General features: G+C 45.1%; 2 non-coding genes across 2 annotated transcripts; both read right to left on the reverse strand.

The window, feature by feature from the left end:
• Positions 1-25,778: 25,778 nt before the first annotated feature.
• trnat-ugu (transfer RNA threonine (anticodon UGU)) lies at positions 25,779-25,852 on the reverse strand. Its single transcript has one exon. It is a non-coding gene; the product is annotated as a tRNA-Thr (tRNA).
• A 35,517-nt stretch (positions 25,853-61,369) lies between these two features.
• trnas-gcu (transfer RNA serine (anticodon GCU)) lies at positions 61,370-61,451 on the reverse strand. The gene has a single exon. It is a non-coding gene; the product is annotated as a tRNA-Ser (tRNA).
• Between the last annotated feature and the right edge of the window lie 10,638 nt (positions 61,452-72,089).

Here is a 72,089-nt window from a genome sequence, read left to right on the forward strand (position 1 = left end):
CATGTCAAGGCCTTTCAGGTTCTTATAAACTTCAGTCAAATCTCCCCTCACTATTCTAAATTCCAGTGAAAACAAGAACTTCCGTCCAACCTTTACTCAGAACACAACCTGCTCATTCCTAGTATCAATCTAGTAAACTACATCTGAACCGTCTCCAAAACATTCACATCCTCCATTAAATAAGGAGACCAAAACTACAGACAGTATTCGAGATATGGTCTCACCAATGCCCTGTATAACTGAAGCATCACATGCTGACTTTTATTTTCAATTCCTCTTGTAATACAGGAGAGCATTCCATTAGCCTCCTTTATTATTTGCTATACCTATATACTAACTGTTTATGACTCATGCACTAGAGAATCTAGATCCCTCAGCACCTCGGAATTTTGCAGTCCTCCTGCCAAAGTGAAAAATTTCACATTTTCCCACATTATACTCCATCTGTCAGATTTTTTCCCCACTCAGTCAATCTATCTATATTGGCCTACAACCTCCTTATGTACTTTTCACAACATACTTTCCTACCTATCTTTGAGTAATCTGCAAATTTAGCTAACATGCCATCGCTTCCCTCTTCTAAGTCTTTCATATAAATTGTAAAATGTTGAGGCCTCAGCACAGACCCATGATGGACTCAACTTGTCACATCCTGCCAATCTGAAAAGGACCCATTCATGCATACTCCCTCTTTTCAGCAACCGGCCAATAAAACTTCGATCCAAGCTAATATGTTACCCACTACACCATGAGCTCCGACTTTGCACAATAACCTTTTATGTGGCACCTTGTCTAATGCATTCTGGAAATCCAAGCGCAGTATGTCAAAGGGCTCCCCTTTACCCATATCACATGTTACTCCTTCAAAGAACTCCAATAAATTGGTTAAAGATGACTTCCCTTTCACAAAACAATGCTGTCTATTCGCGATTACCTTGAGTTTTTCTAAGTGCCCAGCGAAAGCCTCCTTAATGATCGATTCAAACATCTTCCCCACGACAGATGTCAAGCTAACTGGCCTATAGTTACCTGCTTTTTGCATCCCCCTCTTCTTGAATAGAGGGGTTATATTTATTACTTTCCAGTCTGATGGAACCTTTCTAAAATGAGTGAACTTTGAAAAATTAACAACAACGCGACTACTCCCTCATTAGCCACCTATTTTAAGACTCTAGGATGAAGCCCATCAGGACCCAGGGACTTGACGGCCCGCAACTCCATAAATTTGCTCAGTAAAGCTTCCCCTGGTGATTATATTTTCACCAAGTTTCTCTTATTAAATAAGTTGCCCTTATTAAAGTTTAAAATACTGATCTTAGATCCACTCTTCTCTCTTTCAAACTGAATGTAAAATTCAGTCATAATGTGGTCGCTGCTATTTAGAGGTGCCTTTACTCTGAGGTTATTAATTAATCCTGTTACATTACATTATACGAAGTCTAATATAACCTTATCTCTGGTTGTTTCCAGAACGTGCTGCTCCAAGAAACTACCTCGAAAACATTCTGTGAACTCTTCATCCGGGCTACTGTTCCCAATCTGATTTTTCCAGTTTATATGTAGATTAAAATCACCCATGATTATTGCCGTACGTCTATCACAAGTAAACAATATTTCTTCTTGTATACGATGTCCTGCATTGTGATTACTGCTAGGAGGTCTGTAGACCACTCCTGCTGGGGACTTCTTTGTCCTGGTATTCCTCATCTCTACCAAAAACGATTCTACATTCTGAGTTCCTGAACCAAGGTCATCTCGAACTAATGCACCATAACTATCCTTCATTAACAGTGCTACCCCTCCACTTTTACCTAGCTTCCAATTCTTCTTAAATGTCAAATACCCCTCAATATTCAGGACCAGGAAGCCTGGTCCTTTAAAAAATACTAGAGGGGATTCCTGGTGCTGCTGAATGTGTGCTTAGTTGTGAGTGACTAACACACGCGATCAGTGGACACGCACGGACCAAGTTTCAAAGACGTACATATAAGCTGCTAGAAAGGGACATTGACGTTACTCCAAACCTCTCCTCTTACTAACTGCAAATGCACAGTACACCCAGGCTAGATCCCTACACAGAATGGGGGACGGTGCTGGCCACACTAGAAGTGGTTGGCTGTTCCATTCACATCGTTTTTATAGATCCAGGTTTTTGTTACATTGGCACCTTAATGTAAAAATCACAGCCGGAGGATCTAGGGAGGGGAAAGAAATTCACTTTCAAAAGGGAATTGAAAAAGACTCAAAGGCATAAGATTTACAAGAATATGTGAAATCGAGAGGGGAATAGGGCTAATTGGAGTGATGAGGTCATGGAGAGATTCAAAGACAACAATGAGAATATTAAAATTAAGGTGTTGCCAGACCGGAAGACAATGTAGAACAGTGAGCACAGGGGTGATGGGTGATCGGGATTTGGTGTGAGTTAGAACACAGGCAGCAGATTTCTGGATGGGCTGTGGTTTATGGAGGTTTATAACTGGGAGGGCGACCAGAATAGAATTGGAATAGTCAAGAGTGGATTTAACAAAGGCACAGATGAGGGTTTATGCAGCAGAAGGGCTGAGGCAGAGGTGGAGATGGGAGATATTACAGAGGTGGTAGTAGGCAGGGTTGGTGATGGAGAGAATATGGAGATGAACTCAGCTCAGTGGCAACTGGATGCAAAGGTCACAAACAGTCTGTTTCAGGCATTGGGCAGCGAGGGGAATGCGGTCAGTTGATAGGGAATGGAGTTTGTGGCAGTGACTGAAGACAATGGCTTCACACTTCCCATGATTGACATGACAAGAACATTAAATCTGCAAAATATGGTTTATAGTTCTAAAAGTTGGATACAGAGACTCACCAGCAACACCAATAATAGCGAGGATGGGATAATAAATCGTTTGAATCATCTTCAATGCATAATAGATCCGATCATCTAATGTTAGCCAAAAATAATCTGCAGTAACTAGGCCAAAACAATCGGAGAAACTCCTGCTTCCCATTGTAGTAACATCCCAAGCTATTGTTCTCGGATTCTGACCCATTGTTGTAACATTCCAATCTATTGTACTCAGATTCTGACCCATTGCGGTAACATTCCAATCTATTGTTCTCAGATTCTGGTCTCTCCTCTCTCTCACTGGCGCTGCTGATCTTTGATAGCGCCGGGATGATGCTGTTGTTGACACTATGGGATAACACATTGAAAGGAGTCCTGTATTAATAGAAGAGGGAAACCCTCCAGCGACACAATGAGGGTTCATGATGACTGACATTAATTACAATCACTGAACAAACAGGTTCAGTTAACCCCTTTCAATCCAACTCTTCTTGTGCCACAATAAAGTAGACCATTTACCCTGTCTGGATGGGATGAGCGGGGGATGCTGAGGGAAGGAATGTGGAAAATAGCAGAGGCACTGGACAGAATGTTCCAATCCTCCTTGGATATGGGCTTGATGCCAGAGATGGGAGGGTTGTAAATGTTATACTCGGTTTAAAAAAGGAGAGATGGAGCAAACGGTGTAATTACTGACCAGTCAGTCTAACGTCGCTGGTGGGAAATTTCTAGACTTCACAGCCCAGGACAAAAACATTCGTTGCTTGGAAAAGAACACGGGACAATAAATGGACGGCAGCAGGGATATGGTAATGACAAATCATATCTGGCAAAGCCCAACAACAACAACTTACATTTCTTGGTCAAAGCAGGAGGTATTAAGTAGTGTCTTAAGGGAGGAAAGTGAGGCAAAGAGGCAGTGACAGTGGTATAGCGGTAATGTCAGTGAACTAGAAAACCAGAGGTTCAGGCTAATGCCATGGGTTCAATTCCCACATGGCAGTTGGTGGGAATTAAAATTCAATCAATGAAATGAAATTTAGTCTCAGTCATGGTGCCATGAATCTATCAACGATTGTTGTAAAAACCGATCTGATTTACTAATGTCCTTTCGGGAAGGAAATCTGCTGTCCTTACCTGATCTGGCCTCCATGTGACTCCAGATCCTCAACAATGTGGTTAACTCTTAACTGCCTTGTGAAATGTCCTGGCAAGTCACTCATTTGTCAAGGGCAATTAGGGATGGGAACAAATGTTGGCCTTGCCAGCGATGCGCATATCCCACACACGAATAAAAAAAAGTGGTGTAGTTAGGGTATTCCAGAGCTTTGGGTCTAGGCAGCTGAAGACTTGGCTGGCAGTGGAGCAATGATGAAAATCAAGCATACACAAGAGACCAGGATTGGAGGAGTGCAGATGTCTTGGAGGGTTGTGGGGCTGGTGAATATTACATCGATAAGGTGGGATGAGGACATCGAGGGAGTTGCAAACACGGTTGAGAATTTTAAAATCAAGACATTGCTGACCTGGCAGCCGATGTATGTCAGTGATCAGGGAACGGGACTTGGTGTGAGTTTACACAAGAGCAGCAGAGTTTGGATGACCTCAAGTTTACAGAGAGTAGAATGTGTGGGACAAGCCAGGAGTGTGTTAAAATCTGGAATAGAAAGCTAGTCTCAGTCATGGAGCCATGAAACTATCATCGTTTTTTGTTAAACACCGTCTGATTCACTAATGTCCTTTTGGGAAAGAAATCTGCCGTCCTTTCCTTGTCTACCCTACATGTGACTCCAGTCTCACAGAATTTTATTGACATTTAACTGCCCTCTGTCAGAGCCTAGTAAGTCACTCTGTTGAGGCATTTGAAAAGAAGGCTGAGAGTTTTATCATTGAGGTGTTGCTGACCAGGATCCAATGCCGGTCAGTGAATTCAGGGGGTGATGGGTGAACAGGACTTGGTGTGAGTTAGGACATGGGCAGCAGTGTTTTTCATCACCTCAAGTTTATGGCGGGTAGAATGTGGGAGACCAGCCAGGAGTGTGTTGGAATAGTGAAGTCTACAGGTAACACAGGCAAGGGGGAGCGTTTCATCAGCAGAGGAGCTGAGACAGGGATGAAGTCGTCCTCTGTTAAGGGGGTGGAAATAGGCAGTTTTATTGATAGCGTGAATATTTGGTAGAAAGCTCATCGCAGGAGCAACTATGACACCAGGTTGTAAACAATTTGCTTTAGTCTCAGACAGTTGCCAAGGAGAGGGATGGAGTCTGCAGCTAGGAAATGTTTGATGTGGGGTTTGAAAACACCAGCTTTAGTTACCCTTATATTTAATTGGCCTGGCAGATGTGTGAAGTGATACATTGTGGAAAGATTTTATAATATTATTTATTCATGGGTTGTGGGTGTCGCTGGCTGGGCCAGCAGTTATCACCCACCTCAAATAGTCTTTGAGAAGGTGATAGCGAACTGCGGGTGGAGGAATGAGGAGAGATAATACAAGCTCAATGACGCAACTTTAATGGTGGTGAAAATAACAGAAAGACCTGGGGTGTTTGTGTGCAATCTTTGAAGTGAGCTGGACAGGTTAACAAACAGTTAACAAAGAAAATAGATTCCTAGGTTTTATTAATAGAGACACAGAGTCGAATAGTCAGGATGTTATGGTACACCTATAGAAAAGACTTGATCGGCTCCACCTGGAGTATTGTGTCCAATACAGGGAACCACATTTTAAGAAGGACATGAGCCCATTGGAGAGGGGATAAAAGAGTTTTACCGGAATTTTTCCAGGGATGAGGGATTACAGTTATGTAGCTGGGATGGTTCAACTTAGAGCAGGGAAATGTAAAAGCAGATCTGATCGAGATGCGAAGCAGAAAGCAGAGAGCAGTGGAGAATGTTCATTGTTCAGTCTGGAGGGAAGTGCACAGTGGCGTTCCCCTGTTCTGAAGAAGGGTCACTGACCTGAAACATTAACTCTACATCTCTCTCCACAGATGCTCTCAGACCTGCTGTGTATTTCCAGCATTCCTTGCACTTATTTCAGATTTCCATCATCCTCAGTATTTTGCTTTTATTATCCCGAGGGTCACTGTTGGGATCACAGTTGCTGTATGTTAATGCAATGGGATTGTGTACGGAGAGGATAATGTCAAATGTTTTCAGATGGCAGGAAACTCAGAAATGTTAATAAACAGTGAGAAGGATAGTAACAGACTTCAGGAGGACAGAGACTGACTGGTGAAATGGACAGGAACATGGCAGATGTAATTTAATACAGTGAAGTGTGAAGTAAGACATTTGAGTAGGAAGTATGAGGAGAAACAATATAAACTAAATGGTACCATTATAAAGTGGGTGCAGGATTAGGGAGACCTGAGGTGTACACACACAGATCTTTGAAGGTAACATGTAGTGTCCTTGGTGTGAGAGAGAGAGGCACAGAGTAATAAAACATCGGAGGAAATGCTGATGTTTGCACATCATTGGTTAGGTCCCAGCTGGAGAATTGTGTCCAATTCTGATCACCACACTTTGGTAAGGATGTCAAGGACTTAGTGAAGATACAGAGGTGATTTACTAGAATGGTACCAGGGATCTGGGAATTCAGTTACGTGGAGAGATTGGAAAAGCTGGGATTGTTCTCTTTGGAGCAATGAAGGGTAAGGGGTGATTTAATATATAATTCAAAATCATGAAGGGTTTTGAGAGGGTAATCAATGTGAAACGGTTTCCAGTGTCAGAAAGTTCAGAATTAAGAAGATAGAGATTGAAGGTAATTGACAAAGAACCAGAGGTGAAATGAGGGGAATTTTCTTACACAGCGAGTTGTTGGGATGTGGAACTCACTGCCTGAAAACATGGTGGAAGCAGATTCAATAATATCTTTCAAAAGGGAATTTAGCAAATACTTGAATAGGAAAAAAAAGGAGACTGCGGAAAGTTGTGGGGTGTGGTGGAATTCATTAAATAGCTCATTCCAAGAGACAGCACTGAAACAATGGGCCGAATTGCCTCCTTTTGGACTGAATCAGTCTCTGATTCTATGAGAAACAGACAGACAGTGAAGGGAGCGAGTGAGGACATGTGTAAGTGGGAAAGGAAGATAGATATAGCGAGAAAATCGGGTTTGCTTCGCTTTTCCGGTGTAGGGATTGTAATTCGTGATCTGCCCTTGCCTATCCATGTTGAGGCAGGTGACACACAAACTTCCTGCTGCCTTCTCATTTCCACGAATTCTATGCACCGCCTAGTGTGAGACGCGGTGCTGTCTGTCTGCTGGGGCCTAAGGTTGTGTGAGGCTGGCTCGTGTTTCATCCAGGATTCAGCTCTTAAAGACAGTCTGTTCCTCTTAAAGGGAAGCTGCACTGAATCACAGGAGGCTGCTGCTGACTATGAAATGCTGCAATTGGAGACAAGGTAAATGGAATACTGGGACAGAGAGAGTGCTCTGCGGCACACGGATGCGTTGCTGGAGGCCTTAGTCATGGAGGGTGACAGGAGCAGAGAGGCCATGTTCCCATGGGGTGGGGTGCAGACCCTCAAGTTACGCGCTTCGAAGTGAATAGGAGCAGGTGGTCAGGGAGTTCAGTGCAAGAAGTCTGGCCCCGAGGACCTGGCAGAAGAGCAGAAGATGTTTAAGGAGCTCACACTGGTGGACAATGTCGGGGAAATCATCTCCACATGGCATCTCCTCCCCTCAACACCACCAACCTCTCACACTGCTCAATGAACCACACCCCCATCACTCACCCATCAGCAGTCCCTAACACTCAGGACTCACACCTAACATTCACATACTCCACCTCACCCTCACACACCTTCCACTGATACCAGCCTCACACCCACCTCTCCCTGCCTCCACATACCTTCAGCTATTCAGCTATGGCAGGCACATCACCCAAACACAGTGCAACACAATCACTGAAATTCTGCCCTCTCTCTTACAGGCAAGGTGGCTAATTATCACAAGAAGCAGCAGTGAGCCGGCGGAGACGAGGCATACCTTCATCCCCTGAGCCTGAGGGAGGAGATGATTCTCCACATCATGGGACCGGCTGAGACAGATCCCGTAGCATCCGGCATCACCGAGAGCATTCAGGATGATGCTATGTTGCTGCCTTATGTTCCTTCTTAACTCCCACCTCCCCCTCATCCTGCTGTCTGGGATGATGTACAAGCTGCAGATGATGGGACCATGGACCTCCTGCTTTCCATCCCATCCCCAATCCCTCACCACAACCCTCTCCTTCTGATTTTATACTTTCCAATGATAACCCAAAACTGCCGGCTTCCCAGTCACAGCAGCTCCAGGTGACAGAGACAGAGGGAGATCAGCATCACAACACTGATAGTGAAGCCCAATCACTTGGTCTGAAACTCACAGTCACCAGATCAAATACTTTCGCTGTATGTTCCTTAGAGGCTGGTATAGCGTCGGAATCTGCACCTGGTGAGTCACCGAGCACGAGTGAGCTGCAGCCAGGCCAGGGGGAAAGGATAGTTCATGTGTCAGCTCACCGGAGGGCAGGGTCACAAACGAGTTATAATACACAGGACTCAGATGTGAACATTGCTGGAACTGCATACAGGAGAATGCTGATCGACATGTACACTGAGAGACCTTGTCCATTGACAGGCCTGTCAGACAGTCTGTTGTCACTGTCAAGGAACATGGAGGAGTCCGGCTCCAACATGGCACAGGACATTGCACAGAGTTTGAAGCACATTCTTTCCCCTGTGGAAGTGGTCACTAACTCCATGACAGCACTAGCGGACCCAGCTGTGATACCGTGTCTGGTGACCATTGTCTCAGCTTCCACTGCAGCTCAGATAGCAGACACCCAACGTCTCAGTGCTGCAGTGGAAACTCAGACTCAGATTGCTTGCTGCCATGCAGGATCAGACTGTTGTCATCATGGCTGTGGATCTCAGTGTTCAAAGGGGTTTGCAGGATCTCACAGCAGTCCAGCAATCTGTGATCTAGTAGATTACTAGGATTGCTGAGGTGTCGTCCCGTGGGAGTGACAGTGTCTCTGTGGAGCATGAACCTGCTGTCCTCTCTCAGGATGACAGTATTTGTTCTCCCTTCACTGCCACTCCACCAGTGTCCTTGCTGTTACCCATCTGCCAGCCCAGGCTGCTGCTGCCCATGTCGAGGTGGTGCAGTCCGAATCCGAGCCCTCAAAGCCCAGAGCTGCTCGAGGACGTCCTGCAAGGCCTTATGCAGTCTCCCCAGTGAAGGTCAGCAGCCTTCCATCAGTCATGCTGCAGACACTGGGGAAACACTGTGTAGGATCCCTAGCAAAGTCGAGGGATCCCACAAGACAGTCACTAAGGGAATCTACAAGGGTGAATAGCTGCGTTGTGTTTGCATAATTGGATGTGTTGTTGGATAAAGATGTTAATGAACAGGTTTTTATTGCAGGATGGTGACCAAGCGGATGCTGTGATGGGGCATCTCAGATGGGGACAATGGTGGAGAATGGGGAATCCGTGGTAGGAAAGTGAAGTTGTCCTTTGGCAACAGGAATCTGAGCAGGCAATCGCCGGCAGCCTGTCCGGGTGGAAGGCATCCAGGACATATCCTGGAAAAATCCTGGTTGGTTGGTGATAGATGGTGGGGTATGAATTCCTTGGGGGTGAATCATGAGCCATGTAAAGACAGGGTAGTGATTCTCTCCGAGGAGCTGCATTCTGATTCTCCACAGAGTTCTGAAGGTCGTGGGAACTGCTGACGGCTTCAGAATGAAGGTTTGGTGGCTGCTGCCAGGATAGTGGACATTCACCAACATGATGTACTGGGCATCGTCACACACCAACTGTACATTAATGGAGTGAGAATTCTTTCAGTTCCTGTACCTCTCCTCGTTGACATTCGGGCCCGGCAGAGCCACCTACACCATCAGGAATCCCGCTATCCTGAGAAAGCCACGGGATCTCTCATCTTGCTTCTCCCTGCTGAGGGAGAAAAATATATATTCACCTCACCTGACATAGATGGCCTCTCTCACCTAGCGGATGCATCAATGGACAACACACAGTCCTCACAACTACAGGCCAGTTAGTCAAACATCAGTGGTGGGAAAGGTTTTAGAGCAATAATTAGGGATACAACAGCGGGCATTTGGAGAGGTTTGAGTTATTTCAAGATCGATAGATTTACAAAAGAAAGGTCATGCTTGACTAAACTAATTGTATTTTTTGATGATGCAGCAGAGAAGGTTGATGAAGGGAATGTGATGGATTTTGTCTATATTGGTTTGAAGAATGTGTTTGATAATGTACAACAAAAAAAGGTTAATTACCAAAATCGAGTCTCCTGGAATGCGAGGGTCAGTGCCCAATTGAATAAAAAGATGGCTTTTGTACATAAAACAGTGTGTCATAGTAAATGGCTGTTTTTCAGACTGGAGGATGTTAGACAGTGGGTGTTCCTCCACGGTCAGTGCTAGGGCCACTGTTTTATTTTGCTGTGTATAAATGACTTGGATCTTGTAATACAGAGTAGAATTTCAAAATCTTTCTTTGATACCAAACTCGGAGCTGTGGCTAAGTGAGGATGTTCAGAACCACCTGCGGCAGGATATAGATAGATGAGTAGATTGGGCAGACAAGTGGCAGATGGAAGTGTGAGACAAGTGTGAGGTGTTGCATTGTGACTGTCGGGGTAGGAAAGCAATACAGAATTAATAACACAGTTCTAAACAGAGTGCAGGAACAGAGAGACCTGTGGATGCATGTGTATCCATCTTTAAAGGTGACGGGACTTATTGAGAGAGTGGTTAGTAAAATGCAAATAATCTTGGATTTCATAAATAGAGGTATTGAGTACAAAAGCAGAGAAGTTATGATGAATGTTTAAAAATCCCTGCTTAGGTCTCAGCTGGACTATTGTGTCCAATTCCGGTCGCCACACTTCAGAAAGATTGTGAAGGTCCTTGAAATGGTGCAGAGGAGATTTAACAGAACGGTTCCAGGGATGGAGGATTTTAGTTACAAGGTTAGGTTACAGGATTATGACAGGTTTAGATAATTTAGACAAGGAAAAACTGTTCCCATTAACAGTTGCAAGTAGGACTAGGGGCACGAATGGAAGCTGTTGCAGGAGGGAGGGTTTCAGATATCTGGATCATTGGAATCTCTTCCGAGACAGGTGGGACCTGTACAAGAAGGACGGCTTGTATCTAAACTGGAGAGGCACAGATATCCTGGCGAGCATCACTTGGGAGGGTTGAAAATAGTGTGGTAGGGGGTGGGAACCAGAGCAGTAGATCAGCAGGTGAAATAACTGAGGAGGAACAAGTGAGTAATACCAGTAAGACTGAGAGGACAAGTAGGCAGGGAGATGTTGCTCAGCACAGCGGGACTGGTGGTCTGAAGTGCATTTGTTTCAATGCGGGAAGTACACCAGATAAAGTACAGCAGATGAACCGAGAGCTTGGATTAGTATTTGGAAATATGATGTCGTTGCAATTATGGAGACTTGCTTGAGGGAAGGACAGGATTGGCAGCTAAACTTTCTGGGATTTAGATGCTTCAGGCAGGATAGAGGGGGATGTAAAAGGGGTGGGAGAGTTGCATTACTGGTTCAGGAGAATATCACAGCTGTACTGTGGGAGGACACCTCGGAGGGAGCATGCAGCGAGGCAATATGGGTAGAGCTCAGGAATAGGAAGGATGCAGTCTCAATGTTGTGGGTTTAGTACAGGCCTCCGAACAGACAGCAGGAGATACAGGAGCAGATATGTAGACAGATTTTGGAAAGATGTAAAGGTAACAGGGTTGTGGTGGTGGGAGATTTTAACTTCCCCTATATTGACTGGGACTCAGTTAATGTTAGGGGCTTGGATGGGGCAGAATTCGCAAGGGCATCCAGGAGGGCTTCTTGAAACAATATGTCGATAGCCCAACGAGGGAAGCAGCCGTACTGGACACTGTATTGCGGAATGAGCCCGGCCAGGTGGTCAAAGTTTCAGTAGGGGAGCATTTCGGGAGCAGTGACCATAATTCCATAAGTTTTAAGGTACTTGTGGATAAGGATAAGAGTAGTCCTCGGATGAAGGTGCCAAAATGGTGGAAGGCTAATTTTAACAATATTAGGCAGGAACTGAAGGATTTAGATTGGGGCGACTGTTTGAGGATAAATCAACATCTGACATGTGGGAGTCTTTCAAACGTCAGTTGATTAGAATCCAGGACAAACATGTTCCTGTGAGGATGAAGGATAAGTTTGGCAAGTTTCGGGAAGCTTGGATAACGAGGGATATCGTGAGCCTAGTCAAAAAGAAAAAGGAAGCAGTCGTAAGGGCTGGAAGGTTGGGAACAGATGAAGGAATATAAGGAATATAAAGACAGTAGGAAGGAACTTCAGCAAGGAGTCAGGAGGGCTAAGGGGGGTTAAGAAAAATCATTGGCAAACAGGATTAAGGAGAATCCTAAGGCGTTTTATATGTATATAAAGAACAAGAGGGCAGCCAGGGCAAGGGTTGGCCCACTCAAGGACAGAGGAGGGAATCTATGCGTGGAGCCAGAGGAAATGGGTGAGGTGCTAAATGAGTACTTTGCATCAGTATTCATCAAAGAGAAGAACTTGGTGAATGATGAGCCTCAGGAAGGGAATGTAGACAATCTCAGTCATCTCATTATCAAAAAGGAGTATGTGTTGGGTGTCTTCCAAAGCATTAAGGTAGATAAGTCCTCAGGACCTGATGGGATCTACCCCAGAATACTGGAGGAGGCAAGGGAAGAAATTGCTGGGGCCTTGACAGAAATCTTTGCCTCCTCATTGGCTACAGGTGAGGTCCCAGAGGACTGGAGAATAGACAATGTTGTTCCTTTGTTTAAGAAGGTTGCAAGGATAATTCAGGAAATTATAGGCCGGTGAGCATTACATCAGTCTCACTCCCCAGTCAGTTCAATTTCGGTGGTGGGAAAACTTCTCGAAAGAATAATTCGGGACAAAATTAATAGTCCCATGGACAAATGTGGGTTAATTCAAGAAAGCCAGCATGGATTTGTTAAGGGAAAATATTGTTTAACTGTCCTGCTGGAGTTTTTTGATGAGGTAACAGAGAGGGATGATGAGGGCAATGCTGTTGATGTGGTGTACATGGACTTTCAAAAGGTCTGGCAGCATCTGAAAGGTCACTGACCTGAAACATTAACTCTGTTTCTCTCTCCACAGATGCTGCCAGACCTGCTGAGTACTTCCAGCACTTTTTATTTATATTTCAGATTTCTAGCATCTGCAGTATTTTGCTTTTATTGACTTTCAAAAGGAGTTTGATGCAATGCAACACAACAGACTTGTGAGCAAAGTTATAACTCATGGAATAAAAGGGACAGTAGTAACTTGGATATGGAATTGGCTGAGTGACAGGAAACAAAGAGTAGTGAGCAATGGATGTTCTTCAGACTAGAGGAAGGTTTGTAGTGGAGTTCCCCAGGAGTCAGTGTTGGGACCCTTGCCTTTCCTGATATATATTAATGAACTAGACCTTGGTGTACAGGGCAGAATTTCAAAGTTTATGGATGATACAAAAATTGGAAGCATTGTGAACTGTAAGGATGATAGTGTAGAACTTCAAAAGGGCATAGACAATTTGGTGGAATGGGAGGACAGATGACAGGTGAAGTTCAATGCAGAGAAATGTGAATTGATTCATTTCGGTAGGAAGAACATGGAGTGACAATATAGAATAAAGGGTACAATTCTAAAGGGGGTGCAGGAGCAGAGAGACCTAGGGTTATATGTCATTGGTTGAGAGAGTGGTTAATAAAGCATACAGTATCCTCGGCTTTAGTGATAGAGGCATAGAGTACAAGAACAATGAGGTCATGTTGAAATCGGAAGCCATTTCTCGTGTATAGGCGGAGCGCACGCGGGACTGCTGGGTAAGTGAGGTTACATATTTGGGCGGTTGCTTTACCCGAAACCCTATTCGGGTAGTGTCTCCCACCCATCCTCCTCCTCTAACCAAAAAAAAAGTTCTGTCTGTTGGATTGCTAAGCTAACAAGTTTTGACTTTTTTTTTGGTTTTCAGTAGATCTGTTGGGAATTTAGAATAGTGGGAATGGAGGTTAATGTTCCTCCTGCAGAATGTTGGAGGTAAGGGTCGCCAAGAGTGTCCCTGCTGACTGCATCTGCAGGAAGTGCACCCAACTCCAGCTCCTCGAGAACCGCGTTAGGGAACTGGAGCTGGAGCTGGATGAACTTCGGATCATTCGAGAGGCGGAGGGGGTTATTGAGAGGAGTTATAGGGAGGTAGTCACACCTCAGGTAAAAGAAGTAGGTAGATGGGTTACCGTCAGGGGAAGGAGAGGGAACCAGCAGGCAGTGCAGGGATCCCCTGTGGCCGTTTCCCTCAACAACAGGTTTACCGTTTTGGATACTGTTGGGGGGGACGACTTACCAGGGGTAAGCAATGGGGTACAGGTCTCTGGCACAGAGTGTGTCCCTGTTGCTCAGAAGGGAAGGGGGAAGAGGAGCAGAGCATTAGTCATTGGGGACTCCATAGTTAGGGCAACAGATAGGAGGTTCTGTGGGAACGAGAGAGACTCACGGTTGGTGTGTTGCCTCCCAGGTGCCAGGGTTCGTGATGTCTCGGATCGTGTTTTTGGGATCCTTAAGGGGGAGGGGGAGCAGCCCCAAGTCGTGGTCCACATAGGCACCAACGACATAGGTAGGAAGAGAGATGGGGATTTAAGGCAGAAATTCAGGGAGCTAGGGTGGAAGCTTAGAGCGAGAACAAACAGAGTTGTTATCTCTGGGTTGTTGCCCGTGCCACGTGCTAGCGAAGCGAGGAATAGGGAGAGAGAGGAGTTGAACACGTGGCTGCAGGGATGGGGTAGGGGGGAGGGTTTTGGTTTCCTGGATAATTGGGGCTCTTTCTGGGGTCGGTGGGACCTCCACAAACAGGATGGTCTTCGCCTGAACCAGAGGGGTTCCAATATCCTGGGGGGGGAGATTTGCTAGTGCTCTTTGGGGGGGGGGGGGGGGGGTTTAAACTAATTCAGCAGGGGGATGGGAACCTAAATTGCAGTTCCAGTGTACAGCATGTTGAGAGTAGTGAGGTCATGGATAAGGTTACAAGGACGCAAGAGGGCACTGGCAAGCAAGAACTTGGTTTAAAGTGTGTCTACTTCAACGCCAGGAGCATCCGGAATAAGGTGGGTGAGCTTGCAGCATGGGTTGGCACCTGGGATCTCGATGTTGTGGCCATTTCGGAGACATGGATAGAGCAGGGACAGGAATGGATGTTGCAGGTTCCGGGATTTAGATGTTTCAGTAAGAACAGAGAAGATGGTAAAAGGGGGAGGGGGGGGGTGGTGTGGCATTGTTAATCAAGGAGAGTATTACGGCGGCAGAAAGGACGTTTGAGGACTCGTCTACTGAGGTAGTATGGGCCGAGGTTAGAAACAGGAGAGGAGAGGTCACCCTGTTGGGAGTTTTCTATAGACCTCTGAATATTTCCAGAGATGTGGAGGAAAGGATAGCGAAGATGATTCTCGACAGGAGCGAGAGTAACAGGGTAGTTGTTATGGGGGACTTTAACTTTCCAAATATTGACTGGAAATACTACAGTTCGAGAACTTTAGATGGGTCAGTTTTTGTCCAGTGTGTGCAGGAGGGTTTTCTGACACAGTATGTAGACAGGCCAACCAGGGGCGATGCCGCATTGGATTTGGTACTGGGTAATGAACCCGGCCAGGTGTTAGATTTAGATGTAGGTGAGCACTTTGGTGATAGTGATCACAATTCGGTTAGGTTTACCTTAGCAATGGGCAGGGACAGGTATATACCGCAGGGCAAGAATTATAGCTGGGGGAAAGGAAATTATGATGCGATTAGGCAAGATTTAGGATGTGTAGGATGGGGAAGGAAACTGCAGAGGATGGGCACAATCGAAATGTGGAGCTTATTCAAGGAGCAGCTACTGCGTGTCCTTGATAAGTATGTACCTGTCAGGCAGGGAGGAAGTTGTCGAGCGAGGGAGCCGTGGTTTACTAAAGAAGTTGAAGCACTTGTCAAGCGGAAGAAGAAGGTTTATGTTAGGATGAGACGTGAAGGCTCAGTTAGGGCGCTTGAGAGTTACAAGCTAGCCAGGAAGGATCTAAAAAGAGAGCTAAGAAGAGCGAGGAGAGGACACGAGAAGTCATTGGCGGATAGGATCAAGGAAAACCCTAAGGCATTCTTTTGGTATATCAGGAATAAAAGAATGACTAGAGTTAGATTAGGGCCAATCAACGATAGTAGTGGGAAGTTGTGTGTGGAATCAGAGGAGATAGGGGAAGCGTTAAATGAATATTTTTCGTCAGTATTTACAGTAGAGAAAGAAAATGTTGTCGAGGAGAATACTGAGATACAGACTATTAGGCGAGATGGGATTGAGGTTCACAAGGAGGAGGTGTTAGCAATTTTGGAAAGTGTGAAAATAGATAAGTCCCCTGGGCCAGATGGGATTTATCCTAGGATTCTCTGGGAAGCCAGGGAGGAGATTGCAGAGCCTTTGTCCTTGAACTTTATGTCGTCATTGTCAACAGGAATAGTGCCGGAAGACTGGAGGATAGCAAACGTTGTCCCCTTGTTCAAGAAGGGGAGCAGAGACAGCCCTGGTAATTATAGACCTGTGAGCCTTACTTCGATTGTGGGTAAAATGTTGGAAAAGGTTATAAGAGATAGGATTTATAATCATCTTGAAAAGAATAAGTTCATTAGCGATAGTCAGCACGGTTTTGTGACGGGTAGGTCGTGCCTCACAAACCTTATTGAGTTTTTTGAGAAGGTGACCAAACAGGTGGATGAGGGTAAAGCCGTGGATGTGGTGTATATGGATTTCAGTAAGGCGTTTGATAAGGTTCCCCACGGTAGGCTATTGCAGAAAAAACGGAAGTATGGGATTGAAGGTGATTTAGTGCTTTGGATCAGAAATTGGCTAGCTGAAAGAAGACAGAGGGTGTAGGTTGATGGCAAATGTTCATCCTGGAGTTTAGTTACTAGTGGTGTACCGCAAGGATCTGTTTTGGGGCCACTGCTGTTTGTCATTTTTATAAATGACCTGGATGAGGGTGTGGAAGGGTGGGTTAGTAAATTTGCGGATGACACGAAGGTCGGTGGAGTTGTGGATAGTGCCGAAGGATGTTGTAGGTTACAGAGGGACATAGATAGGCTGCAGAGCTGGGCTGAGAAATGGCAAATGGAGTTTAATGCGGAAAAGTGTGAGGTGATTCACTTTGGAAGGAGTAACAGGAATGCAGAGTACTGGGCTAATGGGAAGATTCTTGGTAGTGTAGATGAGCAGAGAGATCTTGGTGTCCAGGTACATAAATCCCTGAAAGTTGCCACTCAGGTTAATAGGGCTGTTAAGAAGGCATATGGTGTGTTAGCTTTTATTAGTAGGGGGATCGAGTTTCGGAGCCACGAGGTTATGCTGCAGCTATACAAAACTCTGGTGCGGCCACACTTGGAGTATTGCGTGCAGTTCTGGTCACCGCATTATAGGAAGGATGTGGAAGCTTTGGAAAGGGTGCAGAGGAGATTAACTAAGATGTTGCCTGGTATGGAGGGAAGGTCTTACGAGGAAAGGCTGAGAGACATGAGGTTGTTTTCGTTCGAGAGGAGGAGGAGAGGTGACTTAATAGAGACATATAAGATAATCAGAGGGTTAGATAGGGTGGATAGTGAGAGTCTTTTTCCTCGAATGGTGATGGCAAACACGAGGGGACATAGCTTTAAGTTGAGGGGTGATAGATATAGGACAGATGTCAGAGGTAGTTTCTTTACTCAGAGAGTAGTAGGGGCGTGGAACGCCCTGCCTGCAACAGTAGTGGACTCGCCAAATTTAAGGGCATTTAAGTGGTTATTGGATAGACATATGGATGAAAATGGAATAGTGTAGGTCAGATGGTTTCACAGGTCGGCGCAACATCGAGGGCTGAAGGGCCTGTCCTGCGCTGTAATGTTCTATGTTCTATTGTACAAGACACTAGCCTCAGCTGAAGTACTGCGTCCCGTTCTGGGTTCCACACTTTAGGAAAGATGTGAAGGCATTGGAGAGATTATGGAAAAGATTCATGAGAATGGTTCCAGGGATGAGGAACTTCAGTTATGAAGATAGATTGGAGAAGTTAGGACTGTTTTCCTTGGAGAAAAGAAGGCTAAGAGGAGATTTCATAGTGGTATTCAAAATGATGAGGGGTGTGGACAGACTGGACAGGGAGAAACTGTTCCCACTTGTGAAAGGATCGAGAACGAGAAGGCACAGATTTAAAGTAATTGGTAAAGGAAGCAAAAGCGACATGGGGTAAAACTTTTTCACACAGCGAGTGGTTAAAGTATGAACTGCCTGAGAATGTGATGGAGGCAGGTTTAATTGAAGCATTCAAATGGGAATTAGACTGTTATCTGAAAAGGAAGAATGTGCAGGATTATGGGGAGAGGACGGGGAAGTGACATGAGGTGAATTGCTCATTTGGAGAGTCAGTGCAGACACGAGGGGCCAAATGGCCTCCTTCTGGGCAGTAACAATTCTGTGATTCTGTGATTCCAATATTCAAGTCATTTCTATATATGGTGGTCCTGACACTGACCCTTGTGGACATCACAGTTCACCATCTTCCATTCTGAAAAACAACCAAATACCACAACTCGCTTTTCTTGATATTTCATCCATTTTTTAATCCAAGCAGATACTGACCCTCCTATTCCAGGAGCCTCAGTTTTGTTACCCAGCCTTTTATGTGGTCGTTTGTCAAACGCTTTCTTAAAATCCATATAGACAACATCCATTGCTTTCCCTTCATCAACCTTTTCTGTTACTTCATCAAAAAAATCAGTTATATTAGTGAAGAAGTGGAAAGGTGCTGAACCTCTCAGTTTTCGGTCTACCCAAACCAAGTTCAAGGCCTGAATAATGAACCGATTGCCTCATTAGTTCTGTGAATAATACGATGATTTAATAGACAAAGTTTTGAAACATTCCTGCCCATAAATCTTGATAACAGAGAGTGTGTGGATCTCCTGACTCAGAATGTTTAATGGATACAGTCCTCAGATCCGACAAGGAACCCCTGATCATCCACAGTAAAGACAGTGTGGATGAGGAAATGTAAGAGCCGGGAGCTGAAACTCAGGGACGGCCGAGCTCTCCTGTCATTGAGCTTGTGTGTCTGCTCTGCTCGCCGCACTTCCGGCTCTACTTTGTTTCCAATGAAAAGATGAAAAGGGCCGTTCGGTTTTCCTCTCACTGACAGCGTGTTTCACTCGGGTTAATATAACCCGGGACTTTTGCTGCTGAAATGAATTCTGCAAGGTCCCAGCAAACACACCGGCTCCCTCCTTTCTCCCCTCTTTCTATCGGATTGTTTTCCCAGGAGGGGCTCAATAATAACAAACCCCCTGCAGGGAATGACCACAAATTGAGCATCTAAATGGGGCAAGTGGGCAGCTTTCTGGGTTCTCGGTTCCCCCTACCCCGCCCCTCCCTCCCTCCAGTCCAAGCCCCTCTTCACTTTCTTTGGGACTTTGATGAGGGTGAAATGGGGAAAGTTCCCATTGATGTTTGAATGCTGAATTGCTGCAGGGATCTGCGCACGCGTGATGCAGGCCCGCCCACAGTGGGACGTCACAATGAGGAGTGGAGCGCATGCGCAGACTTTCCCAACCCAGTCTGTGAAGCCATTCACTCAATCAGGGGAAGATGCTTTAAATCAGCTGCTAATGGAGACTTCCTGGGCCCGGGGGAAGGAAACAAACAGCACCTGCTTCCAGCAGCCACTGCTTTGGGAGCGTGTCCGCAGATGTGCTCAGAGATTAGCATTGAGTGGTGGGAAGTTGAGGGGGAGTCGGGGAGTGTTTGTAACAGACTTTTTTTTAATTTCCAAAATATACTTTATTCATAAAAATCTGTAAAAATTACATTGCCAAACAGTTTCCAAACAGCACCAAAAAATACAAACATTGCAAGGGAGGTCAGTTTCCTTCAATACTGTCAAAAGTTTCTTCCCAACCCTTCAGTTTCACAATTGTCATGTCAATTACAGTTTTACATTTACAGCAATTGAGAATATTAACGATACAGTTCGACGGGTTTCCCATGGATCCAGCCCCTCAGTCCAGCTTGGTGGGGGAACCTTACACTGTGGTCTTTCCCCATTGAGCCTTTGCTGCGGCTGCCCCAAGCTTTAGTGCGTCCCTCAGCACGTAGTCCTGGACCTTGGAATGTGCCAGTCTGCAACATTCGGTCGTGGACAACTCTTTGCGCTGGAAGACCAGCAAGTTTCGGGCAGACCAAAGGGCGTCTTTCACCGAATTGATAGTCCTCCAGCAGCAGTTGATGTTTGTCTCGGTGTGCGTCCCTGGGAACAGCCCGTAGAGCACAGACTCCTGTGTTACAGAGCTGCTTGGGATGAACCTTGACAAAAACCACTGCATCTCTTTCCACACCTGCTTTGCAAAGGCACATTCCAGGAGGAGGTGGGCGACCGTCTCTTCCCCACCACAGCCAACGCGGGGGCACTGTGCGGAGGGGGCGAGACTTCGGGTGTGCATGAAGGATCTGACGGGGAGGGCCCTTCTCACCACCAGCCAAGCTACGTCTTGGTGCTTGTTTGAAAGTTCTGGTGATGAGGCATTCCGCCAAATGACTTTGACGGTCTGCTCGGGGAACCATCCGACAGGATGCACCGTTTCCTTTTCCCGTAGGGCCTTGAGGACATTCCGTGCAGACCACTGCCTGATGGACCGGTGGTCAAAGGTGTTTGCCCGCAGAAACTGCTCCACGAAGGAAAGGTGGTACGGCACCGCCCAACTGCATGGAGCGTTCCGCGGCAATGTGACCAGGCCCATCCTTCGCAACACCGGGGACAGATAGAACCTCAGCACGTCGTGAAACTTGGAGTTTGTGTACTGGGGATCTACACACAGCTTGATGCAGCCGCACACGAAGGTGGTCATCAGGATGAGGGCCACGTTGGGTACATTTTTCCCGCCCTTGTCCAGAGATTTGAACATCGTGTCCCTCCAGACGCGGTCCATTTTAGATCCCCAGACGAAGCGGAAAATGGCTCGGGTGACTGCCACGGCGCAGGAGTGGGGTATGGGCCAGACCTGCGCCACGGAGAGCAACAGCGTGAGCGCCTCGCACCTGATGACCAGGTTCTTACCCACAATGGAGAGAGATCGCTGCCCCCACATGCCCAACGTTTGTCGTACCTTGGCTACTCGCTCCTCCCATGTTTTGGTGCACGCCCCAGCCATTCCGAACCATATCTGTTTGTAACAGACACTGTGGAGCAGGAGCTGCTCCCGGAACATGGAGTGAGCCGGGGACATGGGGAAGGGAGAGTTCATTCTCGGACAGTGTCTGTACAGGCTCAGGGAGACACAATGGGAAGAAATCACTATTGAAAATCACTGACAATTTTACCACCCAAAGGAGAGGGAATTTTCCTGCTTCAGTTCCAATCTCTCACTGTTTGTTGGATTGTGAACAGTGGGGGAAAAATAGCCGCACAACAACGATGTGGACAGTTTGACAAAGAGCATTTATTGCAGACACCAGGTGAGAAGTGTGAAAGGCACATTTTAAATAGTGGCTGCTTGTTTTCCGTTGAAATAGAAATGCGACTGTGTAAAGGTCACTGCTCTATCGGACAGTCCCAGTCATTGAGCAGTGCAGGGCTTGTGTTGTTTCTGAATGTCACAAACTTGTTGTAAATCCACTGCAAACACCTGGAAAACAGAAGCTGAATACTGCAGTACTGCAGTGGAGTCAGACACTGACACCGTTTGTGTTCCTGGTTTTCATTTAATGATTGTTCATAATGATTATTATTGGGACGATTACATTGATCGCTTTTGTATCTTCTATCTCATCAGTTCTTTCATTCCTGCAGGAAAATACACGAAGGAACCTGACTGGATGTGGTGATTCTTGGACACAAAGAAAAGTGCAGCGAGCTCATTCCAACACACAGTCGGTACAGGATCACTCCCAAAGCACAGAGATACTGCCAGCTCATCAGTTCCACTGGAACAAACAAAAGAAGTAGTCACACAGACACTGATCCCAAAGTCAAGAGACACATTTTCAATCCAACAGTCAAACAACAGCATGAAAGACAGAAGTTGTTTCCATTTCACTCCAATTCAGTACAGCTGACAGGTTGATCCATCAATCACAGTCCAAAAACAAACTCACCATCAGATCTAAATAAACTCTGTCACCATGGTTACATTTTAAATATAAAATCTGAAATAGAACAGACAAAATTTACAGAATTGAAAGGTACAGACTGAATGCAAGGAGGCTTTGAGGGGATTTGGACAGGTTAAATGAATGGGCAAGAAAATGGCAGATGGAATATAATGTGAAAAAGTGTGAAGTTCTCCACTTTGGTAGAATAAACAGAAAGACAGAGTATTTCTTAAATGGTGAGAGGCTGGGAAGTGTCGATGTTCAAAGGCACCTGGGTGTCCTTGTTCCTGAGACACTAAAAGCTAGTATGCAGGTGCAGCAATCAATTAGGAAGGCAAATGGTATGTTGGCTTCATTGAAAGCGTATTTGAGTACATGAGTAAAGATGTATGAAGTCTAGATGAGACTGCACCTGGAGTATTCTGTACAATTTTGGTTTCCTTATCTAAGGAAGGATAGACTTGTCATAGAGGGAGTGCAACAGAGATTCACCGGTCTCATCCCCTCGGATGGTGGGATTGTCTTATGATGAGAGACTGCAGAGACTGGGCCTAAATTCTCTAGAGTTTAGAAGAATGAGAGGTGATCTCATTGAAACAGACAAAGTTCTTCCAGGGTGTCACAGGGTAGATATGGATAGGATGATTCCTATGTCTAGTGAGTCCAGAACAAGGGGACACAGTCTCAGAATAAGGGCAGGCCATTTGAGACTGAGATGAGCAGGAATTTCTTTACTCAGAGGGTGGGAACTCTGTGGAATTCTTTATCCCAGAGGGCTGTGGAAGATCAATCATTGAACATATTCAAGACAGAAATCGATAGATTTCTAAATACTAACAAGATCAAGGGATATGGAGATAGCAGGAAAAATGGCGTAGAGGTAGATGATCAGTCACGATCTGTTTGAATGTTGGAGCAGGCTCGATGGGCTGAATGGCCTAATGCCCCTATTTCCTATGATCCTATGAATCCCAATAATGTACATCAGACGTTAGACCAAGTTATGCATTACATACCAGTTCAAAAATGCCACAGATATTAAGACTGAAAGACACAGTATCAATTCCATTACTACAAAATGAAGGACTTGGAGCTTGCAGACCAGCCCATGTTTAAGATTGAAAGTTATATTTTCATTCACAATCGTTTTCACAGAGCTAAATATTGAATACCAATCCACAACTTGTACAGGACTACCAAATAAAACCTACAACTGTAAAATACTGTTAATCCATATTTTAAATTAAACACAAGGCAAATAAATATTGATACATTAAGAGAGCAGGAAACAGTGAGAGCAGAATGGAGCATAAAGAGCCCAGGAGAGGGAGCAAGAGTTCACTCGGAGAGCAGGGAACAGCGAGAGCAGGCGTCAAAAAAGGCAAAGGAATACACAATTACTGGGAGAACACTGAACGGTGTAGAGGAAGTGAGGGACGTTGGAGTGAATGTCCACAGATCCCTGAAGGTAGCAGGACAGGTCAATAAGGTGGTTCAGCAGGTATATGGAATCCTTTCCTTTATTAACTGAGGTATAGAGTAGAAGGGTGACCTGGTTTCCATGTCAATAAGTCACTGACAGCTAACATGCAGGTGCAGCAAGCAATTAGGAAGGCTAATAGTATGTTAGCCTTTATCGCAAGAGGATTTGAGTACAGGAGTAGTGAATTCTTGCTTCAATTGTATCGAACCCTGGTTAGACTGCACTTGGAGTACTGTGTGCAGCTTTGGTCCCCTTACCTTCGGAAGGATATTATTGCCATAGATGGAGTGCAAAGAAGGTTCATCAGACTTGTTCCTGGGATGGTGGGACTGTCCTATGAAGAGAGATTGGGGAAACTGGGGCTGTATTCTCTAGAGTTTTGAAGAATGAGAGGTGATCTCATTGAAACCTACAAAATATTTAAAGGACAGTCAGGGTAGATGCAGCTAAGATGTTTCCCCTGGTTGGGGAGTCGAGAACCAGGGGACGCAATTTCAAAATAAGGGGCAAGCCACTTGGGACAGAGATGAGGAGAAATGTTATTCCTCAGAGGGTTGTGAATCTTTGGAATTCTGTAACCCAGAGGGCTGTGGAAGCTCAGTTATTGAGTATGTTTAAAGCAGAGATTGATAGATTTCTAAATACAAATGACATAAGGGAATATGAGGAAAGTGTGGGGAAAAGGGCATTGAAGTGGATGATCAGCCATGATCATATTGAATGGTGGGGTAGGCTCGATGGGCTGAATGGCCGACTCCTGCTCCTATGTTCCTATGTTCCTAACTCCACATTGTCGATGAGATACAGCCTCAGGCTGACTTGTCGGGTGTTGCAAACAGATATCACTGCTTCTGATCTTCACCAGAACAGAGAGTGAGATGTAAAATTGATCATCAAACAGACTGTGAGAGAATACAACAGAATAAAACACATGGAAAGACACTGTGGAATAACAAATAGATTTGATTGGAATGTTGAATTTTGATTGGAATGGATAAAACAGCAGAAACAGCAGAATAAATTGGGACAGAAAAGAGAAACTGATGGGAAGAAGGAAGGAAAGAAAGGATGGATCTGTTCACTTTTTTCAGTTTTTTCACTGGTCCATCAAAGCTGGATTAAAAAAAGATGCAAAAAACAGAGAATTTCACCAAAAAGGGAGATTAAATGCTGCCGAAACCTTGGATGGAAGGATGCCCCAACAGATCACCTGTTTAACTGTCTCCTCACTGGGGGATTTCAATCAATGAGCAATATTATTCTCTACTTTTCTTTTGTTAAATGAAACCACTACTGTCACTTGGAGTTAATATCCCTGTGTTCCAACTCCTGAATAATAAAATTGTGAGTTTCGCGATATTTTCTGGACACATTCCCTGCTGAAAGAACTAAGAACTCTTTTCTAATTTACACAATACTATATACACACTCATCAAGCCTCCTAAACGAGCATCCTTGGTGCAGCTCTCTCTTCTCCCAAACCTCATCTCATGTGACTGTTACATCATCACTCTGATTGTGGGAGGGGTTGATCCCACTATCTTCAGCATTAACCCTTTACATCCTCATACTGCACTGTCTGTCCAAAAAAATCGGTGGAGGGAACTTGAATTATCAAAACAGCGACAGCTGCCAGTTGAAAATCAACTCAACCCATCAGAGAGAGAGAGAGAGAATGTCAGAGAACTTCCTGCATCCAGTCCTGACCCTGTCACACTCAGCAGCTGCTCACCCAGACCCCACTCTCATCAACACTGAACATTTTTACTGAGACCCTTCAAATACTGTTTATAAAAGGCCGCAAAGATCAAAGTTCACACAGTTGTATTAAATACAACAAAGTTTAATATCTTCTCACCGTTTCTCGGTAACCACATGAGACATAGGTTTTCTTATTTGGTTCCTTTGATTTTTCTTGTTCCTGACTGACAAATATTCCAAACCTCAGATAAACCCTCCCACTTGCGTCATGTCCCAGTCTCGGTTAAAAGCAACACATAATGACACAAACACTCTCCTTCAGTGAGATTAATATCAAGCTGTTTTCCAGGTTGAATGTAACTGTGAACAAATTTATGTCAAAGAAGTTACCTTTGATGTATCAGCACTGAAGTTCTGTGCAAGGAGGAACAGCCATTCCAAACTCATATCCTTCACAAAGGCTGTTTTTGTATGTGATTGAAATTCATCATGTATTATGAATTGAAGCTCACAAGACACAGATGTCAGTGTTGATAATGAAACTTTTCAAGCCTGTTGCTACTGTGAAATAAGGCTCTGCTGGGAGTTGAACCCAGGATCTCCTGTTTACAAGACAAGTGCTTTAACCAACTAAGCTACAGAGCCAGATTGCAAATGTGCGTGCAATTGATGTCAGAGGAAGACCTTGCAGATAGTGGGCAGACTTTGGCGAGTCAAGAGCTGAGTTCTTCACGGCAGTGTTCCCAGCCTCTGACTCGCTCTTGTAGTTGTAGCTGTAATTGTAATTGTAATAGGCAACCGTCCGTCTCGGAAGACGATGGGCTACACCCGGGGTGTACGTCACTTCTGTGTGAAACATTGTTTGTTGTGGCTGTCGAGGACGACTCGTGAGTGACAATCCCTTCCACAGCTAGTACAGATGAATATCATTGGCCCGAGGTCGACTGATAATTTTTCCTTCCTCTGAGCTCTCTTTCCCACCATCTGGTCATTTCTTTTGTCCTCTGCTTTTCCCATGGTCTTCCTGAATGCCTTTCTCCAGGAATTCCAGTCAGCAGGAAGGACTTCCCATGCATCGACTCCAATCCCAGTCAGCTTGAGATCTCGCTTTGCAGATGTCCTTGTATCACAGACGTGGGTGACCTGTTGGTCTCGTGCTGATAGCAAGCTCACCAAAGAGCATGTCTTTGGCAAAGCGACCGTCATCCATTCAGCACACATGACCCAGTCAACAGAGTCACCGCTGACTCAAGAGGGCAAACATGCTGCAGATCCCTGCACGCTGGTGTACTTCTGCATTCGGCACTCTGTCCTGCCAGGAGATGCCCAATATCCATCTGAGACCGCGGAGGTGGAAGCTGTTCAGCTGCTTTTCTTGGCTTGCATAAGTTGTTGATGCTTCTCTACTATAAAGGAGGGTGCTGAGAGCACAAGCCTGGTACACGCGGAGTTTTGTATTTTCGATCAGTTTGCTGTCGGTTCACACTCGTCTTCTCAACTTTGACATGACAGCTGCAGCATTGACAATCCTGATGCTGATTTCAGTATCAAGGGACAGATTGCTGGTGATTGTTGATCCAAGGTATGTGAAGCTGTTGACAACCTCCAAAGTGAGCCTGTCGATGTTGATGGAAGGTGGAGTCTCTACGTCCTGGCCCATAACTTTGATCTTCCTGCTGCTGATCGTCAGTCCAAACTCCTTGCAGGCCAGGGAGAACCGATATACAAGCTGCTGTTAATGAACTTCATTATGGGATGTCAGCACAGCGTCATCAGCAAACAGCAACTCACAGACCAAGAACTGACTCATTTTGGTCTTGGTGCGCAGTCTTGCCAAGATGAACAGCTTGTCATCAGCTCTGGTATGCAGGTGGACACCCCCATCTGAGTCACTGAAAGTTTAAAATAGCAGCATGGAGAAGAATATGCCAATTGTAAAGGATGTGAGCTGCGAGGAGGTTACAAGGAGGCTTCCAGGGGACTTGGACAGGATAAGTGAATGAAATGACAGATGGAATATAATGTGAATAAGTGTGAAGTTATCCACTTTGGTAGAATAAACAGAAAGACAGAATATTTCTTAAATGGTGAGAGGTTGGGAAGTGTTGATGTCCAAAGGGACCTGGGTGTCCTTGTTCATGAGACACTAAAAGCTCGCATGCAGGTGCAGCAATCAATTAGGAAGGCAAATGGTATGTTGGCCTTAACACGAGGGGTCATGAGTACAGGAATAAAGATGTCTTGCTGCAATTGTATAGAGCCTTGGTGAGATCGTGCTGGAGTATTGTGTGCAGTTTTGGTTTCCTTATCTAAGGAAGGATATACTTGCCACAGAGGGAGTGCAACGGAGGGTCATCAGACTAATCCCTGGGATGGTGGCATTGTCTTATGAGGAAACTGGGCTTGTATTCCTTAAAGTTTCATTTAAAAGGCCATTTAAAACTGAGATAGGGTGGAATTTCTTCACTCAGAGGGTGGTGAATCTTTGGAATTCTCTACCTCAGGGGTTTGTGAAAGTTCAATCATTGAGCATGTTCAGGACAGAAATTGATAGAAATCTTGATACTCATGACATCAAGGGATATGGGGAGAGCGCGGGGAAGTGGTGATGAGGTAGATGATCATCAAGGATGTAATTGAATGACAGATCAGGCTCGACAGGGTAAACTGCCTCCTCCTACGTTCCGAAGAGAGTTTGCACCAGGACACAGCCCTGTTTTACCCTACTGCTGATCGTGAAAGTGTCTGATGTTGCTCCATTGTAACTGACGGAACTGTGCATGTTCTCGTGGAAAGAAGAGATGACGCCCAAGAGTTCAGGAGGGCAGCCTAGTTTCCACAGCAGTTTGAAGAGTCCGTCTCTGCAAACAAGATCGAATGCCATGGTGATGTCTATAAAGACAATGTAGAGTGGTCTGTCCTGTTCACAGTACTTCTCCTGTAACTGCCGAAGTGAGAAAATCATGTCGACTGTCGATCTACTCGCTCTGAAGCTGCACTGAGACTCAGGATAGATATGATGTCAGGGTCTGCAATCTGGTCAGAGCAATGCGAGGAAAGACCTTCCCCACAATACTTAGCAAGCAGATGCCTCGCTAATTGCTGCAGTCACTGCGATCGCCTTTATTGTTGCACAAGGTGACAATGTTTGCATCACGTATGTTGAGAGGCGCAGATCTCCCCTTCCAACAGAGACACAGAAGTTCATGGGGATGCTGCCGCAGAGCTGCTTTTCCACTTTTGATGATTCCAGTTGGAATATCATCATTTCCCAGGGCTTTACCACTGGCAAGACGGTCAATGGCGTTGTTGAGCTCTATGGTGGTGTCGCTGTCCAGCTCCTCCATGACAGGGAAGTCTGGAATGGTGCTGAGAGCTACTTCAATGACAATGTTCTCCGTTATGTAGAGTTCAAGGTAATGCTCCACTCACCTTTCCATCTGCTTGTTAGGTTCAGTGATGATTGTCCCTGTCTTTGTCTTCAAAGGTGCTGATTTAGTTACTGCTGGGCCCGTTGCTTTCATAATTTTTTTTTTATTCATTCATGTGATGTGGTCATCACTGGCTAAGCCAGCATTTATTGCCCATCCCTCATTTCCCATGAGAAGGTGGTGGTGAGCTGCCTTCTTGAAACGCTGCAGTCTGTGTGAGGTAGGTACACCCACAGTGCTGTTAGGAAGGGAGTTCCAGGATTTTGACCCAGCAACAGTGAAGGAAAGGCGATATAGTTCCAAGTCACGATAGTGTGTGGCTTGGAGGGGAACTTGCAGGTGGTGGTGTTCCCATGAATTTGCTGCCCTTGTCCTTCTAGTTGGTAGAGGTTGCGGGTATGGAAGGTGCTGTCTGAGGAACCTTGGTGTGTTGAATTCCTTCATATGTCCCTCCAGCATCCCCCAGATTCAGTGGCAGTTTGTATGCTGTTGCAGAGTTTGAACCAGTGTTGATTGGTGCAGTGCTGAACAGTCTGCAGAGACTTGTTTCTGGCAGTTCTGAGAGCATCTAGAGTTTGTTTGCTGGAGACTTGTTTGTAGTTCATGAGGACTCTCTTCTTAGTTGCAGTAACTGACTCCATTTCAGTCCAATAAGCCTCAAAACAGTCAGCATTCCTCCCATCTCTTTTCCCATACACAGCGAGTGCAGAGTTATAGATGGTGGTGTGCAGATGATTCCACTTTGATACCACACTGAGGCCTTGGGCGTTTTCTGAAAGAGCCTGATCGAGGATGTTGAGGAACTCCTGGGTCCTTTCTGGATCAGTGGTTCGGCAAGTGTTGATCCGAGAACGACCTTTCTTCTTGGATGGGTGAAGCTTCCTTGGCTGAAGCCTGACCTTGTTAAACACCAGGGAGTGGTCAGTGTCACAGTCAGCGCTATGATAGCTGCGTGTGATGAGGACACTGCTGAGGGTGGTACGTCTGGTGATGATAAGGTCTAGCTGGTGCCAGTGGCATGATCTCGGATGTCTCCAGGACACCTTGTGGCACAGCTTGACCTGGAAGTAGCTGTTCGTCACACAGAGTCCATGGTGACAGCATAGCTCCAGAAACCTCTGCCCATTTTCGTTCATCTTGCTAATTCCCTGGTGCCCTATGCTCGTTGGCCAAGCTGTCGTCAGTACCCAAGCTTGCGTCGAAATCCCCTAGAAGATACAGTCACTCGGTGCAGGGAATTCTACTGATGGCAGTGTCAAGTGTCTCATAGAATTGATCCTTGACATCTGGGGTGGAGGTGAGTGTCGGCACATAGATGCATATGAGATTAACTGGGCCCGCGCTTGTTGACAAGTGAAGGGTAAGAAGTCTATCTGAGCCTACTGTGGGTGGTTCACTCATCACAAGTAGCATGTTATTTACTGTGAAACCCACTCCATGCTCACGAGTTGCCTCTTGGGCTTTCCCCTGCCAGAGGAAGGTGTAGTGTTTCTCTTTGAGGGATCCACTTTGAATGAGTCTAGTTTCTTGCAGCACAGCAATGTCCACATTGAGCCTTGTGAGTTCCTTGTCAATCACAGCTGTCTTGTGTGTGCCATCAACCTGCAGAAGGTTGTCGGTAAGGCCAGGACACATGGTCCTTCCATTCCAGCTTGTGATGCGAAGCACTGGTGTCTTCTTTGTTGAGTTTGTCTTGCCTGGTGCAAAGATTATCAATCCGCCAGTTGAGAGATATCTCTCGAAGCTGTAAGCACCCATTGAAGCAAGTAGGTCGTGGCAGGACAGCACCTAACTGACTGGGGGCTGCACAGCTTGGAGTAGGTGGTAGTTATCCATTGAGACGCGATGATCTCTCCCACTGTCAAAAGTAGCCCCTAGTGCTCATACTCTACACCAATTGAGTGAGAGCTTATAATCGGTAACTGTTTCTTCCCATGTTTTGCTAATGTTTAACCATGAAGCTGGAGTGTCCTCTCCAGGACACAGGCCTGGGCAAATAGTATGGAGACACTGAGCATCAGGACCCCCTCTCAGCATTGCTAGTATTGTCCAAAGGAAAGGAAAAAACCAGTACTATTTGGTACCAGCTCTGCTGTAGGAGTTGCTGGAAAATTACCTGATAAGTAACAGGTATGGGGCTCCACTCCGGATTTACTGTCCGGGTTTACTCCCTAAGCCTTCTTCTCTCTCAAGACACCCACAGGGAAGTGAGACTTTTTGCCCATAGATGGGGCTCTGTTTCTTGGCATCAGGATGGAAGCACACGCCAGTGGGCCTGCATGACATGCACAAGGATATCACACACTGCCCCATCCCTGTGACAGCTCAGAGAGATACCCTGATGATAATATACCCCACAGGAAAATCACAAACAGCCCCCTCCCTAGGACAGCTCAGGGTCAGACACTGCACACACTGCAACAACAGTGACATTACTGGATTAGTCCCTCCATTCTGAAAAACAAGCATTCACCCTACTTTATGCTTTCCGTCTCTCAGCCAATTTTGTATCCACGCTGCCACTGCCTCTTTAATCCCATCTGCTCAAATTTTGTTAACAAGTCTATTTTATGGTACTTTTTCAAACACAATTTTGAAGTGCAGACACACACCATCAACCTCACCACCCTGGTCAACTCTCTCTGAAACCTCATCAAAGAAATTAATTCATTAATTAATTCATACACAATCTTCTGTTAACCAATCTGTACTGGCTGTCATTTATTAGCCCATGTTCTACCAAGTGCCAGTTAATTTTCTCCTGGATAATTGTCTCTAAAAGTTTCCCCACCACTGACATTTGACGAACTGGTCTGTAGTTCCTGGGTTTATCTCTCTTTTTAAACAGGGCTGTAAAATTAGCAATCCTTGCAGACTTATCTTTCAGTTCTGGAAAGTCTATTGTGGACAATCTCTTTGGGCATGACTTTAACCAATTAAAGCAACAGGATACTTGATTAATAAGTCCAGAACTTTTATTGAGAGTAAAATAGTACTTAATAATTGGAAGTAAAATTATCTTGAACAAACTTGGGGAATATAACTTTACAGCTCTAGCAGGTGTGTGGACTAGTCGGGCTTGGTCTCAGAGTGTCACGGTCCTCTTTGTCCAGCCTAGATCCCTCATCAGGTGGAGAACTTGGTCGATGATCTGAGCCTTTACCCCTGAGATCTTCTCGTGTTCCTGCACACTGAAACCTTACAAGATCCCTACTTTTAACCCCTGGATGGCCATCACACCACCTTGTAAAATAATAATTGGTCTGAGCTGTTGCTAGGTACATTTAATTAATGATGTCTTCCACTAACAGCCAACTGTCCTCAGAATCTCAGACATGAGTACAATGGAGTGGTTTCACACTGTCTCCCAAACTGATCTGAAACAAGTTTCCTATTCATTAAATCGAGACTCTTGAAAATGATGGAAATACTCAGCAGGTCTGGCAGCATCTGTGGAGAGAGAAACAGAGTTAACGTTTCAGATCTGTGATCTTTCATCAGAACTGGGCTGAAATTGTCTGAGGGACTGAGATTGTGGAATCAATTTCAGGGTCAAAAACATTGTACTCTGTAAGGATAGGAAGATGGTGATTATTAAGTATAGTGCAAGAATATAGATGCTTTTACATTATTTGAATCAACATTGATCACAATGACATTGATAACAATGGAAAAAGCAACACATGCATTTCACGACCACAGGACTTTGTAAAGCCTTTTACAGCCAATGAAGTACTTTCCAAGTGTCGTCACTGTACAGTACAATACAATACCCTACAATAAGGATATTTCACATTCGAGTCACGCAAGTCCCAGGCAATGACCTTCTGAAACAAGAGAGAATCTAACCCTCTCCCCTTGACATTCAACAGCATTACGAATGCTGAATCCCCCACGATGAACATCCTGGGGGTTACCATTGACCAGAAACTGAACTGCAGTAGTCATATAAATATCATGGCTACAAGAGCAGGTCAGACACTAGGAATCCTGCGGCGAGTAACTCACCTCCTGACTCCCCAAAGCCTGTCCCCTATCCACAAGGCACAAGTCAGGAGTGTGATGGAATCCTCTCCACTTGCCTGGATCGGTGCAGCTCCAACAACACTCAAGAAGCTCAACGTCATCCAGGACAAAGCAGCCCACTTGATTGGCACCTCATTCAATATATTCACTCTCTCCATCACCAACGCACAGTGGTAGCAGTGTGTACCATCCACAAGATGCACAGCAGCAAGGCAGCAAGCCTCCTTACACAGCACCTTCCAAACCCTTGACTTCTACTACCTAGAAGGACAAGGGCAGCAGATGCATGGGAACACCATCACCTGCAAGTTCCCTCTGAGCCACACACCATCCTGGAATTGGAACTATATCACCGTTCCTTCACTGTGGCTGGGTCAAAATCCTGGAACTCCCTTCCTAACAGCACCACATCGACTGCAGTGTTTCAAGAAGGCAGCTCACCACCACCTTCTCGAGGGAATTAGGGATGGGCAATAAGTGCAATAAATAAAAATAAAATCAATAAAAAATGACAATATCCTGTAATCCCCAAAAGTAGAAAATACATATGAAAATGAAAATATAATAAAACACAGTCAGCATGGATTTCACAAAGAAAGACTTGATTAAACTTATCTTTGAAGAATCAACAGCAAGAGTAATACAGCAGATGTAGAAGAGTTTAAGTTAATAAAGCCTCATCCTTTTAAGTGCCTGAACCAACAAATTGTGGGTTAACAAACAAGCACACTAACTGACAGAGCTAGGTGTTGTGCTTTCAAGGTTACCCGAAAGCAGGGTGTCAATGAGTTAAATCTTCAGGTTGCTGCAACCAGAATAGCCATTGTCCACGATCAGTTTTACTGTTACAAATAAAGGGTGGAACATTCATTGTGAATCTAAAGAAACAGTCTGGTCCTGCACACTGCAGACACATCCACGTCATCACCAGCCAGCTCTCCTATAATAGATGCAGTTATTTGACTTTTCACCATTAGCTCCATGGAATTAATTTTGAAAGATTTTAAATTCCAAGAAGCTTTGTGAATATTCAGCCCTTGAGAAGAAATCATTCCCTGGCCACAGTGGAGAGAGCATTGAAAATAAAACAGTAGACTGTCAGGTAACACAGAGAATGCTCATCAGCTAATCTATAATTGCTTAGTTTTCTTACTTTTGCTCTTATTATTCTGTTTTTCATCCTTTTCAGTTCCTGACTCCGGATATTATTGTGATTAAATGTGAAAAGATACACTGTGTCTCAGCCCCGGTATATTGGCTCTTTCTCTGTGCAGTGCTGTGTGCACTCAGATACTGACAGTGTCTCTCCCTCCCTCAACTTTCCAGCCCTGACGGTGCAGAAAGCGCTGCTCAAAGTTACACATTCTGACTGTTTGCGGTTGATTAGTGAGAGATTATTAACGTATCCTTCTGCAGCGCTGCCTCGGTTAATAACAGCAGATGGAAGTCACATTTCAGATACAGAAACAGATGCATCAATTATTCCCTCTTTCCCAGAGTGAGTGAGGCCGGGACAAGCAGCAACATTCTGGCCCCACACTCTGCAATTACCCAGCACCAGCGGAAAGCAGTGAATACAGATTCAATCAGTGGGTTAATGTCCATTACAGGGATGCAAGATTCCACGGCCCAGGACAAACATCCCCATATACCGAGAACAAGCTCAGGAAAACCCGGGGGAGTTAATATCCCAATCACTGAGCTTTCCAGTAACATTGAACAAGTTCCTGAACTGAGTGAACCTTTCAAAGGACAGAAGTGATGACGAGGTCAAAAAGGTCTGAACAGTTGAGGTGACTGAGCGGTTTCAGCTTCTCTGTTCAGGTTGCAGCTTTCACTGGAGGCATGTGTTTAAATCCCACTTCTGACAACTTGATTTTCAGTTACTTTGCAGAGCTTCCTTGAAGGTTTGAGGTAGAGTAAATACTGAGGAACTGTTTCCAACTGCTGAACGGTCAGTAACCGAAGGTTACAGATTTAAAGTGACTCACAAAACCAGAAGGAACATGAGGAAAAATTCCTTTCTGCAACGTGTGGTTAGGATTTCAGTTATGTGGATAGATTGGAGAAGCTGGTGTTGTTCTCCTTAGAGAGAAGATTTGATAGAGGTGTTCACAATCATGAGGGGTCGTGACAGATCCGATAGAGAGAAACTGTTGGTGGAAGGATTGAGACTCAGGTAAAAGCTGTGGCTCAGTTGGTCCCACTCACCTCGAAATCACAAGCTTCTGGGTTCAGATTTCACAGCTGACAATCCAGTGCAGCACTGAGGTTGTTGAAGGTGCTGCCTTTCAGGTGTGATGTTAAACCAAGACCTGGTCTGCATGTTTGGGTGAATGTAAAAGATCCCATGCTGCAATTTCAAACAAGTGAAGAGCAATTCTCCCTGGTGTTGTGATCAATATTTGCCCCTCAATCAGATCAGTTGGTCATTATCACATTGCTGTTTGTGGGTATTAGCTGCTGCATTTCTGACATTACAACAGTGATGACACTTCAAAAGTATTTCATTGTTTACAAAGTGCTTTGATATATCCAGTGGTCAGGAAAGGTGCTATATAAATGCAAGTCTTTTCTTTCTTTATCACAACACATTGCAGTGTAAAAAATGGTTCCTCATGTCACCTCTGGTTCTTCTGCCAATCACCTGATATCTGTGTCCTCTGCTTACTGACCCTTTTACCACTGGAAACAGTTTCTCCTTATTTAAACTATTGAAAACCTCCATGATTTTGAACAAATGTGTCAAATCTTTTCTGAATTTTCTCTGCTGCAAGGAGAACAACCCCAGCTTCTCCAATCTCTCCACATAACTGAAATCCCTCACCCTGCTACCATTGTGGTAAATCTCTTTTTTATTCTTTCCTGGGTTGTGGGCACTGCTGACACAATGTGATTCCTATCAACGGAGCGGCCTGCTGACATCATCAGAGAGCGCCAAGCTGCGCATCGGCACAGCTGCATGTTGCCAGGGTTAAGTGGCACATGCACAGGATGATGTCATGGCTCAGCACCAACATCATCGCAAATCAGCGCCTGGTCCATCTTCGCACATGCACGCTAAAGCGTCATCGGGTATCCAGCCTCTCACTCAGCTGAAGGAAGCGGCTGAATGGGAGACTTTGAGGTTGGAGCTCTCCCCACTCGGCCTTGACGCTTCTTCTCCACAGCTGCTCGCTCTCCACCTCGCTGCTCCCCTGGCCGATTGTTCCCTGTTCGCGTCACCCAGCTCTCCTGCCACTCGCTCCCAGCCCCCCCAACCCCCACTCCAGCCATTAGCTCTATGCCGTGCCACTTTCCTCCTCTTGGTCACTCGTTCTTCACTCCTACGTCACGCTTTATGAGAGGCATAGATAGTGTAGATAGCCAGACTCTGTTTCCCATGGTAGGGGTGACTAAAACTAGAGGGCACAGATTTAAGCTAAGAGGGAGGAGGTTTGAAGGGGGTCAAAGGGGTAAATTTGTCACAGAAAGAATAGTGGGTATCTGGAATGAGCTGCCTGGTGGAGGCAGGAACAGTAGTCACATTTAAGAGGCATCTGGACAGGTACTTGAATGAGCAAGGCATGGAGGGATATGGAATAAATGCAGGCGGGTCGGATTAGTATCGATAGGCATTATGGTCGGCATGGACGCGGTGGGCCAAAGGACCTGGTTCTATGCTGTACGACTTTATGACTCTCTGTGACTCCTGTTAATTGTTTAATTATCCACCACCATTCAGGACTGGATGTGGCAGGACTGCAGAGCTTTGATCTGATCTGTTGATTGTGAGATTGCTTAGTTCTGTCTATTGCATGCTGCTTCCGCTATATGACATGCAAGTAATTCTGTGTTGTAGCTTCACCAGGTTGACACCTCATTTTTAGGTCTGCTTGGTGCTGCTCCTGACATGCCCTCCTGCACACTTCATTGAACCACTATTGCTCCCTTGGCTTGATGGTAATGGTAGAGTGAGGGATATGCCAGGCCATGAGGTAACATATTGTGTTTAAATACAATTCTGCTGCTGCTGATGGCCCACAGTGCCTCATGGATGCCCAGTTTTGAGCTGCCAGATCTGTTCATTTCTTCCCTCAGATATAATTGAAAAAAAATTCTGAAGAAATGCATGAACTAAATAAAAAGGAGAGAGAAATAAATACTGACAAACTAGATGGCAGCATTTGGAAGGTAAAAAGATTTCAGATTTATTATTGATGAGTGAGAGGAATTTCTCACACTTTGGGGCTTCTGTAAGTGGATTTACTGTATCAGAGTAGAAGTACTGTTTCAGGCCTTGTTAGCTCAGTTGGTAGAGCATGAGACTTTTAATCTCAGGGTCTTGGATTTGATACCATTGTTGTGTGGTTGCTCTTCCCTTTTTCAGTCTTCATCTGCAGAGAGTTCAAGGAGTGTTTGAAATTAAATTCAACAACATCACCAGATTTCAACCCCCATCCCTTGCCCCCCTCCCAGTGTAGTTGACAGGACCATCAACCTCTGCCTTCCCCCTTCCCCTCCCTCCCAGAACTGCGACAGGGATCCCCTTGTCCTCACTTTCCACCCCACCTGCCTCCACATCCAAAGGATCATCTTCCACCATTTCCACCACCTCCAGCGTGATGCCACCACCTACCTCATCTTCCCCTCCTCTGTCAGCATTCTGTGAGAATAAGAAATACTGAAATGTTGTTTCTACAGCTTGTGGACAGTTACCAAGAAGTCATTTGTACACAACATAATGAAATCACTGAAAAAGAGAACTGATAAGGGTATGTAACTAGAGACCTTAAGACAGTACATCACTGGCAAAGAGAACTGATAAGGGTATGTAAGTGGAGACCTTAAGACAGTACATCACTGAAAAAGAGAACTGATAAGGGTATGTAAGTACAGACCTTGGGACAGTACATCACTTACAAATTGTGCTTAGGCAGATAAAAGAGAAACAGCAAGAGTTAGAACAAAGGATGTAGTGAATAAGAAACTGCCCCACTAAGATAAAGGCTGACAGCTGCAAGTTAAAACACACAATGGAGAGCCAAATAAGGTAAAACAAAAACAAGAGTTAGGGGCTAGAAAGTTAGAGTAGGGGGAGAAGTAAACAGAGGAGGAGACTGTAGCAACCATAGGATAGGTTAGTGTCATAATACGTTATAACCAATAATGTAAAATAAAGGCGTGGACAAATGGATTTGTATTGTATAAACATGAACTGAATATGTTGATCGCAGTGCCTGCTTGTAGGACACCCGATCTTGCAAGAACGTTAAATAAACTTACTTCTTCAGAGTTTGACTTGGTGTAAATTATTATTAAGTGGGCTACGTTTCTCACAATTGGGGGCTCGTCCGGGATCTCTTCATCATTGCCGGGACCGCGGCCGACGACAGACGAGAAGAGGCGTCCCGTTAATTTAAAAACGGTCTCGTTTCTCTCGTTGGTAGTGGACCCGAGTAATTGACTGAAAACGATCCTAGGGAAGTAACTCTGAACGAGTATTTAGTGTGGCAGGTACACATGTGAAGTCAGGCAACTCCGTGCACGGACAAAGGTAAGAAAAACGACTTTTAAGTATTATCTTGGTGACTTATGGTTAACTGTAGGACAAGACCTTCTAAGTACCAAATGTCCTTGAGGAGTGAATTTTACAGTCCTGCAGTATAAGACCCTTCAGCTAGGAGGTGAGTACTGTATGGCATAAGACCCTTCAGTTAGGAGGTGAATACCGTAAGGTATAAGACCCTTCAGCTAGGAGGTGAATACCGTAGGGTACAAGACCCTTCAGTTAGGAGGTGAATACTGTCGGGGATAAGACCCTTCAGTTAGGAGGTGAATACCGTAAGGTATAAGACCCTTCAGCTAGGAGGTGAATACCGTAGGGTACAAGACCCTTCAGTTAACCATGGGAAATAAATCGTCTAAAAAGGAAGACGATGGGAGACAAGGAAAGTCTGCCGGCAACATCCCTCCAGAAAGTCCATTGGGACGGATGTTGGAGTATTGGGATTTAGAGTCAAAAACCAAGGAGAAAAAGACCCAAATATGATCTAAGGACAGCAAGAAGGACCACCCCTAAACCCGACGATAACGACGACGATAGAGACAGAGAGTCTCCAAAGACAATGATGCCCTTGAGAGAGGTACCAATAGGAAATAATGAAATTGGATTTGTTAGTGCACCATTAACGTCAGGAGAGGTAAGAGTGTTTAAAAAGGAAATGAAAGTCCTCGTAGAAGACCCCTGAAAATTTGGGAAAGAGAAAACCCTACCGGGGTAGGGGGAAACGAACCAGCTGAACAAAAATACCCTAATCAAGACCCGCAGTGGCAGAACAATAATATCGGCCATAGGGGCCAGATGAAAGACCTTAGAAATCTGATAGTAAAAGGCATTGTTGTAAACAAGTAGTTGAAGCCCCTGCAAAACTTATGCCTTTACAGAGTTACCTCAGGCCCCTCTTATGGCACAAGCAGGCGACGTATTGAGTGCGACCCCTCTGGGTGTTGAAGGCTGTTTCTAGACAAATAGAGACCATTAAAGGCACCTAGGTGGGATCAAGGGATTGATTTTTAAAAATGTTTTGAAGAATCAAAAGGGGGGACTGTGAGAACAGAATTTAGATTTTAGAATTTTTAAGAACAGAATTACATGGGAACATTTAAGATGAAACAATTAATCAGTCATGTATTGCTAACAAGCTAGCTGACTTCATAACTTCAGGGCTGCAGAGGCAACTTGGCCTTGCAGCTGGTACAGCGAGAGAGAGAGAGAGCGAGACATTGTACTTCAACAGCACTCTTCTTATCACCCAGACATGACAATCCTAGGGAAAGGCTAGAATGAAAAACATACCGACCAGGCTAATACACGCCCCCTTGTTAGAGGGTGGCTCAGCCTACCCTGAAACAATTAATCAGTCATGTACTGCTAACAAGCTAGCTTCAGTGCTGTAGGGAGGGACAGCTTATCAGAAATGACTTCATAACTTCAGGGCTGCAGAGGCAACTTGGCCTTGCAGCTGGTACAGCGAGAGAGAGAGAGAGAGACATTGTATTTCAACAGCACTCTTCTTATCACCCAGACATGACAATCCGAGGGAAAAGTTAGAAGGAAAAACATACCGACCAGGCTAATACACACACCCTTGTTACAGGGTGGCTCAGCCTACCCTTCTGATTCAGCAGTGGCTGAGTTTTTTATATTTGCTTTTATCTTATACTGCTTAAATGTTATTTGAGCAAATAGATCCATATAATCCGAGTGAATATATATAATCATATATAAGTTGATCAGTAGAGAGAGAAGGTTATCATAGAATGATAAAAGGGGGAATGTGGAAGTGAGCAGAAAGGCATGGCACTATGCTTAATGGGAAATATAGCCAAGTTTGGAATAGTAGCTTTGCTGAGCTTTGATTTTAAGTGGCAGAAACCACAATGAAATAGCTAAAAGGAAATGGCCAGAGTGTGTGCAAGCTGTGGCAGCCACAGCACTTCAGACCAAGGAGGTCATTTTACCCCGAAGCTATAACAAGAAATAGTTAGGGGATTGGGAATCTAATGGGACTTCCATACCCCTTGGCTCTCTCCCTCTTCAGGGCGGGTGGAAAGAATGAATCAGACCTTTAAGAAACACCTGTCCAAACTGATACTTGAAACAAGGTTACCCTGGACAAAATGTTTACCTATGGCGATACTCAGAATTCGGACAGCCCCTAGAAAAGATGTGGGACTGTCCCCCTATGAAATGCTATTCGGATTACCCTATATGGGAACCAGGGGCAAGATGCCAACCTTAGAAACTAAAGATTCGTTTCTAAAGAACTATATACTGGCGTTGTCTTCCTCATTGTCATTCCTCAGGAAGCAAGGCCTGTTAGCACAGACACCACCTCTCGAATTTGCAGTGCACAAGATCCAACCAGGAGATTGGGTTCTGGTGAAATCGTGGAAAGAGACTAAACTACAACTGAACTGGGAAAGACCATACCAGACTCTCCTAACCATTGAAACAGCCATAAGAACGGCAGAAAGAGGTTGGACCCACAACACAAGAATCAAGGGGCCGGTACAAACCCCGGCCGAGGAAGGAACTTGGACAACCGAATTAACAGAAGAACCATTGAAAATAAAGCTAAAAAGATTTTGAGTAACAAACTTTTTTTTAATATAACGGCGCGAGCGCGGAAATACTGTCTGTAATATTGTGTGCCTTCTTTCTTTCTTTCCAAAAGTAGCCAGGAAATAAAATGGGTTGGATGTTTTTGTATTACCCACTTCCAATTAGACAACAAGGTGTTTGGAGTAACAGTTAGAGAAGGGAAAAAGAAAGGTGAATTAAAATGTTGTTTTCAGGTAACAATAGATAAGACTGGTAAACCAGCTAACAAACTAAAAGGGACCTCTCATAACGATCCTAACATAGTAAAAATAATAGAGGTAAAATACTTGAGAAAGACAATTGAGATAGAAACCGGTTACGGGGACACAAATGCCTGGGTAGAATGGATAAAATTACCTGTAAAAAGTTTGAACAAAAACAATTGCTATGCTTGTGCATCTGGTAGACCGATAGCTCAAGTAGTACCTTTCCCGCTGGGGTGGGAGCGTGACCGAAAGGGCATGGAATGCATGTTAGCCCTACATCAGGATAAGACGGCTTGGGGTATTCAAACTTGCATATCCTTGTCAATAATGTTCCCTCCCCTAGAGAAAGAAGATTCAAGGACTCCCCCTTCATTTTTAGCCACCAGTGTGAATCACACATCATGCGTATGTCGACACGGTGCGGAGCTAACCAGCAATATGGGAGAGTTGAAGTCATGCATAGAGACTGTGGACGTAACTGGAAGAGTCAGCGGAGGGAACTACTCATCATTGAATGTTCCCAGAGCGGATTTATGGTGGTATTGCGGAGGAAAAATCCTGAGACAGACCCTACCCTCCCAGTGGAAGGGGACGTGCGCAATTGTTCAATTGGCAATACCATTCACCTTGGCATTTGAGAAACAAAAGATAATAACGAGGGAAAGGGGTAAAAGGGAAGCGATAGCGAACTCTTTTGACGACCAGGTATACATGGATTTCATAGGGGTCCCAAGAGGGGTACCTGATGAATTCAAGGCCCGAAACCAAATAACCGCCGGTTTCGAGTCTTTGTTTTGGTGGGTCACTATTAACAAAAATGTAGATTGGATAAATTATATTTATTACAACCAACAAAGATTTATAAATTATACTTCTTTTGAGCCTCCTTATCTCGAGAGACAATGGATACGCGCCTGGAGGTGGTCAGTGGTTTGTGAAGCAGCGCCTGGAGTGGCTATAAAGGCCAATTCTGGAGTGACAGGCTCTTCCACAGGTGCTGCAGAGAAATTTGTTTGTTGGGGCTGTTGCACAGTTGGCTCTCCCCTTGCGCCTCTGTCTTTTTTCCTGCCAACTACTAAGTCTCTTCGACTCGCCACAATTTAGCCCTGTCTTTATGGCTGCCCGCCAGCTCTGGCAAATGCTGGCAACTGACTCCCACGACTTGTGATCAATGTCACACGATTTCATGTCGCGTTTGCAGACGTCTTTATAACGGAGACATGGACGGCCGGTGGGTCTGATACCAGTGGCGAGCTCGCTGTACAATGTGTCTTTGGGGATCCTGCCATCTTCCATGCGGCTCACATGGCCAAGCCATCTCAAGCGCCGCTGACTCAGTAGTGTGTATAAGCTGGGGGTGTTGGCCGCTTCAAGGACTTCTGTGTTGGAGATATAGTCCTGCCACCTGATGCCAAGTATTCTCCGAAGGCAGCGAAGATGGAATGAATTGAGACGTCGCTCTTGGCTGGCATACGTTGTCCAGGCCTCGCTGCCGTAGAGCAAGGTACTGAGGACACAGGCCTGATACACTCGGACTTTTGTGTTCCGTGTCAGTGCGCCATTTTCCCACACTCTCTTGGCCAGTCTGGACATAGCAGTGGAAGCCTTACCCATGCGCTTGTTGATTTGTGCATCTAGAGACAGGTTACTGGTGATAGTTGAGCCTAGGTAGGTGAACTCTTGAACCACTTCCAGAGCGTGGTCGCCAATATTGATGGATGGAGCATTTCTGACATCCTGCCCCATGATGTTCGTTTTCTTGAGGCTGATGGTTAGGCCAAATTCATTGCAGGCAGACGCAAACCTGTCGATGAGACTCTGCAGGCATTCTTCAGTGTGAGATGTTAAAGCAGCATCGTCAGCAAAGAGGAGTTCTCTGATGAGGACTTTCCGTACTTTGGACTTCGCTCTTAGACGGGCAAGGTTGAACAACCTGCCCCCTGATCTTGTGTGGAGGAAAATTCCTTCTTCAGAGGATTTGAACGCATGTGAAAGCAGCAGGGAGAAGAAAATCCCAAAAAGTGTGGGTGCGAGAACACAGCCCTGTTTCACACCACTCAGGATAGGAAAGGGCTCTGATGAGGAGCCACCATGTTGAATTGTGCCTTTCATATTGTCATGGAATGAGGTGATGATACTTAGTAGCTTTGGTGGACATCCGATCTTTTCTAGTAGTCTGAAGAGACCACGTCTGCTGACGAGGTCAAAGGCTTTGGTGAGATCAATGAAAGCAATGTAGAGGGGCATCTGTTGTTCACGGCATTTCTCCTGTATCTGACGAAGGGAGAACAGCATGTCAATAGTCGATCTCTCTGCACGAAAGCCACACTGTGCCTCAGGGTAGACGCGCTCGGCCAGCTTCTGGAGCCTGTTCAGAGCGACTCGAGCAAAGACTTTCCCCACTATGCTGAGCAGGGAGATTCCACGGTAGTTGTTGCAGTCACCGCGGTCACCTTTGTTTTTATAGAGGGTGATGATGTTGGCATCGCGCATGTCCTGGGGTACTGCTCCCTCGTCCCAGCACAGGCATAGCAGTTCATGTAGTGCTGAGAGTATAGCAGGCTTGGCACTCTTGATTATTTCAGGGGTAATGCTGTCCTTCCCAGGGGCTTTTCCGCTGGCTAGGGAATCAATGGCATCACTGAGTTCCGATTTGGTTGGCTGTATGTCCAGCTCATCCATGACTGGTAGAGGCTGGGCTGCATTGAGGGCAGTCTCAGTGACAGCATTCTCCCTGGAGTACAGTTCTAGGTAGTGCTCAACCCAGCGGTCCATCTGTTTGCGTTGGTCAGTGATTATGTCCCCCGATTTAGATTTGAGGGGGGTGATCTTCTTGATGGTTGGCCCAAGAGCTCTCTTCATGCCATCATACATTCCTCTGATGTTTCTGGTGTCTGAGGCCAGCTGAATATGACTGCATAGGTGTTGCCAGTAGTCGTTTGCGCAACGCCTAGCTGTTCTTTGTGCAGTACTTCTGGCTGCTTTAAGTGCTGCGGATGTTAAATCGCTGGGGGCTTTCTTGTAGTTCAAAAGTGCAATGCGCTTAGCGGCTATGACAGGTTCCAGCTCTTCATTATGAGATTGAAACCAGTCTGCATTTCTCTTCGCACTTTTGCCGTAGGTGGTCAAAGCTGACTCATAGATGGCGTCTCTGATGTGGGCCCACTTGGTCTCAGCATCCCCTGTTGGAGTGTTTTGAAGGGCTGTTACAAGTGAACTTAGAAATTTTTGTAACAGCTGTGGGTGAGAAATTCTGCTCGTGTTGATGCGCGGGTGGTCCTTCTGCTTGGAATGATGCAACTTCTTTGGTCTGAGTCTAACCTTGCTGCACACCAGGGAGTGGTCGGTGTCGCAGTCCGCACTGTGGAAGCTGCGTGTGATTTGAACACTGTTTAAGGCGGCTCGCCTTGTGACAATGAGGTCTAGCTGGTGCCAACGACGTGATCTTGGGTGCCTCCATGAAACCTGGTGACAGGGTTTTGTGTGAAAGAACGAGTTGGTGATGCAGAGGTTATGATAGGTTATGATGCGGTAAAAGGTATAGCTGAACAATTAGACGCCACTAGTAGAATGGCTTGGGAAAATCGACTGGCTCTAGACATGATCTTAGCAGAAAAAGGAGGTGTGTGTATAATGTTAGGAGGGAAATGTTGCACCTTTATCCCAAATAACATAGCACCCGATGGTTCAATCACCCGAGCACTGCAAGGGTTAACAAATTTAGCAGAGGAGATGGCCGAAAATTCAGGAGCAGACACTTCCCTGACGGGGTGGCTTGAATCCTGGTTTGGAAAATGGAAAGGCATGATAATCTCGGTTTTTACCTCCCTGATCATGGTTGTCGGAATACTAATAGCCATCGGGTGTTGTATTATTCCTTGTGTAAGAGGGCTGACACAGCGATTGATTGAGACAGCTTTGACGAAGCAGATGTCAATACAAAGAGGCCAGGAAGAGAGTATGTACCTGTTAGGTCATGACAAAGTGGATAGTATCAACGGAAATACAGACATTGAAAAGGCGGCTGAAATAATGCTCAGAGGATTTGAGAGGACATATGAGAAACCTCCGCAGTATGTAGAAAACAACAAGGATTATGTAAAAGAAAAGGGGGAATTGTGAGAATAAGAAATACTGAAATGTTGTTTCTACAGCTTGTGGAAAGTTACCAAGAAGTCATTTGTACACAACATAATGAAATCACTGAAAAAGAGAACTGATAAGGGTATGTAAGTAGAGACCTTAAGACAGTACATCACTGACAAAGAGAACTGATAAGGGTATGTAAGTGGAGACCTTAAGACAGTACATCACTGAAAAAGAGAACTGATAAGGGTATGTAAGTACAGACCTTGGGACAGTACATCACTTAAAAATTGTGCTTAGGCAGATAAAAGAGAAACAGCAAGAGTTAGAACAAAGGATGTAGTGAATAAGAAACTGCCCCACTAAGATAAAGGCTGACAGCTGCAAGTTAAAACACACAATGGAGAGCCAAATAAGGTAAAACAAAAACAAGAGTTAGGGGCTAGAAAGTTAGAGTAGGGGAAGAAGTAAACAGAGGAGGAGACTGTAGCAACCATAGGATAGGTTAGTGTCATAATACGTTATAACCAATAATGTAAAATAAAGGCGTGGACAAATGGATTTGTATTGTATAAACATGAACTGAATATGTTGATCGGTGTGCCTGCTTGTAGGACACCCGATCTTGCAAGAACGTTAAATAAACTTACTTCTTCAGAGTTTGACTTGGTGTAAATTATTATTAAGTGGGCTACGTTTCTCACAATTCTGAAGGGATAGTTCCCTCCACGACACCTCGGTCCACTCCTCCATTATCCCTGACACCTCGTCCCCATCCCAAGGCATCTTCTCATGCAATCGCAGGAGATATAATACCTACCCTTTTCCCTCCTCTCTGCTCATTATTTAAAGCCCAAACACTCCTTTCAGGTGCAGCAGCGATTTACTTGTACTTCTTTCAATTTAGTGTACTGTATTCGCTGCTCACATTGCAGTCTCCTCCAAGCTGGGGAGACCAAACGCAGATTATGTCGAACACCTCTGCTCAGTCCGAAAGCATGACCCCGAGCTTCTGGTTCCTTGCCGTTTCAACACTCCCCCCTGCTCTCATGTCAACATTTCTGTCTTGGGCCTGTTCCAGTGTTCCAGTGATCCATGGAAAGATCAATCTTACACGCTAGCTCAAATGTTGGATTTTGTATGTTAAGTATCTTTTCTCATCCAAAGATTACACTATCAATCATTCACCACTCTGTCTTCTCCTGAACTTCGAGTTGAAATTTGTTTGTGAAGTTGAGTGACACGTTAAGACAGCACAGTCTTTGTCTTTCTGAAGGAAGTGATTTCGGAATGGCTGTTTGAAACTGTCCCTCCTTGCACAGAAATTCAGCGCAAATGCTCACATCACCCACAATTTCTTTGTGAGAAATTTGTTCACAATTGCATTCGACATGGAAACCGCCTCAACATTAATCTCACTGAAGGAAAGTGTGACTGTGTTGTTTGTTTCAGAGTGTTGGTGCTGTTATGTGTCGCTTTTAACCAAGACTGGGACACAACGCAAGGTTGATCCAAGGTTGGCACATATTATCATTCAGGAGCAAGAAAAATCAAAAGGAACCTAACAAGAAAACCCAGTCTCCAGATGTGAGAATCTGTAGATCTGCTTTCGGAAAGTGAATCAGAGCAGAATGAAGGGTGAACTGTCCGACTGCCCAGAAGAGATGAAGACACAGCTCAGTCAGCACGTTCCCCTGGTTTATGATGCTGGAACATTCCTCACACAGAAATTATTCAACCCGATGACAAACGTGCTTGCACCCGATAATTTATAAAGATAATTTTTTTTTGAGCGACAACCCAAACAGCTACTCGACAATGTGGAAAATTGCCCAGGTGTGTCCTGTCCATAAAAAAAAGCAGGACAAATCCAATCTGACCAATTACCGCCCCATCAGTCTACTATCAATCATCAGCAAAGTGATGGAAGATGTCATCAACAGTGATATCAATCACCACGCATTTAGCAATAATCTGCTCATCGATGCTCAGTTTAGATTCCGCCAGGGCCTCTCAGATCCAGGCAAACATTTGGAAGCTGGAGTATAATGTGGGAAAATGTGAGGTTATCCACTTTGGTAGGAAGAACAGATAAATTAAATATTATTTAAATTGCGAGAGACTACAGAATGCTGCGGTATAGAAGGATCTGGGTGTCTTCGTACATGAATCATAAAAAGCTAGCATGCAGCTAGAGCAAATAATTAGGAAGGCAAATGGAATGTTACCCTTTATTACAAAGGGGAATGGAGTATAAAAGGAGAGAAGTCTTGCTACAAATGTACAGGGTGTTGGTGAAACCACACCTGGAGTACTGTGTACAGTTTTGGTCTCCTTATTTAAGGATGGATATACTTGCATTGGAGGCAATTCAGAGAAAGAGGTGGGCAACTGTCTCTTCCCCACCACAGCCACCTCGAGGGCATTGTGCGGAGGGGGTTAGACTTCGGGCGTGCAGGAAGGATCTGATGGGGAGGGCTCTTCTCACTACCAGCCAAGTTTCATCTTGGTGCTTGTTTGAAAGTTCTGGTGATGAGGCATTCCGCCAAATGACTTTGGAAGTTTGCTCGGGGAACCATCCGACTGGATCCACCATCTCCTTTTCCTGTAGGGCCTTGAGGACATTCCGTGCAGACCACTACCTGAAGGATTGGTGGTCAAAGATATTTTTCCACAGAAACTTTCCCACGAAGGATAGGTGGTACGGCACGGTCCAACTGGATGGAGCATTCCGCGGCAATGTGACCAGGCCCATCCTTCACAACGCTGGGGACAGATAGAACCTCAGCACGCAGTGACACTTGGAGATTGTGCACTGGGAATCTGCGCACAGCTTGATGCAGCCGCACACGAAGGTAGTCATCAGGATGAGGGCGACGTTGGGTACATTTTTCCCGCCCTTATCCAGGGGTTTGAACATCGTGTCCCTCCAGACCTGGTCCATTTTGGAACCCCATATGAAGCGGAAAATGGCTCGGGTGATCGCCACAGCGCAGGAGTGACGTATGGGCCAGACCTGCACCACGTACAGCAACGTGAGCGCCTCGCACCTGATCACCAGGTTCTTACCCACAATGGAGAGAGATCGCTGCTCCCACATGCTCAGCTTATGGTGTATCCTGGCTACTCGCTACTTCCAGGTTTTGGTGCACGCCCCGGCCCTTCCGAACCATATCCCCAGCACCGTCAGGTCGTCTGACCTGATGGTGAAGGGGACAAAGGATCGGTCAGCCCAGTTCCCAAAGAACATGGACTCGGACTTACCGTGGTTAACTTTGGCTCCCGAGGTGAGTTCGAACTGGTCGCAGATGCTGATCAGTCTGCGAACGGACAGCAGATCCGAGCAAAAGACGGCGACGTCATCCAGGTACAGGGAAGTTTTAACCTGAGTGACTCCACTGCCTCGGATTGTAACCCCCCCTTATGCTTGCATCCTTCCTAATAGACTCAGCAAAGGGTTCAATACAGCAAACAAACAAGACAGAGGAGAGAGGACTGCCCTGTCTGTCTTTGCAAAGCAGGTGTAGAAAAAGATGCAGTGGTTTTTATCGCGGTTCATCCCAAGCAGCTGTGTAACACAGGGGTCTGTGCTCCACAGGCTGTTCTCAGGGATGCACACCGAGATAAACATCAACTGCTGCTGAAGGACTATCAATTCGGTGAAAGACGCCCTTTGGTCTGCCCGAAAGTTGCTGGTCTTCCAGCGCAAAGAGTTGTCCACGACCTAATGTTGCAGACAGGCACATTCCAAGACTACGTGCTGAGGGACGCACTGCAGCTTGGGGCAGCCGCTGCAAAGGTTCACTGGGGAAGACCACTGTGTAAGGTACCCCCACCAAGGTGAAGTGAGGGACTGGATCCATGGAAATCCCCTCGTGCTGTATCCAGAAAATATTTCTCTGCCTCCAGGCTCACTTCTTTGACCAGGAGTCCTCCTCCCGACCAGCAGACCCATTCTCCCACCTCCAGCATTCTCCTTCTAGTTGGACACCCCCCCCTCCCCGCCCCACGGCCACTTACCCGCTCTTGATCTCTTCATTGAAAACTGTCGGCTAGACATTTGTCATCTCAATTTCTTTGCCCCCCTCACTCACTCTAACCTGTCCCCCTCTGATCTTGAGGCACTCCGTTCTCTCAGGTCTAACCCCGACATGGTCATCAAACCTGCAGACAAGGGTGGTGCTGTTGTTGTATGGCGTACCGACCTCTACCTTGCAGAGGCTCAGTGCCAACTCACAGACACTTCTTCCTACCTCCCTCTGGACCATGACCCCATCACCGAACATCAAGCCACCGTCCAAAGGACTGTCACTGACCTCATCTCCTCTGGAGATCTTCCCTCTACAGCTTCCAACCTCATAGTCCCGCAACCCTGGACAGCCCGCTTCTACCTCCTTCCCACAATCCACAAACGGGTACGTCCCGGCAGACCCATTGTGCCAGCCTGCTCCTGCCCCACTGAACTTATTTCTTCCTATCTTGACTCTATCTTTTCTCCGCTGGTCCAGTCTCTTCCCAACTACATCCGTGACTCTTCTGACGCCTTACGTCATTTTGACAATTTCCAGTTTCCTGGTCCCAACCGCCTCCTCTTCACTATGGACGTCCAATCGCGCTGCACCTCCATCCCCCGCCAGGATGGTTTGAGGGCTCTCCGCTTCTTCCTGGAACAGAGGCCCAACCAGTCCCCATCCACCACCACCCTCCTCCGCCTGGCTGAACTTGTTCTCACATTGAACAACTTCTCCTTCAACTCCACGCACTTCCTTCAAGTAAAAGGTGTCGCTATGGGTACCCGCATGGGTCCTAGTTATGCCTGTCTTTTTGTGGGATATGTCGAGCATTCTTTGTTCCAGCCCTACTCAGGCCCCCTCCCCCAACTCTTTTTCCGGTACATTGATGACTGTATCGGTGCCATTTCCTGCTCCCGCCCCGAACTGGAAAACTTTATCAACTTTGCTTCCAATTTCCACTCTTCTCTCACCCATACGTGGTCCATCTCTGACACTTCCCTTCCCTTCCTCGACTTCTCTGTCTCCATCTCTGGGGATAGGTTGTCTCCCAATATCCATTATAAGCCCACCGGCTCCCACAGCTACCTCGACTACACTTCTTCACACCCTACCCCCTGTGAGGACTCCATTCCATTCTCCCAGTTTCTCCGTCTTCGACGCATCTGCTCTGATGATGCTACCTTCCATGACGGTGCTTCTGGTATGACCTCATTTTTCCTCAACCGAGGAATCCCTCCCCACTGTTGTTGACAGGGCCCTCAACCGTGTCCGGCCCATTTCCCGTACTTCTGCCCTCAACTCTTCCCCTCCCTCCCAGAACCGTGACAGGGTTCCCCTTGTCCTCACTTTCCACCCCATCAGCCTCCATATCCAAAGGATCATCCTCTGCCATTTTCGCCACCTCCAGCGTGATGCCACTACCAAACGCATCTTCCCCTCCCTTCCCCTGTCAGCATTCCGAAGGGATCGTTCCCTCCGCGACAACCTGGTCCACTCCTCCATTACCCCCACCACCTCGTCCCCATCCCATGGCACCTTCCCCTGCAATCGCAGGAGGTGTAATACCTGCCCATTTACCTCCTCTCTCCTCACTATCCCAGGCCCCAAATACTCCTTTCAGGTGAAGCAGCGATTTACCTGTACTTCTTTCGATGTAGTACACTGTATTCGCTGCTCACAATGTGGTCTCCTCTATATTGGGGAGACCAAGCGCAGACTGGGTGACCGTTTTGCAGAACTGCAAGCAGGACCCTGAGCTTCCGGTTTCTTGCCATTTCAACACTCCCCCCTGCTCTCATGCTCACATCTCTGTCCTGGGATTGCTGCAGTGTTCCAGTGAACATCAACGCAAGCTCGAGGAACAGCATCTCATCTATCGATTAGGCACACTACAGCCTGCCGGACTGAACATTGAGTTCAATAATTTCAGAGCATGACAGCCCCCCATTTTACTTTCATTTTTAGTTGTTTTTTCTTTTTTCTTCTTTTTTGCTTTTTTACATTTTTTACAACCTTTTATATTGCTGACCTTTTGGTCAGCTATGTGGCCTTGTCCAACCTGCACCTTCTCCTTTGTTATCTCTTGCCCCACCCCCACCTCACTTGCTTATAACCTGTGACATTTTTAATATTTGTCAGTTTCGAAGAAGGGTCAGTGACCCGAAACGTTAACTCTGCTTCTCTTTCCACAGATGCTGCCAGATTTGCTGTGTGGTTCCAGTATTTCTTGTTTTTATTCCAGAAAATATTTGTTTGCTGCAAAAAGTACATGGCAGGTAAAATGAAATGGAAGGGTTGTGAGGCAATTCACTCCTGTACTGAAGGAAACTGATCTCCTTTGCAATCTTTGTATTGTTGACTTGGTGCTGTTTTTGAACTGTTTTGTAATGTATCTTTTTATAGTTTTTTTAACGAATAAAGTATATGTTGGAAATTTTAAAAAAAGTTCAGAGAAGGTTCACTGGATTTATTCCTGTGATGAAGGGGTTGTCTTGTGAGGAGGATTGAGCAGGTTGGACCTATACTGATTGGAGTTTAGAAACATGAGAGGTGATCGTATTGAGACATATAAGATTCTGAAGGGTCTTGACAGGGTAGATGCTGAGAGGATGTTTCCCCTCGTGGTGGAATCTAGAACTAGGGGACACAGTTTCAGAATTAGGGATTTTCCATTTAAGAAGGAAATGAGGAGGAATTTCTTCTCTCAGAAAGTTGTTCATCTTTGGATTTTTATCTACAAGGAAGTCAAGGGTTATGGGGGGCAGGCAAGAAAGTGGGGTTGATGCCATGATCAGATCTGCCATGATCCTATTGAATGCCGGAGAAGGCTCGAGGGGCCAAATGGCCTCCTGCTGCTACTATTTCTGTTCTTGTGATCTCATTGCAGCTTGTTCCAAATAGAGACAAAAGAGTGGAATTCCAGAGGAGAGGTGAGAGTAATTACCCTTGAGTGAGTGTGGCATCAAGGATCCCTAGCAAAATTGAAATCAATGGGAATCAGGGGAAAATTGTCCACTTGTTGGAGTCATACCTAGCGCAAAGCAAGATGATTATGGTTGGTGGAGGCTGATCATCTCAATCCAGGACATTGCCTCAGGAGTTTCTCAGGGTAGTGTCCTAGGCTCAACCATCCTCAGCTCTTTCATTAATGAGTTTCACCTCAACTTAAGTCAGAAGTGGGAATGTTAGGTGATGATTCACAACTCCTCAGATACTGAAGCAGTCCATGTCCACAAGCAGCGAGACCTGAACAACATTTAGGCTTGAGCTGATAAGTGACAAGCGACTTGGTTGCCACAAAAGTGCTACGCAGTGAACATCTCCAATGAAAGAGAATCAAACCATCTACCTTTTAATACTCAGCAGCATTATCATCACTGAATCCCTCACCAACAACATCTTGGGGGTTACCATTGACCAGAAACTAAACTGGACCAGTCACATCTATGCTGCAGCTTTTAGCGTAGGTCAGAAATTGGGAATTCTGCAGCGAGTATCTCACCTCCTGACATACCAAATCCTGTCCATTGTCTACAAGGCACAAGTCAGGAATGTGATGGAATACTCTCCACTTTTCTGGTTAGCTGCAGCACCAAAAACACATAAAAAGCTCAATACCACCCAGGACAAAGCAGTCCTCTTCATCGGTACCTCACCCACCACCTTAAACATTCACTCCCTCCACCACCAGAGCACAGTGGCAGCAGTGTGTACCACTTACAAGATGCACTGCAGTAACTCGCTAAGTAACGTTCGACAGCACCATCCAAACCCGTCATCACTACCTCGAAGGACAAGGGCAGCAGATGCATGGGAACACCACCACCTGCAGGTTCACCTCCAAGTCACTCACCATCATGACTTGGAACTATATCACCATTTCTTCACTGTTGTTGGGTCAAAATCCTGGAACTCCCTCTGCAATAGCACTGTGGGTGTTCCTACACCACATTGACTGCAGCAGTTCAAGAAGGCAGCTCCCCACCACATTATCAAGGGCAATTAGGGATGGACAATAAATGCCAGCCTTGCCAGCGATACTCACACCCAAGAATAAATAAAAAACAAATCATTCTCCACAGATTCCCCACAATCCAGGCTTGGACATTTACTTCAGGAGCACAGAGCTTTATATAACTACAACGTGAGTTCCAATCTTCAGATTCCATTCACCTTTCACATTATTTTCTACCAGTCCGTTAGTGTTTAGTGATTCAGCACATGGGTCTCTGCTTCTCCAGTTTCTAACATCTCACCACTTATAAAAAACACTCTGATCTATCTTTCGTAGGTACTAGATGACCCCACATTTTAAACTCCATCTGCCAAAACATTGCTCACTCACTTAATCTATCAAGAAGATTTGAAAATAAATTTCTTGCCAAAGGATAATGTTCTACTTCTGCTCCCTCGCCGTTTGCTTTTCCCGTTCCTCTTTCATTTGGTGTAAATCCAGAGAAAGTAAAGATGGAAGGAAGGAGGGAGGGAAAAATCTTCCTCCTTTTCGTCATCCATATTTGATCTTCATTCCAGTCCAATTTGGGTGAAGAATTCCGATTGTCTGTCTCAATTTTAATAAAGTATAAACAATTCTGGAATCACCAGCGAGATACTGATAAGAACATGTTTCCAGGCCAACTTTCCACAAAAGCTCCCCCACCACAATGTACGAGACACTTCATACACTAACGACAAAATTGGGATCCGAACCCACACATGCAAAGCAAAATGCATTAGCACGCCACCGTCTTAACCTCTCGACCACCTTGTCAGCTGTTTGGACAGTACAGATCCTGGCTGTGCAGCCAGATGTGCAATGATGGAAATGCAGCTTCTGTAAGTAAATGAAATTTCCATCACATCAGGTCATGGCCTGTTTGGAATGGAGTGGTGTGAAACATTTCCAGACCATGTCCAACACGTTTCTACTCAGTGTGAAAATCCACCACGGAAAGACTGGAACATACAATCATATCATCACATCATGATTAACATCACTCAGACACCTGAACCATGAGGTCACTGACGAAGTCATGATGACTTCGAATTTCTCATGAAATGACAACTAAACTCACTGACTGGAAGAATTGCATTAATTCCACATGATCAGAGAGGCACAGCCTCAGACCGACTTGGCAGATGAATATTGATTGAATAATTTCTGTGTGAGGAATGTTCCAGCATCATAAACCAGGGGAACGTGCTGACTGAGCTGTGTCTTCATCTCTTCTGGGCAGTCGGACAGTTCACCCTTCATTCTGCTCTGATTCACTTTCCCAAAGCGGATCTACAGATTCTCAAATCTGGCGACTGGGTTTTATTATTTTGTTCCATTTGATTTTTCTTACTCCTGAATGATAATATATTCTAAACCTCGGATCAACCCTCCCCTTTGCGTCGTGTTATAGTCTTGGTTAAAAGAGACACAAAATGACACAAACACTCTGAAACATACAACACGGTCACACTTTCCTTCAGTGAGATTAATGTTGAGCTGTTTTCCAGGTTAAATGCAACTGCAAACACATTGCTCTCAAAGAAATTGTAGGGGATTGAGTTGCCGTTGAAATATTAGCACTGGACATCTGTACGAGCAGGAACAGCCATTTCAAACTCACATCCTTCACAAAGGCAACCACTGAGCTGTTTTCTTTTGTGAATGAAATTCATAAGAAAAGTTAAAGTTCACAAGAAAATGGATGTAAATGATTGATAGCTAAACTTTTGAAGCCATGATATGAATCCAAGATTTTCTGATTATTAGACAAACACTCGAACCAATTAAGCTGCTGAGCCAGATCACAAGTGCTGTGACAACTAAGGGCAGAGGAGGGCACTCTGTATTCTCATCCCACTTCTCCACAGGTCACAACATCTATGTGAACTTTTCCCACATACTGATACAGTCAATCATATACTCTATTTTTCCCAGAATAGAAGACACTGACCAGGTTTCTTTAATGAACAACAAAATTATCCATTTATTGTCGAACAAGTTTTAACTAGTCATGAAGTAAAGCATAAACACACAGGTGGAAATTTTAAAAGTTCCTTTTTCACCTTGAACAACTTTTAAAGTCCTTTTTTTTATCTTCGAGCCACACACACACACACCGGATAGCTGAAAAAATAAAAGGGATTTTTTTTAAAATTCAGCACTCTGTTACAGACAAATAAAACCTCTTGGGCTGTTTATTTGCTCATTTTTGAAGAAATCATCAGATGAGATATGTTGCTCCAAAACTGGAATACAGTCTAACTTCCGAGTATACGTAGACAGGTCACTCGGGTATTTTAGAACAGTTCTTTTCAGAAGGCATTGAGAATTAATTTTAGCAGGCCTTCTTCAAAGACATGCGACAAGATGAATTAACTCAGTGGACTTCTCAGGGTCTTTTAAAGATTTTCTGGAAAACAAACTGGGTTGTGGTCTTCTCTCCTTCCTTGACGATTCTTCAGGTTAACTTTATCAGCTGCTCACTCCAGCAGGTAAAACACACTTACTGCTACAACCAAAGGTTGTGAGTTTTCTGCTGTCTTAGGTTTGCGCTGCTGCTGCCAAGGTTGTCCAATCAAGGGGCATGACTGACTTCACTAACCATATTTCTCCCGGTTACCAGGGTTTCTGTTCTATATTTAACTTGAATCATGTGACAACCAGTAAACATAGTTGCCAAATTGGCTCTTTTGGTGCTCTCTTGAAAAAGAACTGGTCCTACATTTATTCAGTTTGATTATGACTTCTTCAAAAAATATTTTAACAGAAGAAACAGAATCCCTTCCATAACATCATGTACTTTCCCTGAGCTACAGGTTATTGCAAGTCTCTCTGGCTGTGTTTATTTTAGGTGATTTTGTACTCAGGTTCTTTTGGAATCCATGTGTTTGCAGATCCTTGTGAGTGAGAGATGTGGTAATATGCTTAAAAGATTTCCCTGTAAATTATTCGTATCTCCATCTTTCCCCGAACTTTGTACAAACACATTAATATGGGAATCACACACATCAGGCCGCCAAACCTGTCTGCTAAACATTGAAAGGTGACAGTGTTTATTGTGACGGGGTTCCATTTATGAAGACACATATTGATGATTCACACATGTCAAAATTTGTATATTATGTTCATGACATAATGAAATAAATAAACATTTCCTTGCGCTTGCCATGCTTGTTGAACATTTTCTCTGCTGATGCCCCCTGAATATATTAGAGAACATGGTGACGAGGTTGAGATAAAAATCTGTAAATATAGGCAGCAAACAGCAGCAGGGACTGCAGTGAACAGGATTTACGTGACATATTTGTGCTTATATTGGTGGGTGAAATAAGATACTAAACACACAAAATCCTGCATTTGAGCTCGCGTAAAAGATTGCTCTGTCTATGGAGATAGCATCAAAGAATGCTCAGGAAATTTGTCCTATGCCAGTGATAGTAACACACTTCAGGGGAACTTAAAAAAAACTGGTAAAATGGGCTTTCACATAACAGATGAAATTTTACAGAGAGAAGTGTGAAGTGATACAATTTGGAAGGAAGAGTGCCATATAAATGAAACGTTACAATTCTAAACTGGGTGCAGGAGCAGAGAGACAATGTACACCAATGTTAGAAGGATTGAAAAGGTAGCTAAGAGCAAACAGGACACTTGGCTTTATTAATAGAGGCACAGAGTAAAAGCATATAAGTTATGCTAAACCTTTATAAAATACTGGGAATGAATGGCCTCCACCTGTACCTCTACAGAAAGCTTCCATTCCAGGTTTACACACACTCGTCAGGATCACGCTCCACAGATCCCGCCATTCCAGGTTCGGACACCCACTTCAGGATCACTCTCCATTGATCCCAGCACTATGGGCTCGGAGACCCTCTTCAGAGATCCTAAATCTCCAGACACGGACATCCTTAAAGGACCACTCTCCACAGATTCTGCCCTCCAGGCTCAGACATCCTCTTCAGAATCACTCTCCATACATCCCACCGCTCCACGCACGGATATCTCAATCAGGATCCGATCAAAGAATGTTGCTTGTCACTTATCAGCTCAAGCCTGAATGTTGTTCAGGTCTTGCTGCTTGCAGGCACAGACTGCTTCAGTATCTGAGGAGTTGTGAATCATCAGCGAACATTCCCACTTCTGACTTATGTTGAAGAGAAAGCCATCAATGAAACAGCTGAGGATGATTGGGCCTTGGACACTGCCCTGAGAAACTAGGTATCCAGTCATGAAAGGTGGAGGACAATTAAATAACGAACCAGATGAGGAGGCTCCAAAAACATCCCTATCCTCAATGTTGGTGGAGCCGAGCACGTCAGTGCAAAAGATGAAGCTGAAGCATTTGAAACCATCTTCAGTCAGAAATTGCTCAGTGGATGATTCATCTCGGCCTCTTGAGGTCCCCAGTATCACAGCTTCCAGTTTTCAGCCAATTTGCTTCACTCCACATAATGGCAAGAAAAAGCTGAAGGCACTCGATACAGCAAAGACTATGGGCCCTAACAACATTCCGGCTCTAGTGTAAATCTGAGTTCTTTTTGGCTTCAGTCTGGTTCATTAAATATACTGAGTCGGATGTGTAGGTAAAATCAATTACTTTATTTGCGCATTTAGCCGGCTGACTTACTCTAATGCAACGACACTGACTCCACCCAGAGTCTGTCTGGTCCACTAGAGTAAGTAAAGTTTTTTGATACAGGTACTACTGTTTATACATTAAGATTCATGCTATACCCCCTTGTTTAACCAATCAGTGCGATACAATTCGACTTCACCCACGTGGTGACATGCAGTACATCTGTTACTGAGGTTCCAATACACTCCATTTTCAATACATACTTGTTACTAATAAAATATTGTTTTGTTCCAGCAAGATAAAACAAAGCGGACAAGCAAGCTAATTAGCAAGAGCATAGGAATCATCAATAATCATTCTAGTCTCACTCCCTACATGGATCATGAGTCTGTCTCTACCTTGTGACAAGTAATTGCGGCGCATCCTGCTATCTCTGTTAGGTGTACATTGCTGAGTGTTTCATGCAGTCTGCAGCTACATCAAGTAGTGGCAGTTCACGAAGATAAGAGGGGCCGAGCACTCCTTATCACTCACACAGGGATGGACATCATTTGATTCACAGGAGTCCATTTGTTCCAAACCACAGGGAGTCACACAATCAGGCCATAAAGAACAGATGTCTTTGCAATTACCAGTGTCGGCTTGTCTTTACAGTCTCACACGCTCTGCCTTTACTTTTAACTATTTCATTGTGGTTTCTGCCACTTAAAATCAAAGCTCAGCAAAGCTACTATTCCTAATTTGGCTATATTTCCCATTAAGCATAGTGCCATGCCTTTCTGCTCACTTCCACACTCGTACTGAAGACTTGTGCTCCAGAACTAGCGGCGCACTCAGCCAAGCTGTTTCAGTAGAGCTACAACACGTGCATCTACTTGACAATGTGGAAAGTTGCCCAAGTGTGCCCTCTCCACAAAAAAAATGCAGGACAAATCCAATCTGACCAATTGCCGCCCCATCAGTCCACTATCAAGCATCAGCAAAGTGATGGAAGATGTCACCAACAGTGCTATCAAGCACCACACACTTAGCAATAATCTGATCATCGATGCTCAATTTAGGTTCTGCCAGGGTCTCTCAACTCCAGGAAATAATTTGGCAGATAGAGTATAATGTGGGAAAATGTGAGGTTATCCACTTTGGTAGGAAGAATAGAAAAGGAAAATATTATTTAAATTGTGAGAGATTACAGAATGCTGCGGTGTAGAAGGATCTGGGTGTCCTCGTACATGAATCACAAAAAGTTACCATGCAGGTACAGCAAATAATTAGGAAGGCAAATGGAATGTTACCCTTTATTGCAAGGGGGATGGAGTATAAAAGTAGAGAAGTCTTGCTACAAATGTACATGGTGATGGTGAAACCACACCTAGAGTACTGTGTACAGTTTTGGTCTCCTTATTTAAGGAGGGATATACTTGCATTGGAGGCAGTTCAGAGATGGTTCATTGGATTAATTCCTGTGATGAAGGTGTTGTCTCATGAGGAAAGTTGAGCAGGTTGGACCGATACTCATTGGAGTTGAGAAAAATGAATGGAGAACGTATTGAGACATATAAGATTCTGAGGGGGCTTGACAGGGTAGATGCTGAGAGGATGTTTCCTCTCGTGGTGGAATCTAGAACTAGGAGACACAGTTTCAGATTTAGGGCTTTTTCATTTAAGAAGGAATTTCTTCTCTCAGAGGGTCATTAATCTTTGGAATTCTTTACCGCAGAGAGCAGTGGAGGCTGGGTCATTGAATGTCTTCAAGATTTTTATCTACAAGAGAGCCAAGGGTTATGTGGGCAGGCAAGAAAGTGGGGTTGAGGTCATGATCAGGTCAGCCATGATCCTATTGAATGGCGGAGCAAGCTCGAGGGGCCTAATGGCCTACTCCTGCTATGAGTTCTTCCGATCTTCTGTTCTTATGATCTCATTGCAGCTTGGTCCAAACAGAGACGAAAGACTGGAATTCCAGAGGAGAGGTGAGAGTGATTGCCCTTGAGTGAGTGTGGCATCAAGGATCCCTCGCAAAATTGAAGTCAATGGGAATCAGGGGGAAAACCCTCCACTTGTTGAAGTCATACCTAGCACAAAACAAGATGTTGTGGTTAGTGGAGGCCAATCATCTCAGCCCAGGACATTTCCTCAGGAGTTTCTCAGGGTAGTGTCGTAGACCCAAACATCCCAGCTGTTTCATTGACGACTTTCTCTTCAACATAAGTCAGAAGTGGGAATGTTAGATGATGATTCACAACTCTTCAGATACTGAAGCAGTCTGTGCCTGCAAGCAGCAAGACCTGAGCAACATTCAGGCTTGAGCTGATAAGTGACAAGCAACCTTCTGGCCACACAAGTGCCAAGCAGTGAACATCCCCAATGAGAGAGAGAAAAAATCTACCTTTTGATATTCAGAAGCATTATCATCGTTAAATCCCCCACCATCAACATCTTGACCAGAAACGTAACTGGACCAGTCACATCTATGCTGTGGCTATAAGCGCAGGTCAGAGATTACGAATTCTGCAGCAAGTATCTCACCTCCTGACACCCCAAATCCTGTCCACCATCTACAAGGCACAAGTCAGGAGTGTGATGGAATACATCCCACTCAACAACACTCAAGAAGCTCAACACCATCCAGGACAAAGCAGCGCACTTGATCGGCACCTCACCCGCCACCTTAAACATTCAATCCCTCCACAACCAGTAAACAGTGGCTGCAGTGTGTACCATCTCCATATGCACTGCAGCAACTCGCCAAGTATCCTTCAACAGCACCTTCCAAACTCGTGACCACTACCACCTCGAAGGACAAGCGCAGCAGATGCATGGGAACTCACTACCTGCAGGTTCCCCTCCAAGTCACTCACCATCCTGACTTGGAACGATATCGCCATTTCTTCACTGTTGTTGGGTCACAATCCTGGAACTCCCTCCCCAATAGCACTGTGGGTGTTCCTGCACCATATGGACTGCATCAGTTCAAGAAGGCAGCTCTCCACCACCTTCTCAACGGCAATAGGAATGGGTAATAAATGCTAGCCTTATCAGCGATACTCACACCCAAGAATGAATAAAAACCAAATCACTCTCCACAGATTCCCCACAATCTGGGCTTGGACATATACTTCAGGAGCACAGAGCTTTATATCACTACACCATGAGTTCCAATCTTCAGATTCTGTTCACTTTTCACATTATTTTCTACCAGCTTTTATCAATTCAGTATTCGGGTCTCTGCTCCTCAACCGTTTCTAACATCTCACCTCTTACAAAAAAACACTCTGATCTATCGTAGGTAGTAGATGACCCCTCATTTTAAACTCCATCTGCCAAAGCATTGCTCACTCACTTAATCTATCAAGAAGATTTGAAAATAAATTTCTTGCCAAAGGATAATTTTCTGCATCTCGCCATTTGCTTTTCCCATTTGTCTTTCACTTGGTGCAAATCCAGAGAAAGTAATGATGGAAGGAAGGAGGGGAGGAAAAATCCTGCTCCGTTTCGTGATCCCTATTTGATCTTCATTCCGGTGCAGTTTGGGTGAAGAATTCCAATTGTCTGTCTCAATTTTAATAAAGTATAACAAATTCTGGAATCACTGTCTGGACATTGACAAGAACAGGTTTCGAGGCTGACTTGACACATAAGCTCACCCAACATAAATAATACATGAAACAGCTCATAAACTAGCGACAAGGAAGGGATTCGAACCCACGTGTGCAAAGCAGAACGGATTAGCAGTCCATCGCCTTAACCTCTCGGCCACCTTGTCAGTTGTAGAGACATAGCTGTCACCTTCAGCACAGCTTCTGGCTGTGCAGCCAGCTGTGGAATGATGGAAATATCTCTTCTGTAAGTAAATGAAGTTGGGAATGGAGCAGTGTGAAACATTTCCAGACCATGTCCAACACGTTTCTACTCAGTGTGAAAACCCACCACGGAAAGACTGGAACATACAATCATTTCATCACATCATGATTAACATCACTCAGACACCTGAACCATTAGGTCACTGATGAAGTCATGATGACCGAATTTCTCATGAAATGAAAACTGAACTAACTGACTGGAAGAATTGCTTTAACCCCACATGATCAGCGAGCCACAGCATCAGGCCGACTTGTCGGGTGGTGTAAACAGATATCACTGCTTCTGATCTTCACCAGAACAGAGAGTGAGATGTAACATTGATCATCAAACAGACTGTGAGAGAATACAATAGAATAAAACACATGGAGAGACACTGTGGAATAACAAATAGATTTGATTGGAATGTTGAAATTTTGATTGGAATGGATAAAACACCAGAAACAGCAGATTAAATTGGGATTCTCATCATTATATTGATCTGGGACAGAAAAGAGAAACTGATGGAAAGAAGAGAAGAAGGAAGAAAAGAAAGGATGGAACTGTTCAATCTTTTCAGTTTTTTCACTCGCCCATCAAAGCTGATAAAAAAAGTTGCAAATAACAGAGAATTTCACCAAAAAGGGAGATTAAATGTTGCTGAAACCTTGGATCGAAGGATGCCCCAAAAGATCACCTGTTTAACTGTCTCCTCACTGGGGGATTTCAATCAGTGAGCAATATTATTCTCTACTTTTTTTGTTAATTGGTCCCAGAACTGTCACTTGGAATTAATATCTGTGTTCCGACTCCTGAATAATAAAATTGTGAGTTTCTCGATATTTTCTGGACACAGTTCCTGCTGAAAGAACTAAGAACTCTTTTCTAATTTGCACAATACTCTATACACACTCATTAAGCCTGCTAAGCTAGCATCCTTGGTGCTGCTCTCTCTTCTCCCAAACTTCATCTCATGTGACTGTTCTATCATCACTCTGACAGTGGGAGGGGTTGATCCCACTATCTTCAGCATTAACCCTTTACATCCTTATACCACACTGTCTGTCCAAAAAAAATGGGTGGAGGGAACTTCCTTCATTTATCAAAACACCAACCGCAGCACAGTGGCGCAATGGTTAGCACCGCAGCCTCACAGCTCCAGCGACCAGGTTTCAGTTCTGGGTACTGCCTCTGTGGAGTTTGCAAGTTCTCCCTATGTCTGTGTGGGTTTCCGCCGGGTGCTCTGGTTTCCTCCCACCTCCAAAAGACTTGCAGGTTGATAGGTAAATTGGCCATTGTAAATTGTCCCTAGTGGTAGGAGAATGGTGGGGATGTGGTAGAGAATATGGGATGAATGTAGGATTAGTATAAATGGGTGGTTGCTGGTTGGCACAGACTCGGTGGGCCGAAGCGGCTATATCTCTAAATAAGAAAAGTAAAATAAAAGCTACCAGTCGTAAATCAACTCAAACCCATTAGAGAGATAGAGGGAGACTGTCAGAGAACTTCCTGCATCCAGTCCTGACCCTGTCACACTCAGCAGCTTCTCACCCAGACCCCACTCTCATCAACACTGAACATTGTTACCGAGACCCTTCAAATACTGTTTATAAAAGGGAGAAAAATTCAAACTTTATCACAGCTAGATTGAATAGAACAAAGTTTAATATCTTCTCGTCGTCACTCGGTAACCACATGAGACAGTCCTTAAATCAGTAGCATAAATTATCAGCTGGAAGAATGTTTGTCATTGGGTTGAATCATTTCTGTGTGATGAATGTTCCAGCATCATAAACCAGGGGAACGTGTTGACTGAGCTGTGTCTTCATCTCTTCTGGACAGTTCACCCTTCATTCTGCTCTGATTCACTTTCCCAAAGCGGATCTACAGATTCTCAAATCCGGAGACTGGGTTTTCTTATTTTGTTCCTTTTGATTTTTCTTGCTCCTGAATGATAATATATTCCAACCTCGGATCAACCTTGCCCTGTCTCCCAGTCTTGGTTAAAAGCGACAAATAACGGCAACAACATTCTGAAACAAACAACACGGTCACATTCTGCTTCAGTGAGATTAATGCTGAGGCCGTTTCTGTGTCGAATGCGATTGTGAACAAATTTCTCTTAAGGAAATTGTGAGTGATCAAGTATTTGCACTGAATTTCTGTGCAAGAAGGGACAGTTTCAACCAGCCATTCCCAAATCACTTCCTTCACAAAGACAAAGACTGTGCTGTCTTAACGTGTGAATCAACTTCACAAACAAATTTGAACTCGAAGTTCAGGAGAAGACAGAGATGTGAATGATTGACAGTGTAATCTTTAAATCATAATTTTCCGTTTCTTCGTTGAAGTGAGGCTCAACCCTAAGCCACTAGAGATCGCGGAAAGCTACAAACTTGGATCCAGAAATCAGAAAAGTAGTGAAACAGTTGGTGAGTACATTGTGACACTGAAGAATTTATCACCACATTGCAACATTGGCACATTCTTAGACCGTACATTATGAGACAGATTTGTGCTTATATTGGTGGGTGAGGAAAGAGACTAAACACACAAAATCCCAATTTGAGCTAGTGTGTAAGATTGCTCTTTCCACGGAGATAGCATCAAAGAATGCTCGTGAATTTCATCCGATGCCAGTGACAGTAACACACTTCAGAGGAACTTAAACACACTGGTAAAATGGGCTTTCACACAACAGATAAAATTTTACACAGAGACTTGTGAAGTGATACAGTTTGGGAGGAAGAATGAGACAATGTACACCAATCTTTTTTGATCAAGGTTTGAAAAGGTTGCTGAGAGCAAACATGACACTTGGCTTTATTAATAGAGGCATAGAGTAAAAGCAAATAAGTTATGCTAAACCTTTATAAAACACTGGGGCTGAATGACCTACTCCTGTACCTCCACGGAAAGCTTCCACTCCAGGCTCGGACACCCTCTTCAGGATCACTCTCCATACATCCCGCCACTCCACACACGGATATCTCCCTCAGGATCAGATCACAGCTCCACAGTCCTGCCACATCCAGTCGTGAATGGTGGTGGATAATTAAATAACTAACAAGATGAGGAGGCTCCAAAAACATTCACATCCTCAATGATGGTGGTGCTGAGCACGTCAGTGCAAAAGATGAAGCTGAAGCATTTGCAACCATCTTCAGTCAGAAATATTAAGTGGATTTGATCTGTGCTAATTTCAGCTCCTCATGCTCGCTGGTGCCTTGGTTCTCTGGTGCTAATTTCAGAGTAAATCATGCAGCTTGACAATTGGAGCCAAAGAAAAAGACACAGGAGAGGTTGAAAGTGCCAAAACCTGGGATTGAACCAAGAACTGTTTAACTGCTAGTACAGCACGAACTCAACAAAGCTATTTCAACAACACACTAAAGCCACCATTCTGTCACTGCTTTGGAAGACAATATAGGCATTAAAGTGTTTGTAAAAGTTACAGAACACAACATGTGAGTAATATTCCCCATTGTTTTCTCAATACTGAGGGATTGTGAAGTGGGACACAGCCAGAAGTCCCACTGTGCCACACTGACCCTGAGCTGTGAGTGAAATGAGATAAAGTTCAATCTTTAGCAGAGAGATTCTGGAGAGAGGTAAGAGTCCTGAATCAAGGAAAGACTTTCTGACACAATAAAAGCAAAATACTGCAGATGCTGGAAATCTGAAATAAAAACAAAAAGTGCTGGAAATACTCAATAGCTCTGGCAGCATCTGTGGTGAGAGAAACAGAGTTAACGTTTCTGGTCTGTGACCTTTCATCAGAACTGACACAGGTTAGAAAATAATTAGGTTTTAATCAAGTGACGGGGAGGTGCATGTGGGAGAGAACAAAGGGGAAGGTGTTTGATAGTGCAGAGGGAAGGAGAGATTAAATAACAAAGCTGTCCTGGGACAAAGGCAAAGAGTGTGTTAATGCTTGTGGTTGCCTGACACCAGTCATGCTCTGATGTTATTGAACACAATGTTCAATTCACAAGGCCGTAGAGTGCCGAATCAAAAGGTCAGGTGCTGCTCCTCGAGCTTGGGTTGATTTTCACTGGAACACTGGAACAGGCCAAAGACAGAAATGTTGACATGAGAGCAGGGGAGAGTGTTGAAATGGCAAGCAACCCGAAGCTCAGGATCATGCTTTCGGCCTGAGCAGAGGTGTTACATCTAATCTGCGTTTGGTCTCCCCAGTTTAGAGGAGCCCGCATTGTGAGCAGTGAATACAGTATACATAATTGAAAGAAGTACAAGTAAATCGCTGCTTCACCTGAAAGGAGTGTTTGGGGCTTTAGATAATGAGCAGAGAGGAGGGAAAATGGCAGGTATTATATCTCCTGCGATTGCATGGGAAGGTGCCTTGGGAAGGGAACGAGGTATTGGGGGTAATGGAGGAGTGGACCAGGGTGTCGCGGAGGGAACAATCCCTTCGGAATGCTGACAGGGGAGGGGAGGATGCGTTTGGTGGTGGCATCACGCTGGAGGTGGCGGAAATGGTGGAGGATGATCCTTTAGATGTGGAGGCAGGTGGGGTGGAAAGTGAGGACAAGGGGAACCCTGTCGCAGATCTGGGAGGGAGGGGAAGGGGGAAGGCAGAGGTTGAGAGTCCTGTCAACTACACTGGGAGGGGGCGGGATGGGAGTAGTTGAAATCTGGTGATGTTGTTGAATTTAATTTCAAACACTCCTTGAACTCTCTGCTGATGAAGACTGAAAAAGGGAAGAACAACCACACAACAAGGGTCTCAAATCCAAGACCCTGAGATTAAAAGTCCCATGCTCTACCAACTGAGTTAACAAGGCCTGATACAGTACTTCTACTCTGTCTGTTATTGGACGGATGCAGCTGTTGGCTCCACCCCAAGGGCGGGAATTTGTTCCACCAACTATGAAGCAGTTTCCTATCAATTCCCCAGATTATCAGTAAATCCACTTCCAGAAGCCCCAAAGTGTGATATATTCCTCTCACTCATCAATAATAAAACTGAAATCTTTTTACCTTCCAAATTCTGCCATCCATTTTGTCAGTATTTATTTCTCTCTCCTTTTTATTTAGTTCATGCATTTCTTCAGAATTCTTTTTTCAATTATATCTGAGGGAAGAAATGAACAGATCTGGCAGCTCAAAACTGGACATCCATCAGGCACTGTGGGTCATCAGCAGCAGCAGAATTGTATTTAAACACAATATGTTACCTCATGGCCTGGCATATCCCTCACTCTACCATTACCATCAAGCCAAGGGAGCAATAGTGGTTCAATGAAGTGTGCAGGAGGGCATGTCAGGAACAGCACCAAGCAGACCTAAAAATGAGTGAAGCGACAACACAGGATTACTTGCATGTCATATAGCGGAGGCAGCATGCAATAGACTGAGCTGAGTGATCTCACAACCAACAGATCAGATCAAAGCTCTGCAGTCCTGCCACATCCAGTCCTGAATGGTGGTGGATAATTAAACAATTAACAGGAGGACGAGGCTCCACAAATATCCCCATCCTTAATGATAAGGGAGACCAGTATATCAGTACAAAATACAAGGTTGAATCATTTGCAACCATCTTCAGCCAGAAGTGCCAAGTAGATGATCAATCTCGGCCTCCTCCTGATGTCCACAGCATCACAGGTGCCAATCTTCAGCTAAATCCACTTCACTCCACATGATATCAAGAAATGGCTGAAGGCTCTGGATACTGACAACATCCTGGCTGCAGTGCTGAAGACTTGTGCTCCAGAACTAGCCACACCGCCCGCCAAGCTACAACACTGGCATCTACCCAGCAATGTGGAAAATTGCCCAGGTATGTTCTGTATACAAAAGGCAGGACAAATCCAACCCGGTCAATTCCTGCCCGATCAGCCTCCTCTTGATCATCAGTAAAGTGATGGAAGGTGTCGTTGACAGTGCTATCAAGCAGCACTTACACAGCCATAACCTACTCACCAATGCTCATTTTGGGTTCTGCCAGGGCCACTTAGTTCCTGACCTCATTATGGCCTTGGCCCAAATATGGACAGAAGAGCTGAATTCAGGAGGTGAGGTGAGGTGACAGTGACTGCTCTTGCCAAGGGCATCAAGGAGCCCTTGCAAAATTGAAGTCAATTGCAATCAAGGAGAAAAATCTCCACTGGTTGGAGTCATACCTTGCGCAAAGGAATATGGTGCTGGTTGTTGGTGGCCAATCATCTCAGTACCAGACATCGCTCAGGAGTTCCTCAGGGTAGTGTCCTCGGCCCCAACCGTCTTCAGTTGCTTCATCAAAGAACAAACAAAGAACAAAGAAAATTACAGCACAGGAACATGCCCTTCGGCCCTCCAAGCCTGCGCCGATCCAGATCCTCTATCTAAACATGTCGCCTATTTTCTAAGGGTCTGTATCTCTTTTCTTCCTGCCCATTCATGTATCTGTCTGGAATCAATAAACTTCCTTCCATCATAAGGTCAGAAGTGGAAATGTTCACTGATGATTGCAAAATGTTCAGTTGCATTAGTAACTCCTCAGATACTGAAGCAGTCCGTGTCCACATGTAGAGAGACCTGGGCAAGATTGGGCTTGGACTGATAAGTGGCAAGTAACATGCACGCCACAAAAATGCCAGGCAATGACCATTTCCAACAAGAGTGAATCTAACCATCTCCCCTTGACAGTCAATGACATTACCATTGCTGAATCCTTCACAATCAACATCCGGGGGGTTACCAATGAGCAGAAACTGAATTGGATCAGTCATATAAATACCGTAGCTACAAGAGCAGGTCAGGGGCTGGGAATTCTGCTGCAAGTAACTCACCTCCTGTCCACCATCTACAAGTCACAAGTCAGGAGTGTGATGTAATACTCCCCACTTGCCTGGATGAGTGGAGCTCCAACAACACCAAAGAAACTCAACACCATCCAGGACAAAGCAGATCACTTGATCAGCACTCCATCCACTACTTTAAATATTCACTTCCTGCACCACCAGTGAACAGTGGCAGCAGTGTGTACCATCTACAAGATGCACTGCAGCAACTCACCAAGCCTCCTTCGACAGCACCTTCCAAACCCCCAACCTCGACCACCTAGAAGGACATTGGATGAATGGGAACACCACCATCTGCAAGCTCCCCTCCAAGTTACACACTGTCCTGACTGGGAACTATATCACCATTCCTTCACTGTCACTGGATCAAAATCTTCGAACTCCCTTCCTAACAGCACTGTGGGTTTACGTACAACACATGGACTGCAGCAGCTCCAAAAAGGCAGCTCACCACCACCTTCTCAAGGGCAATTAAGGATGGACAATAAAGGCTGCGTTTGCTGACAACGCAAACTAGGTGGCACAACTCGCTTTCTCCCCCATGCTTTGCACCGGCCGCTTCCACCCTCCATAGTCGCTCGCTCCAGACCTCGCTGCTCCCCCCCCCACTTCCCTGGCCGATTGTCTCCCGATCATGTCACCCCATTCTCCAGCCGTTCGCTCACTCCCCACCCCCCTCCCCTCCAGCCACTAGCTCTAGGCTGCGCTGCTTCCCTTCTCTCGGCCACTTGCTCCCACGTTTGTCCAGTCTCCACGCGCCGCCCGAAGAAGCAAGGTGGGCTGCAAAGTGTGACGTAGGAGTGAGTAGTGAGTGGCCTAGAGGAGGGAAGTGGCATGGCCTAGAGCTGGCGGCTGGAGCGGGGTTGGGGGGCAGAGAGCAAGCGGCCATAGAGCTGGATGACGCGAGTGGGGAACAATTGTCCAGGGGAGCATCGAGGTGTACAGCGAGCGGCTGAGGGGAGGAAGCGTCGAGGCCTGGAGCGAGTTGCCGACGGGGGAGAGCTCCAGCCTCAAAGTCTCCTATTCAGCCGCTTCCTCCAGCTGAGTGAGGGGCTGGAAACCTGATGACGCTTTAGCGCACATGTGCGAAGATGGACCAAGCGCGGATATGCGATGATGTTGGCGCTGCGCAATGACATCATCCTCCACATGTGCCACCTAATCCTGGCAAGATGTAGCTGTGCCTATGCACAGCTTGGCACAGTCCGATGATGTCAGCGGGCCGCTCCGTTGACAGGAACCACATTGTGTCAGCAGTGCCCACATCCCATGAAAGAATAAAAAAGAGATTTACCACAATGGTAGCAGGGTGAGGGATTTCAGTTATGTGGAGAGATTGGAGAAGCTGGGGTTGTTCTCCTTGCAGCAGAGAAAATTCAGAAAAGATTTGACACATTTGTTCAAAGTCATGAAGTTCTTTAATAGTTTAAATCAGGAGAAACTGTTTCCAGTGGTAAAAGGGTCAGTAAGCAGAGGACACAGATATCAGGTGATTAGCAAAAGAACCAGAGGTGACATGAAGAACCATTTTTTACACAGCAATGTGTTGTGATAAAGAAAGAAAAGACTTGCATTTATATAGCACCTTTCAAGACCACTGGACATATCAAAGCACTTTGTAGACAATGAAATACTTTTGAAGTGTAATCACTGTTGTAATGTCAGAAATGCAGCAGCTAATACCCACAAACAGCAATGTGATAATGACCAACTGATCTGATTGAGGGGCAAATATTGATCACAACACCAGGGAGAATTGCTCTTCACTTGTTTGAAATTGCAGCATGGGATCTTTTACATTCACCCAAACATGCAGACCAGGTCTTGGTTTAACATCACACCTGAAAGGCAGCACCTTCAACACCCTCAGTGCTGCACTGGAGTGTCAGCTGTGAAATCTGAACCCAGAAGCTTGTGATTTCGAGGTGAGTGTGACCAACTGAGCCACAGCTTCCACCTGAGTCTCAATCCTTCTACCAACAATTTCTATCGGGTCTGTCACGACCCCTCATGATTGTGAACACCTCTATCAAATCTCCTCTCTGAAGAGAACAACCCCATCTTCTCCAATCTATCCACATAACTGAAATCCTAACCACATGTTGCAGAAATCGATTTTTCCTCAAGTTCCTTCTGGTTTTGTGAGTCACCTTAAATCTATAACCTTCGGTTATTGACCTTTCAGCAGTTAGAAACAGTTCCTCAGTATTTACTCTACCTCAAACCTTCAAGGAAGCTCTGCAAAGTAACTGAAAATCAAGTTGTCAGAAGTGGGATTTGAGCACATGCCTCCAGTGAAAGCTGCAACCTGAACAGAGAAGCTGAAACCGCTCAGTCACCTCAACTGTTCAGACCTTTTTGACCTCGTCATCACTTCTGTACTTTGAAAGGTTCACTCAGTTCAGGAACTTGTTCAATGTTACTGGAATGCTCAGTGATTGGGATATTAACTCCCCCGGGTTTTCCTGAGCTTGTTCTCGGCGTATGGGGATGTTTGTCCTGGGCCGTGGAATCTTGCATCCCTGTAATGGACATTAACCCACTGATTGAATCTGTATTCACTGCTTTCCACTGGTGCTGGGTAATTGCAGAGTGTGGGGCCGGAATGTTGCTGCTTGTCCCGGCCTCACTCACTCTGGGAAAGAGTGAATAATTGATGCATCTGTTTCTGTATCTGAAATGTGGCTTAGATCTGCTGTTATTAACCGAGGCAGCGCTGCAGAAGGATACGTTAATAATCTCTCACTAATCAACTGCAAACAGTCAGAATGTGTAACTTTGAGCAGCGCTTTCTGCACCGTCAGGGCTGGAAAGTTGAGGGAGGGAGAGACACTGTCAGTATCTGAGTGTATACAGCACTGTACAGAGAAAGAGCCAATATACCGGGGCTGAGACACAGTGCATCTTTTCACATTTAATCACAATAATATCCACAGTCAGGAGCTGAAAATGATGAAAAACCGAATAGCAAGAGCAAAATTAAGAAATGTAAGTAATTATAGATTAGCTGATCAGCTTTCACTGTGTTACCTGGTAGTCTACTGTTTTATAGTCAATGCTGTCTCCACTGTGGCCAGGGAATGATTTCTTCTCAAAGGCTGAACATTAACAAACCTGCTTGTAATTTAAAATCTTTTAAAAGTAATTCCATGGAGCGAATGGGGAAAAGTCAAATAACTGCACCAATTATCGGAGAGCTGGTTGGTGATGACGTGGATGTGTCTGCAGTGTGCAGGACCAGACTGTTTCTATAGATTCACAATGAATGTTCCATCTTTATTTATAACAGGAAAACTGATAGTGGACAATGGCTATTCTGGTTGCAGCAACCTGAAGCTTTAACTCATTAACACCCTACTTTAGGGTAATTTAGAAAGCACAACATGCAGCTCTGTCAGTTAGTATGTTTGTTTGTTAACCCACAATTTGATGGTTCAAGCACATAAATGGATGAGGCTTTATTAACTTAAACTCTTCTACATCTGCTATATTACTCTTGCTGTTGATTTTTCAAAGATAAGGTTCATCAAGTCTTTCTTCATGAAATCCATGCTGACTGTGTTTTATTATTTTTCATTTCCATCTGTATTTTCTACTTTGGAGGATTACAGGATATTATAATTTTTTTTATTCATTCATGGGAGGTGGGTGTCGCTGGCTGGGCCAGCATTTATTATCCATCCCTAATTGCCTTGAGAAGGTGGTGCTGAGCTGCCTTCTTGAACCACTGCAGTCCATGTGCTGCTGTTATGAAGAGA

Source organism: Heterodontus francisci, unplaced genomic scaffold (genome assembly GCF_036365525.1).
Source record: "Heterodontus francisci isolate sHetFra1 unplaced genomic scaffold, sHetFra1.hap1 HAP1_SCAFFOLD_75, whole genome shotgun sequence".
NCBI lineage: Eukaryota > Metazoa > Chordata > Chondrichthyes > Heterodontiformes > Heterodontidae > Heterodontus > Heterodontus francisci.